This window comes from Pipistrellus hanaki (assembly GCF_964339955.1).
Source record: "Pipistrellus hanaki genome assembly, chromosome: 5".
Taxonomy (NCBI): Eukaryota; Metazoa; Chordata; class Mammalia; order Chiroptera; family Vespertilionidae; genus Pipistrellus; species Pipistrellus hanaki.
The window spans coordinates 18,573,535-18,643,350 of NC_140507.1; the positions used below are offsets into that span (position 1 = coordinate 18,573,535).

Genomic DNA, 69,816 nt, shown 5'->3' on the forward strand with positions numbered 1-69,816 from the left:
GGACGGGGCAGTTACCAAAGCTGTGACCTCTGAGCAGGCAGGAAACAGGTCTGGCTTGTCCACCCTGAGTCCTCAGTGGTCTGTAAGACTGGGGGTGGTCTTGAGGAAACCGTAAGAACGAAGAAACTCTGGAACCGGGGCTGATGGAGAGAGAGGCCAGTTCACCCACATGGCCCCCTCCCATCAGCAGATAATGAACTGAGACCTTATGTTTGTAAAGAAGTTGATAGTTTACAAAGAATGTCTGCAGTCCATCATTTTACTTTACTTGTCATCACGGGGGGGAGGGGGGGGCGGGGGCAGGCAAAAGCAGGACTCACTGTCCCCATTTTCCAGCAGGAATCACTGAGACTCAGGATGGGAAGCAAGGCCCCGGAGCGCCCGCCCTGGTTCGTGCAGAGCTGGCTGCTCCTGGGCGGGAAGGCCTCTAAGACTCCACTGGACATCTGATTGAGATCTGGCACAGAAGGGAGTACGCTCTTCCTGCCCTCTGGAGAATCCACCGAGACTAAGTGGAAACAGATGGGGTAGGATTGGGGGCAGGAGGATGTGGGCTGGACATCTGGTGATTTCCTCAGGGTCCTGAGCACTGGAATCCCCCATCTTAGGCAAAGGAGGAAATAGAGGTCCTTGGGAGAACCCTGGGGTGAGGTGGGGTGGGCAGACCAGGTGGCCCCTGCCCTGTGCCAGTTCTCAAACCAGCCACGGAATCCGGAATCCCAGGCTTCAGCTCTTCCCCTGTGCCGTCCCCCTGGAATTCACAGCAAGCGACAGCCAGTCTGGGCAGTGACAGGTGGGGACTGATAGAGAAAGGCCTTGTGCTCTGCCAGCGGGTGGGAAGGGGCCTCAGCTGAGCCTTGTGTGGCTGCCTGGCTCCTCCATCGCGGGGAATTCCCCTCCTGCTAAAAGTCAGCCCAGCCCAGCCCTCCTTCCTGCAGAAGCACAGTGAGCGGAGCAGCTTTCACCAGGCCGGCAGCCCCCACCACACACACCCTGGTCTCCTCCTGCCCTTCTCCAGGTGAGTGACCCAGCCTGGGGGCGGTGAGCCAGGCAGGACAGGGGAAAGGGCTCACTGCACCAGGGTGCTGGGCCCTCCTCCCTCTGGGCCAAGAGCCACCAGCCTCCCACTTTCCTGCCTGCTGGGGTCGCCGCTCCAGGCCCAGATCCCTCTTCCCCCACTTAGGGCTTGAGCTCTGGGTCTCTCTATGTCCCTGCCCTTGTCCCTGCCCGGCCGGCGGCAGGCTCTGCCGTTCTCTTCTTGTTTCTCTCCCTCCTTTTATTTCCTTTTCCTGCCCTCCTCTTCTTGCCCAGCTTCCTCAGCCAGTCTTTTCTCTCTAGTCGCTACTAGTTTTTCCAAAGAGAAGGAAAAGAAAGGTCTATTTTTATCTTATTCTTCCCCCAAGAAAAGGGAGTAGATTCACTAGTGTGAACTTAATTATTTGTGTGTGTGAGTACAAGTGTCTTCATTGGTGAGCGTGTGTCCAATCTACTGAGGTGTATGACCATGTGAGCAAAAGTGTGTTTGTATATGTCTGTGTGTGAGGGCAGTGTGTAGGTATTTGTGAGTGTGTCTGGATATTATGTGAGTATGTGTGTGTGATTGTGTCTGGGTATCATGCTTGTGTCTGTGTGTGTGAATGTTTTGGTATTGTGTGAGTGTGTGTGTGTGTGTGGGGGGGTGTAGGTGTGTATGAGTGTTTGGGTATTATGAAATAATGTGTGTGTGTGGGGGTGTGTGTGTGTGTAGGTGTGTGTGTGTTTGGCTATTATGCGTGTGTGTGTGTGTGTGTGTGTGTGTGAGGGGGTGTGTGTGTGAGTGTTTGGGTATTATGAGTGTGTGTGTGTGTGTGTGTGTGAGGGGGGTGTAGGTGTGTGTGTGAGTGTTTGGGTATTATGAGTGTGTGTGTGTGTGAGGGGGTGTAGGTGTGTGTGTGAGTGTTTGGGTATTATGAGTGTGTGTGTGTGTGTGTGTGTGTGTGTGTGTGTGTGAGGGGGTGGTGTAGGTGTGTGTGTGTCTGTGTGAGGGGAGAGTGTGGGTGTGTTGGGAACTTCAGTGATCTAAAGCTAGGTGGGAAGGGACTGCGCTGGAAGGCTGGGACCCTACAGAGCACTCCCCCACCTGCTTCCCACCCAGGGAGGCTGGGCCTTTCTGGGTGAACCTTTAACAGAGAGCCTGAAGCACCGGGAGTGGGTGAAGGGCTGACAGACGGAGCGATGCGGCCTCCTCTTTGATCACAAACAGGCCAGATTTTCCAAAGCTGGTCAGAGCCCAGCCCAGGGAAGTCCCTGGCTAGGAGTAGCAAGGAGTGGAGGCCCAGTCACTGGCGGTGGCTTCTGGGTGGCAGAAGGAGGGGCCCGGGCAGAGTGAGCATGAGAGGACAGGGTGAGGCTGAGGGAAGATTGATTACTCTCAGGGCCCTGCCAGGGATTCCCAGGATTAGAAATCGCTCTGGCTCCCATGGGTCTGCCTCCCTCAGGGGCTGGGCTGGGCCTGGCCGACCGCTTCCCACTTCCGGGAGGATGACAAGAGGCATGCCTGGATCTAAACCCAGACCCGAAGGACACCCTGACCTGGAGACAGGGAGGCCAGAGGGAGAGGAGCTGGAACAGGGGAGGCCTGGGCTCCTAGGAACTGTGGGAGGAGCCTGGGGAGGCCACGCAGGCCCAGAATGTCACCCAGTGTCATGTTGCCTTTCCTCTCTCTGGTGGTGCCCTAGAAACCCTAGTTCCAGGGCCCTAGGGGAAGTAGTTGGGGTGGAGAAAGAGGAAAACAGGAGAAACCGTCTCGGCCTGGCAATTCCAAGAACACACTTTGTGAGGTCTGGGCAAGTTCCTCCAGGGCTCTAGGCCATGGGGTCCCTGTAGGATTGATGACCATAATTATTGTTGCTGCTTTTCACCAATGCAAAAAGGCCCTGTGGCATTTCACTTGCTCCACCCCATGTGTTGGGCACTGTTCTAACCTTCATGTTACGGATGAGGGAACAGGCAGAGCACAATCAGCAGGAGGACTCGCCGTGGCAGGGCTGTCGTTTAGGCCCAGGTCTGTCTGACTCCCTAATCCTCTCAGGATCTGCTTCTTGGAGGAAGGGCAGGTGTGGGTGTATGGCTTAATTCCCATCAGGGTGCCGAATGAATGTGCAAAGTTAAAGCTGTCTTGCTGCCCTTGTGCCTGTGCTCTCATTCAGTTATTTGGGAGGTAGACAGAATTAAAAACTGATTTACTTCTTACCAAAACACGCGATTACCTAGTACAACTTCAGTCAACAGAAATGTGTGTGACACCCATTTCTCATTTAACTATCACTGACATCTCTCTTGTATACACACACACCCAACACCAGAAAGCACCTAGAATCCACAATAGGGTTTTACATTCCCGGGGTGGCCTCAGGCTATGGACACGTGGATCTAAAGAATGGACCCAGACCCAGGATTGCTCTTTTCTTTGGCCCGTAGCTGCTTGCCCTGAGTTTCACTGATCCCCTAGCCAAGGCCCCGGCTCACAAATTCACATAATGGAATGATACATGAGCTTGTTTGCTTTAAAAGCTCCATTTCCCATCAGCGGGGCATGTGGAAATAACACTGATCTGGAAGCAGGAGATGGGTTCTAGTTTCAAGTACTAATCACAAACTTGTGAGATCTGTGGCACATCCCTGCTTCTCTGGTCCTCAGGGGCTTCACCTGTACAAGGAAGAGGCTGGGTTTGATCCTTTCTAACTGCTCTTTAAAAGGTCTGGCATTTTGAGTTCTATGTCTTGCTAGCTGGCACGACTCCAGAACACAATGCTTAGGAGTGTTATGAGTTTAAGAGCCTGGATCTTCCTGCTCCAGTTACCTGTTGCTGTATGTGACCTTATCCAAGTCATTTAACAGCTCCAAGCACCAGTTTCATCTGAGAAATGGGGATGATAACGGTTCTGACCTCAGAGCATGGTTGGGAGACACGGTATGTAAAAGTGCAGGCCTAGCACACAGCAAATACTCCACAAATGTTACCTTTTAATGTTTTTAATATGCAGCCTTCCCTCTTCTTGAGGCCCTTGATTTTAGAGTTCAATCGGTTATGGGAGGGGTTGGGAGTATTTTGGTTAGAAGTACAAGATTTTTTAAAATTCATTTTTTTATTGTTGACAGTATTAAAGATGTCCCCCATTACCCCTTCCACTTGAGCCCCATATATGTTCATCAATTTATTTTGTTCGTTAGATTCCATATTTAAGTGAGATCATGTGATATTTGTCTTTCTCTGATTGGCCTATTCCACTTAGCATAATAATCTCCAGGTCCATCCATGCTATTGCAAAGGGTAAGAGACCCTTCTTTTTTACAGCTGCATAATATTCCATGTCGGAAATATCCCACTTCGTTCTTATTCACTCATCTATGAATGGACACTTGGGCTGTTTCCAGATCTTAGCTATTGTAAACAATGCTGCTATGAACATAGGAATGCATATAATCTTTCTGACTGGTGTTTTGTGATTCTTAGGATATATTCCCAGAAGTGGGATTGCTGGGTCAAATGACAGTTCCATTTGCAATTTTTTTTTTAAGCAATTCCATACCCTTTTTCCACATTAGCTGCGCCATCCTGCATTCCCACCAGCAGTGAGTATACTAGGGTTCCCTTTTCTCCACATCCTCACTAGCACTTGTCATTTGTTGGTGGTAGCCAGTCTGGCAGGTATGAGGTGATACCTTATTGTAGTTTTAATTTGTATCTCTGGTGATTAGTGATGTAGAGCATTTTTTTCATATGTTCTGTTGATCCTCTGTATGTCCTCTTTAGAGAAGTGTCTATTCAGGTCCTTTGCCCAATTTTATTTTATTTTATTTTATTTTTTCAGAGAAAACAATATTTTTTATATTTTTATTTTTTTAAATATATTTTATTGATTTTTTTGCCCCCCTCCCTCCCTCCCATACATACCCTCCCTTTGCCCATTTTTAAAAATTGGATTTTTTGTGTTCCTGGCGTTAAGTTCTATAAGTTCTTTATGTATTTTGGAAATCAACCCCTTATCAGATGTATCATTGGCAAATATGTTCCCCCACACATGGGTTATTTTCATTTTGATGATGGTTTCTTGTGCTGTGCAGCTTTTTAGTTTGATGTAGTCCCATTTAATTATTTTTTCCTTGTTTCTCTTGCCCTAGGAGATGTATCAGTGAAAATACTGCTATGTGAGATGTCTGAGATTTTACTGCCTATGTTTTCTTTAGAATCTTTATGGTTTTGCAACTTACATTTGTCTTTTATCAGTTTATCAATTTTGAGTTTATCTCATGTATGGTGTAAGTTGGTGGTCCAGTTCCTTCCCCCCCGCCACCCTTGCATGTACCTGTTAATTTTCCAACATCATTTATTTTATTTTTAAAAAATGTTTTAATGATTCATTATTGAAAATTTCAAACACGGACAAATAGAGAGAGAACAGTATAAAGCAGCACTATTCCAAGAGCTATTTATGTATTCCTGGGTTTAACTGTGATAGTCTATCCAATGCATGTAACCCATGTCTACATGCCATTGTCATTTCTCAAATGCCTTCTTTGTGCCAAGCTTTGGGCTTTACTTGCATTATCTCATTTATCCTCAGGATCATCTGAGGGGTAGGTACAATTATCATCTCTATATTCAGAGAGGAACTGAGGCTTAGAGAGGCCACCCAGGTCGTAAGTAGTTGAGTAGGGGTTAGAACCCCATTAGTTAAATTCATAGCCTTATGTTCATAATGAATGCTGAGGTTCTGTAGGATCGTAGGAAAAATCATGACACTGTAAGCCAACGGGGTGCAGTGGAAAGTGTACATATGCTGGTGAGCCCAAGTCCTGAGTCCCCAACACTGGTCGCATCACTCAACACGCGTGGCCTTTCACGAGTCCTTCCCTACACTGAAGCCTCCGTTTTCCTACTGGTCAAATAAGGGATTGTGATCAGTGGCCCCTTATGGCCTCTAACATGGTGGGATGTTCTGAAGTCCAACAAAGACTTAAAAAAGAGTGGAAGGGGTGGATGCGGTCATGACTTTGAAGAGATGAGTTTCCTCACATGTTGTAATTGTGAAGAAAAAATATCCCAACGTAGGAATACAGGCAAAAAGATGACTGTGTAACCTTTTTATGTCAGAGCATTGTCCCAAAAAAACCCACCAAGGAATCGTCTGGTATTTTGGGGAATGGAATTATTTCCCTCTTTGAGTTCAGTTGGACATTTTATAAAAACAGCTGAAATAGTTTGGAAACAAAATGCAAATAATTGAAGATCCTTCTCTCTCTCTTTTTTAAAGTAAATTTCATTGATCATGAGAAGAGAGGTTGGGCTTAGGAAGAGAGCATTCTAGGAAGAGGCAATTTGGGGTGTACAGATGAAGAACAGGACGAAGACTGGTCTGGGGGAACCAACTGGTAGAGGGGATGCCTGCAGGCTACCTTATAAATCCTAATCTCCCTGTACCCTATCTCTGTGACACTCAGTGGTGCTTTGGTGTTTGCATTCCTTGGCTCCCTCCCTTTCTTCAAAATCTGGGTATATATGTATTTATTTTCATAAAATGAACTGAAATTATTTCTTTTTTAATCCTCACCAAGGATAGTCTTTCATTGATTTTTTTATTTTTAAGAGAGAATGGAAGGGAGGGAGAGAGGCAGAGAGAAAAACATCAATGTGTCATTGGTTGCCTCTAGCAAGCACCCTGAACCGAACCGGCTAGGGCTGTTTTGGGAATTTGATAACACCCTCAAAGTAACTGACGGCATCCCGGGTTGTCACAGAGCCTGGCAGGAGAATGCTTGGATTGGGCATATGCTTGTGTGTGTGTGTTCGCACAGAATCACAGTTGATTGACAGATCCCTCAAATTTGTAAAACGAGGGCCTGTGTGAAACAGCTCCTCAAACTCTTTCTGAAATTAAACTTACCCCCTTTAGAGTCAAGTTATGACCTTAAAAAGACCAGTGTTCCCAACCTTAAACCAAACGACTGCTCCATATGGATCTGGGAAATCCCACAGCCTGGCCCACCTGCTGTATAAGATACATTAGGCAGGCAGGGCAGGAGGCCGGCTCTGGATTTGTCCACCTGGGTTTGAATCTTGGTTCAGCCACTTACTGACAATCTAACCTCTCTATTTCATATATTTATAGTTTTTTTTTGTTTGTTTGTTTGTTTTGTTTTTTATAGAGGCGGGTGGTGGTGTACAAAACCCGTCTCATGAGGGTGGCCGAGTAAATTAAATGCGTGCAAAGTGCTTTACAGTGTCTGGAGCAGTGCATGTTAGCAGCAAAAGATTCCTGAAGGGTCCTTCCAGCCTGGAATTTCTATGAGCTCTGCTCAAACCTGAGCTCTGCTAACACGTCGGGGAGCGCCCTGAGCGGCAGCTCCGGCGGAGCTCCAAACGCTACGTGCCTTCTGGCAAGTTCCTTCCCCGCCTGGCCTGGTGCCCCTCGGCCCCAGGAAGTGGTGGGTGGTCTCTGCGGCTCGTCTCCGCTCCGTCGTTGGGGCTTTCAAGTGGCCACAGCCTCATTCGGGAGCCCGAGGCTTCCGGCGCCGGGAGTGCGTCAGGAGCTGCCCGGACCCCAGAGGAGCCGCGGGCCTGCGGGGCGGGCACCCCGGCGGCGGCCTCGGCACCTCAGCTCCCGGGCTGTTTACCTCTCGGGGCCCCACCCCGGCCGCCGCGGGCCCGCCCGATCCGCACGCCGCGATTGGACGGCAGGCCTGTCAATCACCGGGGACTTTCCCAGGGGCGGGGCGCCCGGCTCCCGGCACTTCCTCATCCCAGCCCCTTCCCAGGAGCCGGAGGTGTGCCGCCTGGGCTGCTCCCCCGCCACCCCGTCCCCGGCGCGTTCCTGGAGCCCGTGCCGGACGCGGAGAGAGGGCGCTGTCCCTCCTGGCCGGCACCCTCAGGTAAGCCTGCCGGGCCTGAGCGAGGATGGAGGGGGAGGGAGGGAGCCTGAGGCCGGCCGCTCAGCGCCTCAGCCGTGGCCCGGCATGGAGCGGGAGGCCAGGCCCCGCCAGGGGGCCCCGGGTTCTCGGCTCCCGGGCGAGGGCGCTGGAGGCGCCGGGTCGCGGGGCGCCTCCTGGGGGGTCCGGCTCTGCGCTGCGGGGAATCCCTGCCCTCGCGGAGGGTGGTGGGTGCGCGTGCGCACTGCGTAGGCGAGCGTGTCTGGAAACGGCGTGTAGGCCAGCGCAGGGCTTGCAGGCGGTGTGCACCAGCCGGTGGGGAGAGCGTGTTTACACTGTACACTTTACAGTGTGGGAGACCGGTTTTATTTTATTTTATTTTTTGGGTGACCAGTTTTAGAAGCAGTGTGCATAGGTAATGAAGAGGAAAATAACATTCCTCTTCAAAGTGTGTATTAGTATTATCATCCCCAGTTTGTTTCCAACCCAAGGCCCTTGAAGACCGGGGTCACACAGCTAGGGGGTTGCAGGATTTGAAAGCTGGCACTCGTCTCCGAGTCCCTGCTCAACTGTTGACCATATTTGCACAGTGTTGGAGACTACATCTGTGTGCATGTGCGGGGGATCTGTAGTGAATTTCTGGGAATGATTTTGGGTGTGCAGTGTCTACGTATGGCTGACTTCTCCACTGTAGGACATATGTGTGCATACAGTGATGTGTATGGGAGCGACGGCATTATACACTCATTAATCGTGTGTATGGAAGTGTTTGTGTGACCGGGCAACAGATTGTGTTTTGGTTGGGAGGGCGGGACTTTTGTGGACGATGCGGAAGACTCTGCAACCTCCATCCCCACCCCCTTGCAGAATGACAGCTCAGGGGAAGCTGTGGATTCCGAATGCATCATTTTTATTTCACAGTATAGTCAAAATGGAATTTAAGCAGCACTTACTCACTTTCCAAACAGGGGGTTATGAGAGAGGGGAATTCGGCATCTGATGAGAGGTCAGGAAAGGGGACTCACAGCATTTTTTTTTTTTTTTTAATTCCTGACAATGGATATTGCATTGGGAAGCTGGAATATTTATTAGTACAGACTTATAGAAATCCTATGATGTTGTATCAATATCCCTATTTTACAGCAGAGAGGCAGTGAACAACCAGTACTGGTAATAATAACAGCTTACATTTATGAACATTGACCATGTGCCAAGCATGGTGCTTTCCATTCAGTATCTCATTTAATTTTTCAACAATCCTAGGAGATCATTATTGTTAGTAGCCTCCATTTTCAGGTGAGGAAACTGAGGCCCCAAAAGTAAAGACTTGCCCCAAACTAGTAAGCTTTGAACCCTGGATCCTGTTTCTTTTTCACTGACCAAGGCTCTTGTCCTTGCTGTGTCCTGGGAAAATAATGTGACTGGCACTTTATGGAAGCACTTGATCATGTCCCTCTGAAAGCGGCAGCCGGGAGAGTCCTGTGTTCTTCATACTTATGTGACCCGTGGGTGTTCCGTGGGTATGGCATGGCACTCATGCTGTGGGTTGGTGCCTGCCCCTATGCCCACGCCAGGTCCTTTGGGGCCCCAGGAAGCCGTGGGGTCTGACTCATACCCTTACCCCCAGTGCTGCTTGTGACTCGGGCCCGGATGTCCTGGGTTGGGTTGGGCCGACCTGATTTGAGCACCTTAGAATTGTAAGAGGTTGTTTGTCTACCGCTCGCTCTCAGTACCCCTGGGTACCACCTTACTTCTGCTCTCACTGCGGTTTAGCCATGGGCCCTGCTCTTCTTCCCTGCCAAGCTTGGCCTTTCCTGTGTATATGCTGTTCCTTCTGCTTGGAACACCTTTCTCCGGCTCTTTCTATGGCCGGTTCTTCCTTCTTTGTCAAGTCTCAGCTCAAATGTCACCTCCTCAGAGGGGCCTTCCCTGACCTTTCTATGCAAAGTGGCCCCCTTTTTCACTTTCTGTCATAAAACGATTGTATTTTTTTTTTTCATACAGTTGTCATCCTCTGAAATAATCTCATTTATTTGTGAATGAGAGAGTATACGGATAGAACTTGGTGTCTGGCATATAGTAATTTCAGTGTTTACTTGTTTTTTTCATCTTTCTCTTTTTCCCAGAAGAGAAGAGTGAGAGCAGGGCCTCTTTAGTTTTGTGTGTGCATCCCTGATAATAGATAAGAGGGGCTAGGGTAAGGCTCTGCTGGCTTTGTTCAATGGGTGAGTAGAATGGAAGAAACTAGAATGATGGTGCGTTTCCCAGAAAACTGAGGAAACTGAGGCCTAGAGATGGGAAGGCACTTGTCCCAGAGGGGTAGTGGCAGAGTTGAAATGAGGACCAGAACTTGCTTCCCGAGGCATTTTTTTTCATTTTTAAAATTTTAATTTCATCTTTCCCATCCCTCTTTATCCCTCTCTACACTCAGCAAATGTTTCCTGATGTCCTTGTGCCTGGTGCTGTGAATATGGCCTGATGCTCAGATGCATAGGAACTGGCTCTGCCCCAGAGGAACTGGTAGTAGAATGGGGAGGGATGTGCCCAGAGTGCTGACTGGAGCCCTTGTGTGCCAGCACGTGCCGGGCAGTAAGTCTGACTGTAGTGCAGAGCAGTCTGCAGGTGCCAGGTGGGCAGGGGCATCTGAAGAGAGGGGACTCCAAGGCCAGGCCTGATGATGAGGTGCAGGGAGGGGCCTGAGCCCCTTCTGGAACTTGGTAGGCTGAGCAGCAGATTTGGGGTAAGGTTCTGCTGGGTTGGGGATGCTGACCACCTGGGCTAGGAAAAACCCTAAGGTCTTGACTACCAGGCAGAGATGTGTTGGTTTTTCCCTGTGGGCAGCATTGGGAAGTGATTGGACCATTCGGTTGGCAAACTTAGGCAGGCGTCAGCACCACCTGGGTGTCTGGTTAGATCACTGGGCGGTGGCCCCTGGAGTCTGATCCAATAGGTGTTGGGAGATGCTGCTTCTGGTCCGGCGCTCTTTGAGAACCCCTGGTGTGGAGCGCCGGACTCTAAAAGAGGGTCTGCTTCCTCACCGGTGAGGTTCTGTGACATCCTGCTACTTTCTGGAGTGGTGCGAATGAATGAATGAGCCAGAGTGTTGCAAGCACTCAGCACAGGGCTGATGCGGGTTGATGCATCAGTAAATGCTGACCTTGCTAATGGTGATAATTATAAGCGTATTGACAGGATTTTGATAGGAGAAGATGAGGATGGTCTATGTGTCCGTGCTTCAGGAAAACTTGCCTTCGACCCTCTGCCACCTATGGACTTTCGACCCCCTCTCTGACAGGGTCATCCTTTGCTTTGTCTCAGACCTCTTTCCATCCCTTATTAGAATAGTGGAAGCTTACCTGTGTGAGGGGCACAGAGGACAACTGGCCCACGTTCCCTCAACAGCACCCAGCACCCCAGCAGGTGATCATCCAGCCTCCTCTTGATCCCCTCCTCCAGGGTCAGGGAGCACTCTGCCTCTCAGTGTTGTTACAGGTGGCTTGCTTTTACAGCAGTGGGAGGGGCTTGATGCAGGCCCTTCCTTTCTTACCTCCTCTTTGTTCCCTCCTTGCCCACCTGACCACTTTGGGAGAGAGAGGGAAGGAGAGAGGCAGAGTAGGAGGGTGGTGTGGCAGAGGAAGCACAGCTGGCCACCGGAAGACCTGGGCCCCCTCCCCTCTGCCTCACTGCTATCCCATGCAACCTTGGGCAGGTCTCTTCACTTTGCTGACCTCGGCATCCCAGCTGCAAAATGAAGGGGTTTCCCTGGCTGCCGCCTCAGGGAGTCCTCTTCCAGCTCTAAAAATTCGGTTGCCCAGCGATTGGGCCTCCAGCCGTTTCTGAGCTTTTCCTGGAGGGCCATGTCTTTCTGCGCCCACCCTTCGTGCTTCTAGAACTGTGCCACTGCCCTCCTTTCCCGTCCTTCTCTGAAGGGAGGGTGATGAGTCCTCGGGAGGGTTGCGCCAAGGAAGGCACAGGGAAGCAGGGAGAAGCTCCCCAACCCTAAAGACAGATCTTGGCAGCCTCCACAGCCAGTTGCAGGAAGTTCTCCATGTTTTTCCCCATGACCAGCCCAGGAGAGTCACTCTTCCTAGAGGAATGAATGACTGGCCTGGGGAACAGCTGCCTCTTTGTCTGCGGGGGCTGCCTTCCTATGGAGCTCTTCTCTTCCCAAGGACCTTACCCCGAGGCCGATCCCTATGTCCTTGAGTCCCTATGGGGTGGACAAACCGGGTGGCCCAGGCAGATGGATGTGTGTGGGGGGACGGCAAAGGGAGGAGTGCTGTGGGAGTCTTGTCACCAAGGAGTCATACTCAGAGGCCAGAGCTGGTATTTTTAGGGCGGGCGTGGGGGGGTGGCCCATGAGTCAGGGGCCTTTGGTTTGGTCTCCACCCACACTGGAGAGTGCCGGCAGCGCTGGTCATTGCCCTCTGCCTTTGTCATGGCCAGCTTCGTCAGAGAGCTCAGGAACCCGGGTCCCTCCGCACCCCACTTCTGCCTCTGCAAGTGTGACCACCCCCCCCTCCCATTCTGGAGGCTGGAGATCAAAGTGCCTTACAAGTTGGTCACCAGGGCAGAGGTTCTGAGGACAGCAACATGAACTTTTTAGAAAATATGAAGGAACTAGAAGTCTCATGCACGAAGATTTGTGTTAAGGAATGGGCCTTCCTTTCCCTGGCTGCCAGCACCACCTTCATAATCCAGCTCCTGAGCTGCCTCTTTCTGTTCCTGCCCCATCTTCCCACACTGCCCAGAGGCCCTGAGAGACCAGGGGTGGGACGAAACGCTTGCCCGCCCCCAGTCGCTTGGCGCCTATGTATGCAAATCAACTGACATCTTTGTTGGGTTAATTTGCATATCAGTCCTGATTGGCTGGTGGGTGTAGTGAAGGTACAGTCAATTTACATGTTTGTCTATTATTATGTAAGATCTTTCAGACATGAGGGTAATAGAGTTTATTTAGAGTTTATTCTCTTGCATTTCTCCATAGTTTTATTATAAATGTATGCCTCCCTAAGTAATAATGTAGTATTGTTTTGTATGTTTGAAAATGTTACTTAAATGCCATCATACTGTCTGTATTATTCTAACACTTGCTTGTTTTGCTTAATATATTTGTGAGATTCATCCATGTTGATATCTCTAGGTCTGGGTCACTTAAAGTTCATTCATTTTTTTTATGGCTTTGTGGTATTCCTTAATATGAGATTGCATTTACTCATTTTCTTTTTCATTGGGTAGTTTCCAGCTTTTGCTGTTAAAACAAGACATATTTGGCTTTTATCTGGGTGTTCGTACCCCCCGCCCAGCTATCCCTTTCCTAGCGATTATGGGCTAGCACTTTAAAATCTACAGATAGCTATATGGTTTCTAGTTGGTCCTCTCAGCATTTCCACAGGGAGAAACAAGGACAGTGAAGTCACTCATTGTCACCTGGTAAGGGAGCAGAGCCAGGATTTGAACCCATTCAACCCTCTTCCATCATATTTGTTATAAAGGAATTCTCAAAAGTTGTCATCTTTCCTCTTAGCCAGTGGAATTACAGAGCTGGAGAAACCGCCTCTGGGTATATTGGGGACTAGGAGACAGGAGGACAGTGGAGTTCCCTATCCCTTTATCCCACAGTTGGGCCTAGTGCCCTTTGTCCCTATACTGATAGTTGAGGTCCTTCTGGGTTGGTTGAATTCCCAGCTGCTGAGAGGGAAGTGGGCTTCCAGTCCTGGAATGTGCGCACTGTGGATCCCAGACGCTGAGAGGAGGTGGGCCTGGGGGAGAAGGAAAGTGAGCTGGGGCTGTTTGTGCTGCCCTCTTAGCCCTCCTTAGGGGGCTGCTGGCCGTGGGAGCACAGGGTGGGGACTGGTGATGGTTCCTCTTTGCCCCCTGGGAAATGCGTGGCCTTGAGCCAAGCTCTGCACCTGTCTCAGCCCAGCTTCCTCCAGCAAAGCAGGTGTGAGGCGTGGTGTGAGGGCCCACGGGCAGTGGGCAGGGAGGTTGGCACCTATACCCAGCTGAGGATGGTATCCAAAGCCTGGAGCTTCTCTTCCCACCGTTGCCACCTCAAGGCCAGCTGTGACCTTCCTGAAGCCAGATCCTTTCTGGCAGGTTCCAGGCTGAAACTCTCCTCTGTAGTTGCCAACTCTCCATCTGCCGAATTCCTTGACTAGAAACCTTGCTCCTGGACTTAACCTCCTGATTTATGTTCACATCCCTATAGCCTTGTCTGTCTTCATGAAGCAAATGCATGGTCAGGAGGCTCCCAACCCTCCCACAGCCCTCCACCCTTCTTTGGTGCCGGAACAATAGGCTTTCCCTGTTGTCCCAATCTTGTCAAGATACTTAAATTTAAAAAAATTATTTTAAAATCTCCATGTAGCCCTCGCTTGTGTTGTTCAATGGTTAGAGCATCGGCCTAGCACCAAAGGGTCTTGGTTTGATTCCCTGGCAAGGGCATATACATGGGTTGCAGGTTCCATCCCCAGCGCTGGTTGGGGTGTATGCAGGAGACAACCAATCAATGTGATCTCTCACATCGATGGTTCTCTCTCTTCCTTCTCCTCCTTCCCTCCTTTCTTCTCCCTTCCTCCCTTCCTCCCTTCCTGCCTCTAAAAGATCATTGGGAAAAAGAAGTTACAAAAGAGCATGTGCTCGTTGGAGGAAAAAATACCCCTCAAACTCAACCAATACAAAGGTATAAAGTAAAAAGAAAAGTTGTCTTCTCTCTTCTTCCTCTCCTCCCTTCTGTATTTTAAAATGAATTCAAAACAAAACAAAACTAGATTTCCCTTTAAAAGAGCTAAAAAACTGGAGGTAAAAATAAGAGCTTCTTTTGATTTTATCTCAATTTCTCCTCTAAAGCTGTCTACTGGTAGCAGTTTGGTGTGTATCTTTCAAGAGCTTTTCCTATACACTTTTGAGATTTTACACACACACACAGTTATGTGTTGTTGTTTTTTAAATTCTGTTTACATGTTAATCTGTACTTTGCTTTTTTCCGTAACAGTATCTTACAGGCACCTTTCTGTGTCATTGCAAAGCAGTCTGCCCATGCTTTTTTATGGCTTGTAGAGTGTTCCACTGAAAAGTTCACTGTGGTTAATTAAGCCAATCCCCCCCTGATGGACATTCAGGACAGTTTTGCTATTACAAAGCACATGACAGTGCACATCTTTGTCCAGCGCCCCGTGTACAGTGATTCTTAGATAGGGGATTACTCATCAGTTACCTCTGGGCCTTTAGATCATTGAAACCTCCTCAAGCGTACTCTTCTACAAGAGAACTTTGTTCTCGGCAGTCAGGCACACAGCAGTCTCAATGTTGACATCATGGAGAAAGGGCATGATTTTCTGTGGGTGTCCCAGCTGTAAGAAAAACCAATATTTATTAGGTGAGATCAGTAGAAACATAATATATAAAAGGGTGGAGGTGAAAGTTTCTCTGTTTGGCCAGGCAAACCACACCTGGAGCGTTGTATTCGGTTTCAGGACCAGCTACAGGGAGGTGGAGGGTTGAGGGGAGCGGGTGAGGAGGGGTCTGGAAGCCTGTCCCCGTGAGAAACAATGGCGGGCACAGGGGCTGATGAGCTTCAAGAGAAAGCATCAGGGCCCAGATCTCTTCAGGGCTGAAATGGAGAAGAGGTAGGCCTCTTGTTCCTGATTCCAGGGACCCCAGAGGCAGAGCAAGGGCTGGTGGAACAGAACTGGGAGTAGCCGACTGGAGCCAGTGCTGGCTGCTGAGGGGAAGCTGCTTGGGAAGGAAATCTGGGTCACTAAAGGTGATCAACCGCAGTCCCTCGGCTCCCTCCCCTAGGGGCTGGACAAGCACAGGACCGAATTTCCCCTGAGCTTCCTTCCAGCCCGAGATCTAAGCCATGGTGACTGCTGGTGATTGAGGGCAGCCTGGGATCTGATTGCATACAAGGTTAGAGCCACACAGAGGCAGCGCTGGGAACCTGGGGCCGTGTTCCAGATAGCCAGCAGCAGGACTGGTTTCCTCCCTCTGAGGTAGAGTGGGTTGCCTCTCGGGCAGTGCAGGCCAGTGGGAAGGGCACGGGTATTGGAGCCTGACAGATCGAGACTGGATTCTTTGTCCTGCCACTAACCAGCTGTGTGTCCTTAGGCCAGTTACTTAACCAATCTGAGTCTGCTTTCTGATCTGAACAATAGGGGTAATGCTATCTAGCCGAGAAGATTGGTTTCCTTGCTGGAAAATAGGGATAATAATTTTTATCTCTGTGTGGGAGAGAGAAGTGAGCCAATGTACGTCATGGCACAGCCCATGGCCTGGCATATGGGAGCACTTCACAATTGTCAGGCCCTCTCCCAGCTTTAGGTAGGTGCTCCTTCGCCTTCTTTCACAGTGATTGCAGCCGGCTGTTGGCCCTGTCTCCAGGCTGGTGGTGTGGTGCCTAGGTCTTGTAGGCTGAGTGGAGGTTCCCTCTGTGGGTGAGTCAGAGGAGGGGACAGGAGGGAAGGTAAGGAAGAAGGACACAGCAGGAGGGTAAGACCTTGTGAAGGGCTGCAGACATTATCTGGGAGCTTCTGACTGCTCATGGAGAGGCGACTACATTCCCCCCCCCCCCCCCCCCCCCCCCCCCGCCAGCACTTGTGGGAGGCCTCATGGGTCACGGAAATCCACTTGGGTGTTAGGAGGAATTCGGGCTGCAGAGAGTAGCCTTCTCAAGGTAATCTATATTAATAAAAGCCTTGGGGGTGATCAAGCCAGCAGGGGAGGGTAGTTGGGGGCAATCAGGCCTGCAGAGGAGCAGTTAGGTGTCAATCAGGCAGGCAGGTGAGCAGTTAGGTGTCAATCAGGCTGGCAAGGGAGCAGTTAGGGGGCAATCAGGCAGGCAGGTGAGCAGTTAGGAGTCAGTGGTCCCGGATTGTGAGAGGGATGTCCCATATTGGAGAGGGTGCAGGCTGGGCTGAGGAACACCCTCCCCAGTACAAGAATTTTGTGCACCGGGCCTCTAGTAAGGTTATAAAAAGGGGTGATAATAAATTGCAAGTTCTGGACTGTTAGAGTTAGAAGGGGCCTTAAAGATTTTCTAGTCCCCCCAAGATGTTATTGCTGCTGTTGCAAACTGAGTCCTACCCAGTGAGGGGAAGATGTTTGCCCTGGTGTCCCTTGACAACATCCCATGGTTTCTGAGCCCTGGCTCCTCATATTGCACCTGATGCATGCAGCCTCTTGATTGCTGAATTGGTTGCAAAGACTTAAGTCCTTGCCTCCTCACTGGCGAGGATGCCAGGGTGGGCTCCCTGAGGACACACCATAGAAAGTAGGTGCTGTGTCTTTGCTGACAGTCGTCAAGAGGGCACAGCCAGCTCTTTGATGGATGGGCCTGGGACCCCATTTCATGGTCAGGGACAGATTTAGTTAGCTTTAGTTAGCTGCCGGAACAAGGCCCAGGTGGATATGGGTGGGGCCTCTCCTTTGCAGTGGATCCCAGTGCAGGAGCAGTAACTGGGGAGGGGGAGGGGGAACAATGGGCAGGCTGGAGAGAAAAGCGATCTTCTGGTTCCAGCCCCACCCTGACTTTCGGTGACTTTGGTCTTCATGCTCTGGCCCTGACTGGTGGCCTTCATATCACAAGGGAGAGTCGGAGGGCCCTCGGACCGTACGTAGGCACTGAGCTCCCGCACTGCCCCAAGCGGGTGGGATCTGTGACCCCACATGCTGTCAGCCTGGCGGGCAGGAGAGTGTAAAGCCGCTCCTCACTGAGAGCCCCTGGACGCCTGGCAATGGTCTCGGCCTCGGCCTGGCCTCATTGCCCTTGGAGATTCCTGTGCAGCTCCGTCATCCTGGGAATGACCCTCTCTCCAGGAAAGGGTTTAACAACCACCCTGGCCAGGAGGAGAGTTCCTGTCTGTCCAGCAGCATCCTGGAACTGCTGACGACCAGCCGGGCGTGAGGTCAGCAGGACGTGGAAATTCCCCATTTTCCTCTTTGTCTGTCTTTCCTCCAGAAGTCCAGCCCTCCCTTGGGTGGCTCCTCTGACCTCCAGAGAGGGTTTCTCACAGGAGGCCTTTCGTCTTTTTTCATCCACCCTCTGCCTGTTCTCCCTGCTGATGCTGGGGTTAGGGAGCATGGCGCTGCCTGCCCCTTCTTTTGCTTCCCCTGAACCCCCTTCCCTGTCGACCCCCCAGTGCTGAGGAAGAGCCTGAGCGTTGTGTGGTTTACAGGATGTGGAGATGGGCTTTCAGTTCCTCTATCCTGCATCCTGGTGTGCCGCCTGGCCTTACTTCTGGGCATCTCTAACAGCACGGCCGTGCCAGCCCTGGCTCTACCAGTGTGTGGCTGCTCAGAGTGCTCACGGTCAGTGGATCACGGTCAGGCTCTTGGATGTTTGCACATGGCCTCTCAGGAGGCAGGGGCAGAGGCCCTCCCATCCTATCTCTTTCTGCTCTGATTGGAGATCTATTGAGGCTTTCTTCTGGACCACTCTGAAGATACTCTCTGGTGGGCGAGATGGACTTGGCCCCAGCTCTCCTGGAGCTTCTAATCTATGGGGCAAGCCAGATGGGAAGCGAAAAGCAGACCCAAATTATCACGCAGTGTCACCTGCCAGTTCCATTCTGGGGGGGTGCGGAGTGGTGAGCAGGAACCAGACTCCTGCCGCCCCATATTACCAAAGGCTCCGAGGACACAAGTCCCTTCCAGCTCTCAGCCTCCCCCTTGGTGGACTTCATTCAGCTGGCAATCTTGGCTCACCTTCCCAGTGCCAGACCTGTAAAAGCAGGAAGTTCTCTGTCAGATGCGCAAATGCTTATGGCGCTCAGATACATTCCTCACTCGTCAGTAAGTTTTGCTGGAGCAGCACACGAAGAGAAAGGGGAGCATCAAGGACCTCCCCAATCCCTCCCTCACATTTCTGAGTACCTTGCTCTGTGCCAGTCATTGCGTTAGTGTTTTACCCACACTGTCTCTTAATTCAGTGAACATTTCAGGGCTTTCTTGTTCTGCTGTGTAGTATTGACCTTTCAACTTGAAAACAAGCACTCCCCCCACCCCCGCCCCTGACCTTCAAAATGAGTGATGACTTTTGTGTGGGGTGGGCAGGCTGCTGCTATCCTTGGCCTCGGTGAGGCCCAGAAGGGCAAGAAGTGTGTATTTGCCTTCTCTGTTTGTCAGGCCTTGGGGGAGGGGTTCTGCGCACCAGAACTTGATTTTTCGTTCTGACCTATGGCCATGTGGACCCTCTGGCCAAAGTCCTTGTTGCTCCTTGTGCTTCAAGGCAGGGAACACTGCCCAGAGGGTTCCTAAGAGCCCCATGTTACCCTACAGTCTGGCTTGAACTCCTCTGGTCAGAGTCTCTGGGGAGCTGCTCAAATGTAGCAGCGGGTAACAGGGCTTTCTTAGGCAGAGCTGGATTGTCATCTTCCCTGTCACCTGCTGGCCATGTAATCCTGGCTCACTGAGCCTTCCTTATAACACGAGGATCATTGAGTATGTGCCTTAGGGTCATTTGCAGCGTACCTGAGAGTGCACCTGAAGCGCTTAATGCCTGGCATGTAATGATTCATGGATGCTGGCTGTTATTATTAGTCCTTTCTCACTCTTCTTTCGGGATCAGTGTGGGGATGGTGATCTCGGGAGGGAGGTTTCAGGGCCCTGAGTCCTTCTGAGGTCCCAGTGGAGGCCTTTGGAACTCTTTTGTGTTGGGAAGCTCTTTGTGGGGCTGGAGGCAGGACCAGTTTTTCAGCCTCAGAGCCTTTGCACTCATTGTTCTGTCTGCCTGGAACATTCTTTCCCCAGATATCTATCTGCGTGGCTAGTTCCCTCTCCTCCTCCAGGTGTTTGCTAAAATAACTCCTCCTCTGTGAGGCTTTTCCTGACAGTTCAATTAAAGTCCCTGCCTCGTGCTTCCTATTTAAATTTTGTCTGTAGATATTTTCGTCACTCCTAAGATTCTGTCTGTCCATCATTTGTCTATCTATCTGTCTACCTATCACATCCACCACTACAATGTAAGCTGCATAAGGGATTTTTGTCGGTTTTGTTAGCTGATAATTTCCCAAACTAGTACCTGGCAAGGACTAGGTGCTCAATAAATAATTGCTGAATGAATGAACAAATGCAAGAACGAAGTTTCTCTACTAAGTCAGAGGTTTCATTTGAAACCTCTCTGTGAAGGATTCTGAAATCACTTCACAGAGAGGCTTCAAATGAAAGAAAGCAGATGAAATTGGACAGATTAATGTGAAACATTTGTTGAGCAAGTAGTTAGTGGTTTGGTGGAAAATTCATCTGTTCATTAGCCCTGGAAGAGACAGATCATACATGATTATGAGACTAAAGGAGGAGAATGACCGTGTCAACTAGTATATTAAATATTAGTCGGGGTTTTTTCTTCTTTCTTTTTAAAAAGGATGGCATACATATAAATGGAACTTGGGATTGGATTGACTGGCTTATCTGTTAGGGTATAAGCATTTCACTATAAGTCCTAATTTAGTGAACAACTTTCATTTCCCCTCTGCAGGGAGAGAAAGGGACTGCCCATGATTTCATAGTGAATTAATGGATAGACCACTTATTTACTTAGTGTTTAATGGGCACTCACTTTATAGCTAACTAGGGGCCCAGAGCATGAATTCGTGCACCTTGAAAGGAACCATAGGCCGCGAGTCTGCGGTGGGCACAGGGGCAGGTCTCAGCCCATCCTCTGAGCTCTAGCCCGGCCCCTCCCACTGCGGCCCTTAGTCCCCTGTGTGCCGGCAGCCCCACTCCTGCCATCACTGCTCCCACGGGCTGATGGTACTGGCCCCACTTGCACCCACTGACAGTGTGGAGTGATTGGGGCTGGCGTCAGCAGTGGGTGCGAGCAGCGGCTCTTGCTCTGATTGCCCCTTAGGAGCAGGGGCAGGTGGAGAAGTCCTGAGGGGCAATCGGAATGTACCCACTGCTGTCACCCATTGATGGCGCCGAGTGATAGAGCTGGCTCCAGACACAGGCAGTGGGTACCAGTGCTGGGCAGGACCAAGGCGCATGAGAGCAAAGAATTTTCACTAATTACCAGAGGCTCGCCCCAATGACAGTGACCTAGCGCCCCACCTTGGTCTGGCGTCCCCGCTCACCTACTCCACCATCCCACGCGGCCCATCACCGCCATGTTCCACGTGCACCCCCTCATGGTCAGTGCATGTCATAGCGATTAGGTGTTTGGTTGTTCCGCCATTCGGACTATTTGCATATTAGCCTTTTATTATATAGGATACTGTGCTGAGTTCTGGGGATGTGTGATGTAGGGGCCCTGGCCTTCTGGATTCCACCAAAAGGACATGAACTCAAGTATTTTTACTCCAAGTCTAGTGCTTTCTTATACTTCATCCACATTGTACTTCATAGTTGATTGCTGTTGCAGAGGAACCAGCAGTGAGTGCGGGGAGGCCGCTGAAAGAAACTGATGCCATTCTTAGGTTGCATTAATAGAGGCAGTGTGTCCAGATCAAAGAAGGTGACTGTCTTGCTCTGTTATGCTCTGGCCAGACCAGTCTGAAGTGCTGTGTTCTCTTCTGGGTTATGGGGAATGCCTTCTGGGACACCTCAGTGGCCTGGCCAGCCTCCTGATTTCCTGCTGTTGTCCTTACAGCCAGGCGGGCACCCCAGCAGGGGCTGAGCCACCCTCATGGAAGGGAGAGGACCGTACCGGATCTACGACCCCGGGGGCAGCGTCCCTCCGGGAGAGGCGTCCACAGCTTTTGAGCGCCTAGTGGAGGAGAATTCCCGACTAAAGGAAAAAATGCAAGGGATAAAGATGTTAGGTAAAGCAGACATTGCACTCTCCCTGCGAGCCGTCTCCCTGTAGTGCCAGCTGGCATATGCCTCCACCCATGTCATCCCTCTGCCCTTCCTAGCCCTGTGTTGGCTCCTGCCCCACAGCTGTGTCTTTATGCACTTCCATAGCCCTGAGTCCCCAGCACCCAAGAACCACGGTGACAGGACTCAGAATACCTTGAGAGGCTGAGGAAAAGGTGTGGGGCTAGGGAGAGGGAGCTAGAAGGCCCGTTTTCTGGATGTGGAACAGAGTGGCCTTGTTTTCCAGATTGCCAGTGAAGGGGGAGCTGGCATCATCTGGACAACCAGGGCACGGTCCCCAGGTGTTGGAGCAGGGAGCCAAGCTTGGCTTGAAGCGGGCAGGAATAGGTCCCTTGAATTCTCTTTCCTGGCTTTTGCTCAAGTTGTCCCCACTGCCAAGGAGCTCCACTTGCCTTGCATGACTGTCATCCCAACGCATCAGCACCCAGCTCGATGCCACCTCCTCCTCCATGACATCCAGTGATTTCCCTGCAGAGGGATCTCTCTTCCCTCTACACTCCCACAACTGTTCCTTTGCCTTGCTGCCACCTTCTCTGGTCTCAGGCTTTGGGGGCGAGCTCAGTTCCCCAATTTTCCAAATGCTTTATCCTTGCTTCACAGACCGCTGCTTGGAATGGCAGATTGGGGAACGAGGAGTAGAGTTGCCCCTTCTCCACTTGTGGGAGAAGGAAAGCTGAGGCCCAGAGGGTGGTTGGCATTATCAAGGGGCTTGTCCCCTAAGACTGCCCCTGACTATGGATGCAGGCCGGGGGTGCCGCCTGGGTGCCATGATGGTAGCTTTAAGACAGCCCTGGCTTTCTGTGGAGTCCCGGCCAGCTGTGGCGGGATGGGGCCAGGAGTTTGTCTTAGATTCCTCTCCTTCTTCCCTGATTGCAGGGCTCTCTTTCGTAGGGCCTGTTTCTAGTTGTGGGCTGGAATGATGTTTGTCCCACTCAACCCACAAGGCACTGGTGGCAGTAAAGTTCAGGGCCTGGAGCATCCAAAGCCAGGCCGAAGCAGGCTTAGGGGCACCGGGTGGGGAGAGCCCGCGTACAGTGCTGAGTAACTCCTTTTGCTCCTCCTTCCCCGCTCTTTCCAGGGGAGCTTTTGGAAGAGTCCCAGATGGAAGCATCCAGGCTGCGGCAGAAGGCAGAAGCGCTGGTCCAGGACAGTGAGCTGGTCAAGGACAGGCAGCTGCTCCCACCACCGTCTCCTACTTCCTTCGACCACCTGCCTGAGCTCACAGGTCCAAGGGCACCAGGTTGCCCTCTGCCTTTCCTTGTACTTCCAGCTCCCCAAACCCTCAACAGCGGACCCCTTCCTGTTTAGAAGTGCACATCCCCTTCACTTACCCTTGGGACACAGGCCATCCTTCCAGTCATGTTTTGGATGGGACTCCGCACTTCCGAGGCCCTGGCAGACATCAGTTATGGGTCACAGCAATCCACTGTACCCAAGATATGGCCTCGAGATCTTTATCAGATAAAGATCAGCATATGATTGAGCAAATATTTAATGAGCAGCTACTATGTACCAGGCCAAGCGCGCCAGGCATCTACTTCAGGTCACTCAGAGTTGGCACATGAGTCAGCAGCTCTCTGGTCTGGCTTCTCCTTCCATTTTAAAGCTGGGGAAGCTGAGGCCCATGGAGAACCTGGCCTTGCCTGTCAGCCTGCTGCAGTGTAGATGTAAGGTTACATGTGTTACCTATTGCTGGAAAGTGCTGACTGCGACTAAATAGGTTAAAGTCCTGCATGTGGTCACCATGCATTCCTCTGGCATGTCTCTGAGTCCGGGGTGGGGCAAAGCTCTCCACCTGTGGAGCTCAGAGGCCTCCTGCTACAGCTACACCTACAGCGCCAGCCCAGCCCAGCGTGCCAGCCTTCCATTTGGCTGACAGTTACATTGGTTGAATGGACACATGAAGGAAAGTGATGGCCTCAGAGTCCATCAGTGGGTGTTCCCAGTCTGCACTTGTCCCTTCAGCTATGTTTGCCGAGTCCTAGATCAGTGCCGGGTCCATCCCCAGTGTGCGATGTGCAGCTATCCTTAAGGGACTCCCTATGCTGGAGCCCCAGAAGGTCAGGGGAGCTAAGTGTGAGTCCTGGTTTTTCAGTCACTGGCTCTATGACTTTTCCATGCCTCAGTTTTCTTACCTTTAAGATGGGAATTTGGAGCTGCCATGAGAATTGGCTGAGATAATAAATATAAAAATGCTTTGTTACTTGTTAATCGTCATCCTGTCATTACTGAGGCAGGTCCAGGGTAGCCAAAAGCAGTGGCCAGCAAGTCCAGGGAAGATGGTCTCTTTGCCCAAGTTCTGTCCCCGCCATCCCAGTGCCGATCCCTGGGCCTGGGGGGACCGCCTCCTATTTTCCCAGACTCATGGAGGGAACTCGGGATATCTTCTGGCCAGGACTGTCCTGGAGGGGGCGGTGTCTGGGCTTTCTCCTTTTCCCTACTGCTCATCTGTGCTTTCTCCATTCTCCAGGAAAGGATGCAAATGTCCCAGCACCCCCTGCGGACCCTGCACCCTCCAGTGACAAGCCAGGGCCAGTCCAAAAACCTCCATCCAGTGTAAGTTGCATTTGGAGTCCTGGCTGAAAGCTGCCTGGACTTCAAGGTCCCTTGGACAGATACAAGGACACGAAGAGAGAGGGTTGGCATCTAGAAGTCTAGGTTCTGACTTGCTGGGTGATGTTGGGCAGGCCGATCTCAATCTCTCGGGGTCTCGGTTTCCCCATCTTTAAATGAAGGTCACAATTAAAACTTACCAGGATGACCCTGCTATGCACAAGGAGTTCCTCCCTTATAGTAAGCTGCATAATGTGAAGCATGTATCTATCGACTGCACAGTGCTAGGAAAGCAGGTGGATGTGACATCGAGCTCATTCCCAGAGAGGCTGAGGAGTCGCCTCGAGACATTCTGCTTGGTGTCCTAGGACTGGAAGAGACTCAAAGGATTGTATCGTTTGGCATCTTTATCCTACAGATGAGGTCTGAAGTGAGAATAGCATTTTCCAAGGTCACGCAGACCTCGGGGGAATCAGAGAGAGGGACATGAGGTTTTTTAGGACAGGGCCAAGATTCAGAGCCTGCTTCCTGGTGGCCACGAGGCTCAGAGCAGAGACAGAAGCTGGGAGTGGAGATCCTCCCGTCCATTCCCATCCATCTGCCCTTGCCAGGGGGAAGGCTGCAGTCGACTTTGCAGACCAGGTTAAACAGCAATCCCAGAGCCAGTTGCTGGTTCAGAGGGACCGTTGGCCTATCTGTTGGTTGCACACCCAGTACATTCCACTTGGAGTGGCTGAGAGATGAGAAAAAGGCTGGGAGTCTTTTTTTTTTTTTTTTTTAATAGAAATGTCTTTGGAATTCTAATTTTCACGTTATGTAACAGATTCCTGACCCCATTCATAAAGCCTCACAGTACAGACTCAGATTTCACTACTCATAACTGGGAGTCTTTTTTGTTGTTAATCCTCACCTGAGATTGTTTTTCCCGTTGATTTTTTTTTTTTTTTTTTTTTTTTTTTTTTTTTTTTTTTTTTTAGAGAGAGAGAGTGGAAGGGAAGGAGGGAGGAAGAGAGAGAGAGAGAGAGAGAGAATATGAATGAGGATATCGGGGTTTCTGGGGCTGGTTTGGTAAGGCTGGCACAGGACCACCTCCGTGTGGCCACACTGACAGTTGTCTGTTCTCAGCCGAACAGTCAGGGGACACCTGGACCTGGGAGACAGCTAACAAAGTACCTTCCGTTTCCTCATCTGACCAAAGGGGATATAACACTCTCACCATAATGGAGTTCATGAAAACATTCTAAGTCTCTGGTGGGAGAGATTTTAAAAGTACAAGTTTAAAAAAGAAAAGACCCTAAAGTTCCAGTGGTTCAAGGTCAGCTAGCCCAATGTTCCTGTTTTACGGATGAGGAAACTGGTCACAGAGGGCCTGTAAGTTCGAGTCCTTTGTGAAGAGAGGCAGTTGGGGTTGAATGCAGAATCCAAGCTCAAACCTCACGGTGAGCGGGCTGTGGGCAGACTTGTTGGGATCCTGCCTTATGGCCGCACATGAGCTGATGTGTAACCGTCCGGGGGGCTCAGCTCTGCATGGAGGGGCTGCTGGGATGAAGTGGATGTTAGAAGAGATTTTTGTCCCTCCATTCTCTGCCCCTCCCTGCTGCTGTCAGCTGTGGGTTGAGGGCTTTTTTTCCCCTCTCAGGCAGCCTGTATCTCCCTTTCTGCACAGGGCACTTCCTCTGAATTTGAAGTGGTTCCCGCTGAGGAGCAGAATTCTCCACCAGAGAGCGGCAGCCAAACCAGAAACATGATGGTGAGTGGATGGCAGGTCCCTGGGCACATCCCATGTCTCCTCTCTGTTTCAGTCACCTGGCCCTAGGTCAGAGGCACAGGGTCCCTTGGGCACCCTGGAGTCAATTGGGGACCCATGGGGGGCCGGAGGAGGGGATGCTTCTCGAACATGCAAATCCCTTGCTGGTGACTTCCCCTACTTGGGTCACACAGGCGCCTGATCATTGTGAAAGCCTGGGCACATCACCAGCCCTGCTGGTCTCCATGAATGCCGGGCACCTCCACACACTATGACTCAGCCTCTGGGCCAGTGGGCTCCTACCCGGAGGGAACAGAAAGGGTCAGGGAGACCCAGAGCAGCTTAGGCCGGCAGTTTTCCCTTCTGTGAAGGCTGAGAAAGGTTCTGAGTTTTGTCTCCTGGGAACTTCCGTGCCCTTACCCTGCTCTGTCTCTCAGGGCTCTGAGAAGCTGGCAGAGGCAGCAAGAACCCCCTGCTCCGAAAGTATTTGCCCTATGATCTTGGACCAGTCACATTATCTCATTAATAACTTCCTCCTTAGCCCCACCATGTGCCTAGTCTGTGCTGAGTCAAGACAAGATGGCCTCCCTGCCCTCTGGGCACTGGTAGGCTAGTTGGGGAGATCAGCTGATGAAGCAATTCATGGACCTTAAATAGAGCAGCTTTTGCCACCTTGAGTCCTTTGTGAAGAGAGGCAGTGGGGGATGACTGCAGAATCCAAGAAGCCGCGTTATCTCCTGTTAGAATGAAGTGCGAGCAGTATTGTATAGGCATTTACTGAGCATCAGGAAGCCTCAGTTCCAGTCCTGGCACTGCCACTGAACCACTGGGCAGCTATGGACAAGTTCCTGTTCACTGTAGCTTAGTTTCCCAGTCTGAACCCTGAGGCTCCCCATAGCTCTACTGTCCTGCAACATCCATGTTTAGGGGAGGCCTGCTAGAAGAGTGGAAATGTGAACAAGGCCAGGAAGGATGAGCCACAGGATGTGTGGGAGCTCAGCCAGGGGAAGGAGGGGTCTCTGATGCCTGGCTGTAAGGGCCACTTTGGCATAACTTAGGCACTGTCTTTGGAAGGAATGTTCTAGACACAGGAGAGATGGAGAGAGACAGATTGATTGATTATTGACATTGGACTCTCTTGCCCACAGTATGCTTCCTTTCTTATGGACTCTATTGGATTGGATTCTTTGAAATAGCTAGAGTTAAGATTCTTAACCTGTTTTGAGTCTTGGATCCTCTGAGAAGCTGATGAATCCTGCAGCTGTTCCCCAGAAAACACACACTAGACATAAAAGTCAGGCAGCTCTGGTCTCTGCGTGGCTCCCTTAGCAAGACTCCCTAAGCCCGTGGTCAGCAAACTGCAGCTCGCGAGACACATGCGGCTCTTTGGCCCCTTGAGTGTGGCTCTTCCACAAAATACCACGGCCTGGGCGAGTCTATTTTGAAGAAGTGGCGTTAGAAAAAGTTTAAGTTTAAAAAATTTGGCTCTCAAAAGAAATTTTAATCGATGTACTGTTGTTATTTGGCTCTGTTGACTAATGAGTTTGCCGACCACTGCCCTAAGCCAAAGAAGCAGCACTGTGCATGGAGTGAGACCCCTTTCCCAGGCTTTCCGCCTTCATGTGGCAGTTCACCCTCCTGAGCACCCTGTGAGCTGGGAGGGAGGGAAGGGGCGTGTGCACACTTGGTAGATGAGGATTCCGAAGCCCAGTGGATGAGAGATCCACCCCCAGGCACTCGGGGAGGCCCAGAGCGTGGGAGGAAAGTGGCTCCACTGCTGGTAAGCCAGCCGCTGGCCTGGGAGTCCCGGTCCTGCCCTGTGAGTCAGCCCCAGACAGGGAACCTGCGTAACTGGAGAATTTCCCTGGGCTGAGCTGGGATCAGAGGGGGAAACTGAGTCATGAGGAATGGGGAAGCAGAAGGTGAATGGCTGGCAGAGCCTACTCAGACCCTGGGTAGCACCATTGCTATTCTGCACCTCCCTCCCTTCCCCATCTGTAATGGCCCTGGCCCCCTCTTCCTCTCCAGGACCTGGGTCCCCTGCCCCACGAGGACAGCAACCTGATGCTGCACCTGCAGCGCCTGGAGACCACCCTGAGCGTGTGCGCGGAGGAGCCGGACCACAGCCAGCTCTTCACCCACCTGGGCCGCATGGCCCTCGAGTTCAACCGGCTGGCCTCCAAGGTGCACAAGAATGAGCAGCGCACCTCCATCCTGCAGGTGAGGCCGGCGGGGGAGGTCACCTGGGGTGGGCAGGTGTGCTTCCCCTTCCTCCTCCTCTGGCTCTTCACGGGAATCCAGGGTACTCTGGGGCTTCTGAGAATGACGTTGCCCTTGGGGGGCTGACTTTGGGCTTCTTGTTTGAGGTGGTGAGCAGGGTAAGGAAGTTGTGTGAAGGGTTGAGGAAGAGGAAGGAAATTGGGAAATATGGGATGTGCAATGCAGACTTCATGGTTGGGGACAGAGGATGTGGGCAGCTGGGAACAGCCCTATCTTGTTCTTCAGAGACAGGCAGGTGGGGAAAGGGAAGGGACCAAGTGGAGAGGACCATCATTATCCCCACTTCACAGGTGAGGACACAGCCCTCGAGAGGTTATTTGTTTGTTTTTGCCTAAGGTTGCAGCTGGTAGAGGGTGCACTTGGGATTTGAACCTCAACCTGTCATATTTCAAAGCCAATGCCCTCCACCACCATCCCGGCTTATCTCCCCAGGGGAAGAGGCTTCCTTTCATAACCCTCCCTGTGCCGGGGGAATGAAGCCAAATTGGGAATGAAGGCCAGCCCAGCCTTGCCCTATGGTCCTTGGTTCCAGTAGGGACTCTGTTGCTGAATGACCTTGGACAAGTCCCTTATCCTCTCTGTCCCTCACTGTCCCTATCAGTAGCATGGTGCTGGGAGTGCCTGCGTTATGGGATTGCTGTGAGTATTAAATGAAGTCCAGGCTAGGATATTTAAGTGCTCACCATTAGGATTTGATGATGACCAGACTTCCATACTGGGCCGGGGGTCTTAGCCTTGAGGGCTTGGGGGTAGGGAAGGATTCACAGATGGTAAAACTGAGGCTCCTAGGGAACCTGCTCAGGACCTGAGCACCTGTCCCCTCAGTGACAGGGCTATAACTTTAAATCCCTGCCTCCCTCCCAGGCCCCGCTCCAGTCAGTGGTCTCATTCGTGGCAGCAAACATTCACTTGCCCAATTAATGGGGGAGAAGTCTACCATGTGTGACCTTAAGAAGGGCCTAGGTTAGGGTAACTGGACGTCTCGCTTTTGGTGGGACAGTCCCGATTTTTAACAATTTGTCCTGCGTCCCGAGGCGTTTTAAAAAAAAGTCCCGATTTCCCCCCCCAAAATCGGAACTTTTTAAAAACGCCTCGGGACACGGGACAAATTGTCCAAAAGTGGGACATCTGGTCACCTTAGCCTAGGTTGACAAGAGCAGAAGGGCATCCGGCTCGAGACAGGGTGAGAAGAGATGTGGGGAGCAGAGGACCCCAAGGAGTGTGCAGGATCCCCAGTCCAGCTCCAGGGAGTGCACAAGGGAGGCAAGGTTGGAGGAGTGATTGGAGCCCGAGAGCCAGGCTGAGGGAGATTCTCAGACGTCAGCAAGGCATAGAGGTGTCAAAGCTGAGCTCCCTGGAGGCGAACCCGGTGCATCGCACGGGTGACATCATTTTCAGTGTCAACCTTTTGGCTTTGCACTGGGGAGCATCAAAGGGGGTCCTGTCAACCTCTGTTCTTTATATCAGGCCCTTGTTTATTTCCTTCTTAGCTCTTAACATAGTTTGTAATAGTTGTATTGCATCAGGTGGTTTATTTGCTTTGTGGCTTTTTTCCTTGTACTTCCTGCTGGAATATAAGCCTCACAAGAGGGGCAGGTACTATATCTCTCATATTCATCACTGTATCCCAGTGCCTGGCACTGAATAGGTGCTTACTGCACATTAGTGAGCAAATGAATGAATGAGTGAGTGAACTAAGGAACTCACGGGTGAGCTCTGTGAGCCCCTTCAGCGGACTGTGACCTTTGTGACGCCTTATCTCCGCCAGCTGCTTTGTGCGCAGGGAAATTCCCCAGAAGCTTGGAGGGAGCAGCCCTCTAGCCTGGAAAGGTGGACAGCACACCGTGTCCAGCCTTCCCTTAGGAGCAGGACATTCTGTTCTCTAGAGGCCCCACCCAGAGCTGTGGCATCCTGTGGGTAGAGGCAGATTAATCCGGTTCCTCTTCATTCATTTGTTGATTTGTTTCTTGGTTTACTCGATCACATTTTCAAGGCCAGCTATAATGCAAGGCTTCTAGAAGCTAGGCATTGGAACCAATCACAGTAGTTTTCTGTTCTCTCTGCCTCGAACCTCTGATGTCTGACCACCCCCAGTTCCAGGCTTTGATGCCTTTCCAAGTCTCTCCCGGGAAACAAACAACTCTGAAATCCCTCAGGATAACAAAAGTTTTCCCTCATTGCCTGTGGCAGGGACTCGTTCTGCTCCAGTTACTTAGCGGCCCCTTCATCTTGTGCCCTTTGGATTCCGAGGCAGTCTCTGCCACAGGAAGAGAGACCAGAGACTGTACATGGCCAGGCCAGGACGGACCCTTATCACTTCCACTCACCTTTCCTTGGCCAGAAATAGTCACGTGACCACAGCAACAGGGTAGGGGAGGAGTTTGGGGAGAGACCTGATTAGGGCCAGAGTTTAATCCCCCTCGTGGTTCTTAACAGCTGTGCAACCTCATGCAAATTCATTCACCTGCCTTAGCCTACTTTAAAAATAGGCATGAATTCTGTGGCTTTGAGGACACACTGAGGCTCTGATGATGCAGTGAGTGGAAGAGCACCCAGCCGTGCACCTGGCGCTGTTAGGTGCTCACTCAGTATTTGTTAAAGATTGAGTGCTTGGTACACCACAGCACAGCACCGTGGCTGCTCTGCACCTCCCTCCCTTCCCCATCGGTAATGCCCTGAGTCTGGCTGTCTGTCTTATATGCCCTCACCTCGCAGCTCTCTTGGAACACAAGTCGTCAGGTATTATCAGATGACTGACAGTTCGCAGGGTGCTTGCCCTCTCTCGGGCTTGTTTGTTCTCTAAGGAGGCAGAGAAGGCGCAGTTGCCAACATTGTGTCAGGGAGGGAACTGTGGCGCAGAGGCGAATGAAGCTTATAGGGTGCTAGGTCTCAGATCTTCACTTGTTCGTTCCTTCGTTTGGCCATGCAGTCATTCAGTCCTTTGTTCCTTCAGCAGAGTTAAGTGTCAGCCTGTGCTAGATCCTGAGCTGGGCTGGCATCTGGCAGTGGACAAGAGAATGGGGAAGAGTCCCAGGCCTTAGGTTGCTCACAGACTAGAGAGGGTGGGCTGGAGTTGGATATTAAGAAAATAAGGGCAAAATGGCTTTTAAGCTCTCACTGTCACAAGTACTGAGAATGGGGGGCTGTGAGCAAGGATATGGAGGTGACCTAACTCACTGAGCTGTAGAAATCAGGGAGGACTTCTCTGAGGAGGTGATGTTTAGGCTAACTTGAAGCAGGATTAGAATTTGGGAAGGCCTGTGGGGAAGAGTGTTCTAGGATGTGGGAACTGCAGTGAAGGAGGGGAGATGGAGCCCTCTGCCTGGGAGAAGGAAAAGGCCCTTTGGCTGATCCTTGTTTGGGCATCCTCATGGCTGGCTTTATGAGGATGCTTAAAGGAGCTTGGATGGGCCTGGCGGCTTGGCTCTCAACTGTCCTGGGAGGGGTTGTGTCAGGCCATGCCAAGGGGCTAATGTGTGGGACCTGGTAGCCCTGTCCTGTCCTCCACCATCAGCGTGGATTAGGAATGCACCCCTCCTCTCCCCTTGCCCTCATTTACCCCCCTGCTCTTCAGACCCTGTGCGAGCAGCTTCGGAAGGAGAATGAGACCCTGAAGGCCAAACTGGACAAGGGCCTGGAACAACGGGATCAGGCTGCTGAGAGGCTGAGGTGAGTCCAGACTGCAGAGCAAGGATGAGGAGTCGGATGGCCAGGAGGAGGGGGTGGGTGCATGGCACTGATTTCTGGGCTGAGGGCTCAGAGCCTGGCTTTGGGTGTCTTTGGCTCTTCTCCTTGGGTACCTCGGGGGGTATTAATAAAGTGAGAACTTCAGAAGAAGGTCTGTACAAATTGCATGTCTTCCTTGGGAACTTAAGCCTATCTTAGCCTGCTAACAGCTACTGGCTGGTTGTAGGAGGGCTCAGGACTGTGCTGCCTCCTGCTGGTCATTGTTCTGTTCTGCTCTGTGTTCCTGAGAACAGCTGGGGCTCCCTTATCAGGGCTAGTGGGTCATGGACTTAATTATGCACCAGGATCACTGAGGGTCAGGCAACGCCCCCAGTTTACACTCCCACACCCCCCTCCTCTACCAAGATTCTGAGACTGTGGGTCTGAGGCAGGACCTAGGCACTTGCCTGTTCCAAAGGGCCGCTGGCATTATGATGTCAGCTGGTCCAGGATCACACTTGAGAAACACCAATCTTGACTGTCAGAACACGAAGGGCCCTGTGAGGTCACAGGGGCTAAACCTTTACCTCATTGTGCAGAGGGAGAGACTGAGGCCCAGAGAGAGGCGTGTGAGGTCATGACAGAGCAATAGTAGTGACTGAGCCACCGTGCCACTTTGAATCTGCATATATTTATTTACCTCCAAGCAGTTGGAGTTTTATAGCTCTAATAACTCCGTCCATGGATCCAAAAACCCAGGCTGCAGGAAAGACTCCTGACTAGAGAGCATGTGTACAAAGCTGTGTGGCCTTGGGAAAGCCACTTCTCTGTTTTTCTATTATTACGTGGAAATCCAGCGGGCAAACAGAACATAAATTATTTTCCATATTTCAGTCACACTACTTTTATTATGTCCTGCATCACTTGTTATTTACTTAAGAATTTACTTTAATTTGAATCATGTTTTGACTTAAAAAAAAATACTATAAAGCTTTCACTAAAGTAAATGGAAGACAGCATTCCCTCTAATAAGTAAAAGGTAATTCCAACAATAAATGTAGAGGAAATCAGAGGATGTTATTGATTCTGGCTAAGTACCATTGCCCATTGAAGGCTCTGAGCCTGAAGCCTGCTCGCTCTCTCTCTTTCTTTTTCTCTTTCTCTCTCTCTAAATAAATCATTTTTATTGATTTCAGAGAGAGATTAAAAAAAAAAATCAATGATGATAATCATCAGACAGCTGCCTCCTGCATGCCCCCTACTGGGGATTGAGCTCACAACTCAGGCATGTGCCTGACAGGAAATCAAACCATGACTTCCTGGTTCATAGGTTGAGGCTATCTCCCTTTTAACAAGGGAGTCTGGCAAGTACAGGAAAGGTGCTCAAGACATCACGCTGAGACTTTTCCCCTGCTCCACACCGGAAGCTGGAAGATAATTGGGAAGAATCACTGGAGTGTGATCCAGGGTTATTTAATGCAGGTTTGGCTGCTTCCTGAGGATCCCATGTCTGCAGGCATCCCAGTTGGGGACGCCCTGCGGTGATGACTGGCGACTCCTAGGGAAGCCCACAGATTGCCAGGAGTTTAAGGATGCCCTTTGGTTTCACCAGAGGAAAGGTTTCAGGGCCTTGCTTACACCCCAGGTCTCAGCTGCCACTCAGATGAAAGTAGGTCCTTACCCAGAGCCAGCAAGGTGACTTCTGTGTTTGCCTCCAACCCAGGGAGGAAAACATGGAGCTCAAGAAGTTGTTGATGACCAGCGGCAAAGACAGTGTTTGCGGGCGGCCAGGCTCACCCAAGACGGAAGGCGCAGGCAAGAAGGGGGTAGCTGGACAGCTGCAGGTAGGTGCTCAGAAACCCCTTCCACAGCATCCCCGCCTGCCGGTGCCAGCCTCCGTCCCCACCTCCAGTGGCGGTGAGCTCACTGCCTCCTGCTCAGCCAGTTCCACTGTTCCAAGGTTCTAGTGGTTAGAAGGCTTTTCCTTAGCTTGGCCTGACAGTCCACCTCACTGGAGCTTCTACCTCTCAGGGCTTATTCAGCCTTCAGCCACACGGAGCATCCATTCCCTGCAACACACACGCAGGCTGCCAGCCAGGACCGTGGCTCTGTGGCCCCACCAGCCCTCTCTTCTCCAGGCTGAGTAGCTCCAGTTCCATTGCTCAGAGACGGTGGTCGAGTCCTTGGCTCAGAGTGAGCACATTCCCTGAACCCATCTCACTCTTTACAGGGTGGCTCCCGAGCATGACATTTCACACATTCCTGGCAGAATCAGGGTGTTAACCTTCTGCAGGCTTCTCAGAGGACTCTGCTGAGCTCCTGTGACTACCCCGGGGGCCTCTGACATGGAGAGAGGGGGACATGGCCCATTAGTGCCACTGGGCCGGCTACTTGCCCCCTTCCCACCGCTGCTGCTGTATCCCTGGGTCACATCCAGTCCCCAGGCAAGAACTGACTCTTTGCCCTGTCAGTGCCTTTCCCTTGGCTGCAGGGCTGAGTCCCGGTTTCTTACTAACACATTTTCCCCTTTAATGGGGCTTAATGGCTGCATAGCAGGACTCAATTGTCTTTAATAAGCCCCACACCTATGTAATTGTCCTAGTAACTTAATTACTTCTTACTATAGTTTACCCAAGACTCGAAAATCCAATCCATCATCCTTTTCGGATCTCTTTTCCCCCTGTAAGGCAGGCAGAGCCAGGACTATTACTCCATTACTCAGCCTTGCCTGGAGGCTGGAAAGCATGACCTTGCAGAGGTCATGGGGCCTCACTAACCAAGCTTCCTGCCCACTCGCTGGCAGGCAGACCCAAGGTGAAGCCGGGAACCACACTGGGAAGTGGCCATCTCTGTTCCCATTTGCCCCTCCCGTCGGGGTCTGCCTTGTTTGTCCTCTTGTGGAAGTGACTTGGGGACTCTCCTGATCTCTGGGTTCTTGGGATTCTACCGGCAGGCCTCTTCACTTTCCCAAAGCTCTTTAATATCAACTCCCCAGAAGGCCGGACGGTCTTACCACCCTGCCCAGGGGAAGGCTCTGGGCTTATGAGCAGCAGAGAAGACAGTGCCCTGGAGACCCATGTGGGTTGAATGCTGCTGCCATCTTGGACAAGTTACATACGCTCTCTGGCCTCAGTTTCCTCCCTGCATAATGGAGATATTAGCACCTCTCCAGAGCGTGGTTGGAGGGTTCGGTGGCATGCCTGTAGAGTAGGTGCAGTGCTTGGCACATGTTCAACAGTGCACATTAGCTGTTGCTTTTATTTTTAAAATATATTTTATTGATTTTTCACAGAGAGGAAGGGAGAGGGATAGAGAGATAGAAATATCGATGAGAGTCATCGACCAGCTGCCTCCTGCACACCCCCCACCAGGGATATGCCCACAACCAATGTACATGCCCTTGACCAGAATCGAACCTGGGACCCTTCAGTTCGCAGCCCGATGCTCTATCTATTGAGCCAAACTGGTTTCGGCAGCTATTGCTTTTAATGGTAAATTGGGTGCCAGCAGCCAAGTAGTCTGACTCCTCTCTTCTTTGTGGAGATTAAGAATGTACCCTCTGGGAGCCTGTCACTCTCATTTCCTCCTTCCCCAGTAATGCTAAGCACAGTTCTCCTCCAGGAGGCAGCAGGCTTCTAGGGTCAGGCCCATCTCCTCTTAGAAGAAGTGGTGGTCCCTGGAGGGCTCCCCCAGCTTTGCTCCCTTTACTCCCGGTTCTGTAGTGTGCTTACAGACTTTAGCCTGCAGGGGGCACTTGAGCCTTCCAAGTTCTGCTCTCAGAGCTCACCACAGGCCTTAAAGTCCTACAAAACCAAACTAGAAAATGCACTTGGGCACAGTACTGTTAACTAAACTGCAGACCAGATTCCACCAGTTTCGCACTCATGTTCTGTACCGTGACTGATTCCAGATCCCACATTGTATTTAGTTATCATGACTCTTTAGTCTCCTCCAATCTGTGACAAGTCCCAGGGTTCCTTGCCTTGTCTTTCATAAACTTGGCACTTTGGGGTCATACTAGCCATTTATTTTGTAGAATGTCCCTCAATTTGGGTTTGTTGGATGTTTGCCTATGCTTGGATTGGGGTTATGGATTTGGGCAAGAACATCATAGGAGTGACATCACACCCTCCTTACTGCATCATGTCAGGTGTCTTATTGCTCTCAACCTTGATCATGTGGCTAAGTGGCGTCTGTCAGCTTTCTCTCATAAAGCAATGAATTTTCTCTCTGTAATTATTAAACACTTATTTCTAGGAGTAACTTGGATGCTGTGCAAATGCCGTTTCTCATACACTGCAGTGATTAGGATAGCTGTAGTATTATGATGACAGTTTTGCTTGTCCCTCATTCTTTGGAATTCTTATGTAAGGAAGAGTTGTTCCTTCTCCTCATTTATTTAATTATTCAGCTATATTTTCCTACCACTATGGACTCAAGGATATTCATCTTATTCTTTGGACTATAATCCAATGTTATCACAATTTATTTTCTGGTTCACATTGTTCCAGCTTGGCTAGGGGAAGCTCCTTTAAGTTGTCTCCTATGCCCATTTGATAGGCCATTATTATTATTATTATTATTATTATTGGCATTATTTTTTGGCACTTCTTTACTTTCTGACACCATGAGGTGCTCCAAACCCATTCCCTGCCCCAGCCCTAGAATTAACCCCTTGTCCAAGGAGTCCTGCTCCTTTTTGTTGGAGAATGGTATTTAGGAACCGATCTGGGCCTTAGGTGTGCTCATTGCTACTGGAGTGTCACTGCTTAGGCTCTCTCAGTGAACAGAGCTAGGAAGTATGTGTATGTATACCAATGACATACACATCTTTATTTTTGTATCTTTCTAAAAACATTTTAAAATATTTTATAAAATATTAAAAAATATATAACTCTTAACTTCCTGGCCAGAGGATTTAGGGTTGACATGGGGATGGAAAGGGGGAGAGCAGCTGGCAGTGCCTTAGAGGTAGAGCTTGAGCAGGGAAAGACATGGATGTGGGAGGAGGACAGGGGAGGAGGGCTTAGAGCCCCCAAGGGTCAGGGAGGGGCAATAATGAACTCAGTGGACTTCCCGAGGGGGTTTAGTCATGGTTGGGGTGTGTAGCAGTGTCCTGGTGGATGGGAGGGTAGAGAGGTGGGGACACACGGCTAGGTGAGGGCCCTTAGATTGGTGAGAGATGTTTATTTGAAGCTTTGCTAAAGGCCCCTCTGTGTTTCTCCCCCAGGCTAGTGCAACAGCAAGTAAGACCCCAGAGGCGGGAGCCTTCGGTGCAGCTGAGAAGAAGGTGAAGATGCTGGAGCAGCAGCGCGCAGAAGTAGGTGGCCTCCTGGGACCCACAGGTCAAAGGCCCTCCCTTGTCCCCTGGCTCTGGCTAGTCCTAAGTCACCATGGTGAGTTGCCATGGTGACCACTGAACCATCTGCCCATACACTAAATGGACTTTTTCTAAATCTTCACCTGAGGATATGTTTTCATTGATTTGGAGAGAGAGAGGAAGGGAGAGAGAGAGAGAAACATCAATGTGAGAGAGAAACATGTACGGTTTACTTCCTGTACATGCCCCAACTGGGGTCAAACCTGCAACCGAGGCATGTGCCCTGACCAGGAATCGAACCAGCAACTTTTTGGTGTATGAGTTGACACTCCAACTAATTGAGCCACCCAGCCAGGGTTGTCCTAGAATCTTGTCTCTTGGTCAATCCCCTTGCCTACAAGGGTCACTCTGAGGAGGTAGCATTTGGGGCACAGCCTAAAACTGTTAGCAGGGGAGGGGTACTTTAGGAAGACTAAACCCTAAATTGTGGAAAGAGGTTGTGATAAGGTGGGTGAGTTTCAGCCTCAGGAACGGGGAGCCTGGGGTTCATTGGTCATCTTGGGACTGGTTTAGGGAGGGACTGTCTTAGAGGGAGATCCCACGCCTTGTGGCACTGCTTCTAACCAGCTGAGAAGCCCCAGATCGAGGCTATTTCCTTGTCTCATGCCTGTTTCCCCTCCATCTCCCACCCAGGTGGAGCCCAGTCCCCTTTGCTCTCTGAGCCCCTCCTCTGCGGAGCTCTGTCCTGCTGCTGCTGGGCCTTTCTGCCTCCCTGGCCCCAGCACATTGGGAAGGCAGCCTTCGTTAGTCCTTTGCCTGTGTACATACTAATTTTAGTTTTCTGCTTGTATTGCCCCAAGCCTGAGGTATTTTTTCTGATTAGCAAAGTAATAGAATGTTCATTATAAAAAGATTGAGAATCTTACCTCCTAGAGCAGTGGTCGGCAAACTCATTAGTCAACAGAGTGACAAACCGACCACTGTCCTAGAGTAACATAACAGTTAGTAACAATTCATTACACATTCCTTGTTTTCGTCTGTGTGCTCACTAATCTATAATCTGGTTTTTAAAATAGCAGAAAAAATTGTACATATTGCATTACAAATTTACTTTTTCCTTTAAAATTAACTATAACTTCAGGGATGCCCATAGATATGTACATATATATATATGTATTTACTGTACATTCCTTTAATATGTATGTATATATGTAATATATATATATTTCATTCTGAGTACTTTTTATTTTATGTTTCTGAAATTGGGATACCCTTTCCCATCATTTTATTTGTGATGTAGGATTGCTTTTGGTCCCAGAGGAATTGTTATATCAAGAGTATGGCAGATAAATAGCATCACGGTAGAACTGAGGCAGCATATTAGGTTTTCTGAACAACTGCATGGCGCTCCGTTTCTGATTACCCTGTAATTTCTGTCACCCATCTCCTATGCCTAGGCTGGCCTCTAGATTGTTTTGTAATACAAACATTGAAATGATCATAATATACATATATTTTTATGCTTCTTTTGGTTACTATTTTTAGAGCAGAATTACTGGGTTAGAGAGAACGAGAACTTAGAGTTTTTATACGTAGTCCCAAACTGCCCTCTAAATGGGTGTGTGTTTCATAATTCTACACCGACTGACACACTGTTTTTGTGTCTTGGTGTTAGTCTCGCTGTCCTGGCAAGGATAAAATGTGGTGGTTGATAGAGGGACCCTCTTTGAGGAGCACTGAGTTTTATTGAGAAGTGAGAGGTTGAGGCAGTGTCTGTGGCCAGCGTTCGCACACGCTGCGTGCTCCTGGGAAGCTGGTGTGCGTGGAATTGGCTGTCTGTGGTCCTCTGCTTATCCCCGCTAACCCCACTCTCTCCCCACAGCTGCTTGAAGTGAACAAACAGTGGGACCACCATTTCCGGTCTATGAAGCAGCAGTACGAGCAGAAGGTAGTGTGGGAGTTACGGAAAGTCAAGGCTGAGTCCAGGTTCTCGGCTGTTGTCAGCGCACCCCTCCCTCGCTCCCCCCCACTCCCCCATCCTGCTCAGCACTGTTGTCGCTTGGGGAGCAGTCATGTTCACGCACCCCCTCCCTCTGCCTCTGACCCCAGATCACTGAGCTGCGCCAGAAGCTGGCGGACCTGCAGAAGCAGGTGACTGACCTGGAAGCTGAGCGGGAGCAGAAGCAGCGTGACTTTGACCGCAAGCTTCTCCTGGCCAAGTCCAAGATTGAAATGGAGGAGGCAAGTGTGGCTGCTGGGCCCTGAGGGTTTGGCTCCGGGAGGCCTGCTCCTCCCTCCAGCGTGGAGTAAACAAGCCAGGGCAGGAGTCAGGAGACCAGGGGGTTCCGGCTCCCGCTCTTGTGCAGAGGGCTGTGTGGCCAAAGGCAAAAGCACTTTCCTTCCCCTTGCCCTAGTTTCCCATTTAAACATTGAGAAGATTGGATTAGTCAATGCTTTTCATAATTTCTTACTTTCTAACAAAACTTTTTGTTCAATTAGCATCTATGGGCTAGGGAAGCACAGAATAGAAAAGAGAGAAAAGCAGGCCGGCTCTGGGGCACTCGCTGGGGGTGGGTGCTGTTGAGTGTTTGAGTTGTGATGGCTCTTGGTTGGGGACTAGTTTCTCTATTCGTTCAGCTAGTCAACAGGCCGTACACTTGGCACTGTGCTGGGCAGAGTCCAGTCCAGCTTTGAGGGGGAAGAGACGCTAAACAACTGATTACAGAAGCAAATAAGCTGAAGTGTGTTAAGTACTACACAGAAGTGACAGGGATCGGGGAGGGGGCTGGAAGAGGAGCCAGATTCAGTCAGGGGCCAGGAATCTGACCCCTGAAGAAGCAGCATTTGATCTGTCATCCGTGTGACTGATCCCAGCCAAGGCCCTCGGGTCCTATTACAGCCGAAAGAGGAAAGGCCGCCTGCCCCACAGGCTTCTGGGAGACTTTATTTATGTCGCGATGCCTTCCCTTTCGTGGGAACGGCCCAGGCTTTTACTGTTTAGCTTCTAAATGGACATTTTCAATGAAAGTTTGCATTTCAGAGTTCCCTCTCATCAGCATAGGACACCCAGGGGTCTTGTCTGAGCCGTCACCTGCCTCCGTGACCACCTCTGCCCTTGAAGATGAGTATTAGGGAGGACACTGCCTATCGTTTCTCCTGAGTGCAGGCACATCTTGTGACTGTCAGCCTGTGACCCCTAGCGCTTTGGTCCCTTCCCCTGGCTCACATCCGTAGGTGGACAGGTCTCTGGATCTGACAGCACCTCCCTCTCAGCGGGGGGAGGTGGGATGTTTCGAGACAAAGCACAGCTCTATAGATAAGGACACATGGCGATAGAAGCCGTGCTAATCCTGGAGCCTCTTCAACAGGAGTCCAGACCAGCTCCCACCAGTTCTGGCCAAGGCTGCCCTCCGCAATCTCTGGCTGCCTGTCCCTATTTTAAACACTTTCTGTGACTTGCAAGATGAGAGAGAGCACTGGAATTAAGATACCTGGCTCTAGCCCCAAGTATCACTGTGTAGCCTGGGAGAAATCATCTCCCCTCTCTGCATAGTTATTTCTATTATATAAAGGGGCTAGGACTTGATGCTCTCTAAGGGCCAGTCCAGCTGTGGCCCTGCAGTGAAGGAGCCCCGATTGTTCCCTAGTAGGTGTAAGAGCAGTGCTTCCCCCTGGAAGCCTTCCCTGATTTCTTCTCAGCTGTTGCACGCTCTCTTTTAACCTTTAGGACGGACTGTTTCTCTGTGTAGGAATGCTTTCTGCCTTGTGCTACTTTTATTTCTTTGAGTGTTTTCTCTCCTCTAGGTTCAGAGACTAAAAAGCAGAAAGGTCTTTTAGAGATTCTTAGTGGTTTCTCACTTTCTGAGTCACAGAAGAACCCTGTGCAAATCTGGCAGGAACTATGGCTTTTCTCCCTAAAAAATTGCACAGACGAAATTTTACACTGTTTTGGGGCTCACAGACCTCCTGAGGTCCATGTGTGACTCATGTTAAGAACTCCTTGCCCTGGCCAGTGTGACTCGGTGGTTAGAGCATCAGCCTGTGCACCGTAGGGTCTTGGGTTCGATTTCTGGTCAAGGGTGAGTACCTGGGTTGCAGGTTTGATCCTCGCCCCCAGTTAGGGCACGTGCAGGAGACAAACAGTCTCTTTCTCTTTCTCTCTCTCCCCCTCCCTTTCTACTGTCTAAAAATAAATGGGGGGAAAAATATCCTCAGGTGGGGATTAACAGAAAAACAAAAGAAACTCCTTTCCAATGGTGGATAGGTAAGCTGAGACCAGAGAGGGTTGTGACAGTGTCCCAGGTCTCAGCTGGTGGAGGAGCTGGTGTCAGAACCCAGCACCTTTCACTCAATCGGAGTGCCTCTTGTTTGAGGTCAGGATTTTGGGCATTACTGCTCTGACCCCAGGTTCCCTGTGTGAGCACAGTGAGGGCTGCAGAGTGAGAGCAAGAGAGGAGGCATGCTGGAGAAGCAGGGCATCAGTGCGGGGAGCCCCAGTCTCCTGCAGAGGCTCCAGCTTACCCGCCCTGTGTTCCCTGCAGACCGACAAGGAGCAGCTGTCAGCAGAGGCCAAGGAGCTGCGCCAGAAGGTCAAGTGTCTGCACGATCAGCTGAGCCCACTGACCCGGCAGCGGGATTACCAGGAAAAGGAGATCCAGCGGCTCAACAAGGTGGGCACTTTGGTCCTGGTCCCTCTGGCAAGCACAGCTTCCCTAAGCCCAACTCCCACCTGTGCCCAGTCCTCAGCTCTGGAGGGGCAAGTCTGAATCGGGGCACTGGTGCTGAGGGCCTGGATGCCGCCCAAGGTACCCGCCTTTGCCTTTTTCTCCCCTCACACAGAGGGGCCAGGCCTGGAACGAGCCTGTGCTTGCTCCCCTCCGTACCCGTGGACGTGCTGTTTCCTCACTCATGCCACCCTGCTCATTGTTCAGGTGCAGCGAGGCCTCCCACAAATCTTCCGGCCGCCCTGTTCTACCCACCTAGAGGCCCAGCAACTTCTTTCCCGCCCCTTCTCGAATTGCCTTGTGATTGCTTATTTAACATTCCGTCTTCTCATGCAGTGGTGGGAGGTGCGCATCTTCACAGGGACATATACCCCCAGTGCCTGGCACAAAGCACATGCCCAGGGAATACTCGCTGGCAGGAGTGAGTGAGCACAGGCCTGGGGGTTCCCACCCTTGTGAAGTGGGACCCAGGGAGACAGGGTGCTCGGGTGGGCTAGGGAAAGCAGAAACCCTCTCCTCTGCGTCAGGCGAGTGGCAGTGGCCAGGCCAGGTCTGCATCCTTTCTGGGCCTCCATGTTGCCATCCGAACCATCGGCCCTGCCCACCTTCCAGTGCTGGGTTAGAGGAATGCACTTCCAGTGAGAGCTGGTCTGGACGCCTGTTGAAGAGGCTCCAGGATTAGCACGGCTCCTGTCTCCATGTGTCCTTATCGACAAGGCTGTGCTTCCTCTCTGAAGGCCTGGCGTTCCTGAGTCCATGGCCAGCTTTTCCCTTCTGTTGGCTTTGGTATTTGAAAAGCATTGATTATGATGAGTCTGGGTCCTTGGGACCTCATCTCAGAGTAAAGAAGGACGTGTCCCGACCTGGGGGATTAAAATCCAGGCAGAATACTGTTCATGGTGCTGGTCCTAGGGATGGCCCAGGTGGGATCATGCCCCCCAGGTTTCCTTGGCATAGCTGGGGACAGACACTCAGGTGTGGGTGATTGATGCCAGGCCCTCCCTGCCTCTGGACCTCCATCTTCTCACCCAAAAAAATGGGCAGAGGGAGGAGGAGAAAGAAAGGGAGCCATAGCCCCCCCTCACAGCATCCCGAAATCAACTCTTGACTCAGCTTTGTTTCTGGGGGAGTCAAGATGACCAAGTGGCAGACCCAGTCCAAGTTGGGGGAGGTCTCCTTGACCTCCGTGCTATCCAGGAAGGCGCCTGGGGCAGTGCTGCCACATGGCGGGCGGAGGCCCTGCTGTCCAGGGGGCTGAAGTTGAGGTGGGGATGAGGGTGGCCGGTCATGAGAGATGTCCCAAAGTCCTCACCTAACAAGTTAACAGGTTTGAAGGAGAAAACCAATTACTAGAAACCTTTTAAGAGGTGAGCAAGTTGAAATTAATATCCAGTCTAATCTAACTCCAGGAGAGTTGAGGCTGGAAGGGTTGGCTTAGTGGCAATGGCTTGTAGAAGCTGACGGATCTCACAACAGGGCAGACTGAAGATTCTGAAGGACTTAATATTCCTTCTATGTCTGGGTGCTAGGCTTGAGTCACACCTGCTCAGGAAAAGGGACTCTCCCTTCTTCATGAAGTTTAGGCTGCTGGTTAATAGCACACAGTGGATCTGAATCCCCACTTTGCCACTTGCTGTGTGGCTTGGACAAATCACTTTTTGGTCTCGGAACCTCAGTTTTCACATCTGTAAAATGGGGGTGATAGTCTTTTCCTCCTGGGACTGTGGAGAGGATTCAGTGAAATGATGTGTGCATAGTATTAACGAATAGGGCAGCATTTATTAAATAGTACTGGTGGTTATTATCATTATTGTCAGGAAGGGGGACCCTAAGGATGACCCTGTCAGTGGAACCTGACTTTCGGGGCTTCTGCTGATGGCCTCGTCTTCTCTCTTGCTGGTCTCAGGCCCTAGAGGAAGCACTGAGCATCCAGGCCTCCCCATCGTCTCCATCAACAGCCTTTGGGAGCCCAGAAGGAGCTGGGGGCCTCCTCAGAAAACAGGAGCTGGTCACGCAGAACGAATTGCTGAAACAGCAGGTGAGCCTTGGGGGAGGCCAGTAGGCTGTGGTAGTGGGAGCTGGAGCATCCTGAGACCCAGGATGGGCTTGGCATCACATGGAAGCAGTCATTGGTAGTCCACTTTCTGCCTTTGGCCAGGACCACGGCCTGGTTACAGGTTTATCCTTTCCAGCATTGTGTCCCCAACTAGTCATTGCTCTGTGATTTAGCCATCCTTACCCAAACTGTGCCATATCTACCTAATATTTTAAGAATAAATTTTAAATAAGTTACTTTCAATAAATGTAATTTAAAAGTTTTATATCACTACTATAAATAGAAAAACCTGTTTGTTATTTTTCCATAAATAAAAAGGTAACCATAAGCAAGCAAAACAGTGTTATTAAACTTGAGCTGGATATTCTTGTCTGATGAAGACTCTGAACTTGAGCCCTCATTCCCTTCACTTAAGGGAAACTAACACATCCTAGAAAGGCATTAAAGATCTAGCACAAAACAGAGACTTTCTCCCCAAGGGGCACAGGAGGCTTGCAAGGAGGTTGGAAAAGTCACACTGTCCCATGTATTCCCATGTGATTTCATGCAGGTCCCAGCCTCTTCCCTGCCAGGCTCCCGGAAGCTGTGGGAGAGTTCTGTAAGCCTTCTACCCTCGGAGGGTCTTCCGTCCACACTCTGGTCCCATAGTCTCTACCTCCGGGGCCAAAGCAGAATGATAGGATTGGACTGGCTGATGGCTGTCAACCTTTTTAAAAAGTCATACATCTGTGTTGAAGCCCAGAATATAAAATAGGGGGATCCACACTGGCTCGGTGGTTGAGTGTCGACCATGAAGCAAGAGGCCACTGTTTGGATTCCTGGTCAGAGCACATGCTCGGGTTGTGAGCTCAGTCTCCAGTAGGGGCATGCAAGAGGCAGCTGATAGATGATGTTTCTCACTCATTGATTTTCTAGTTCTCTATCCTTCTTCCTTCCTCTCTCTCTAAAAATCAATAAAAACATATTTAAAAAATAATGTATCTAAGACATAATAAATTAATAAACCAGGGGGATCCAGAACTACTTTGTGTGAAGATGGGGATGGGGCTGGAGGTGTACCTATGTCCAGATGGGGTAACACCAGCTCTGATGACTCTCAGCAGCCAGCCCAGGCTACAGGGCCTCAGCAGGTCTGAGCCTCCACTCAGATGTGTACCTCCTTCCTCACCCCTTTTCTCTCTCCCCTCCTCACCCCTGCAGGTGAAGATCTTTGAGGAGGACTTCCAGAGAGAGCGCAGTGATCGGGAGCGCATGAATGAGGAAAAGGAAGAGCTGAAGAAGCAGGTAGAGAAACTGCAGGCCCAGGTCACCCTGTCAAACGCCCAGGTGAGAAGAGCTGGCCCGAGGAAGGGGCCGTGGGTCTGCCCTCATGGGGACGGGGACATGGATTGCAGGTCCCTGTGAGCCTGGATGTCAGGACACTCACTGCTTCTCCTTCCAGCACTGCTATAAGCTCCTGTGAATTTCCGGGAGACATGCCACCCCACCCCTAACCTCTGGCTCTGACTTTCCACAGTCAGTTTTGATGCCTTTAAAAAAACAAATTCGGGGATTGGCCCATTGTCCCGAAGAATGCACCTGAAAAATGTTAATATGGAAGCAGAAACAGTGAGCATACCGGAAGCCTGCTGACTGGTGGTCAGACCTCCCACAGTGAGCAGGCCTTACCTGTAGCCACCGGCCTGAGCTGTGCTCTGCCCCACAGGGCCCTTCCCCAGGGCTGGGCCAGGCAGGACAGCCCAGGCTGCATTAGCCCATCAACCCTGGGGCTGCTTAAGCCTGGGTCCAAGCTTGGCCAGGAAGCCCCTGAGCCAACAGTCTTCTCTCCCTCCTTTCTTCTCTCAGCTAAAAGCATTCAAAGATGAAGAGAAGGCGAAAGAAGCCCTCAAACAGCAGAAGAGGAAAGCAAAGGTGAGGGGGCTCAAGGAGGAAGCAGCATTTACTGCACTGACCTTCCTCAGAGAGCTACAGTCTGCTGGGAGAGGCAGTGTTTGCTCAGGGGCCCAGCTAACGAATGAGTAATGCAGTAGAGCTCTTAGAACAGTACTTGGGACGGAGTAAGTACTCAGGTCACATTAGCTGTCATCGTTGTTGCTATTCCATGCTATGTGCCAGCCTTCAGGGAACTAACATTCTAGAAGATGAGAGAGGAGATGGTGTTACTGGGGATGGCCCTGCAGCCTGTCACGGGCCAGAGCCAGACACCAGCCTTTCTTGCAGGCCTCGGCAGAGCGCTACCACGCGGAGCCCCACCCGGAGCACCTCTGCGGGGCCTACCCCTACGCCTATCCGCCCATGCCAGCCATGATGCCACATCACGGCTATGAGGATTGGTCCCAGATCCGCTACCCCCGGCCCCCCATGGCTATGGAGCACCCACCCCCACACCCCAACTCCCGCCTCTACCATATGGTAAGTCTGTGTCCCTCCTTCACCCCAGGACCCACACAGGGCCACCCCAGACACTTTCCAGAGGGCAAAGTCAAGTGGGGGCGTCAGAAACTCCATTCTTGACTCCTTCCTAACCGCGCTGTGCTGTGCGGGCGGATGTCCAGGGCCTGGCTCTAGCCTGCTATCCCAGGGGCAGGACTCCAGCCCAGAGCCACTGATGTAGGACAGAAAAGGCAGAGAAAGAGGGCTGGGTAGCAAGAAGGACTCCCTCCAATCAGCCAGGCCAGGGTATCAGAGTGTGGGTTTGGTTTTGTCTTCTGACTTCCACATGTGGTCAGGCACCACAGATCCTCACCATGCATTCTCCCCTCCCCTTTTTCTCCTTCTCTTTTTTCAGTTTTCTTCTCTCTCTCCTCCCCTCTCTCTCTCTCTCTCTCTCTCTCTCTCTCTCTCTCTCTCTCTGCTTTCTTCTCTTTTCCTTGCTTATCATTGTTACTCCAAAGAGCTGCCGTCACCTTCCCATCCTCTCCAGTCCCTCTGCCACAGCCCCCTCAGGCATCCCCACTCTCACCTGGACAGCAGCCTCCTATCTGGCCTCTCTCTCAGCTTCTCTCCCTATGACCATTCTCTCTCCCTGTGACCATTCTTTACTTAAGTATAACGTGGGGCTTAAGAGGTTGACTCTGGGCTTATAGAGATCTGGATTCTAATAAAAGTTACTTAACCCCACTGAGCCTCAGTTTCCTTATCTGTAAAATGGGGGTGGCAGCCTGGATTGTTGTAAGAATTCCAGTCGACTCTCCATATCCACTGATTGAAAATATCCGGAAAAAAACATTACATTGTTGCTGACATGTACCATGTAGTTAGGCCAACAATGGTTAATTGTACCGAACAAGACCTTTTTAAAAATCATTCCCTAAACAATACAGTATAACAACTATTTACCTGACATTCGTGTTATATTATGTACTGTAAGTAATCCAGAGATGATTTAAAGTATATGAGAGGATGCATGTAGGTTACATACGAATACGACAACGTTTCATACAAGTGACTTGAGTATCCTTGGATTTTGGTACCCCTTTGGTGGGGGGTGATCCTGGAACCAATCCCCTGAGGTACTGAGGGAGAACTGTACACTTGATTACTGTGTATTTAGTATTGTTAGTGCTGCTATTGTAATTTTCACGTGTGGTTGTTGGTTACTAAGCACCAGTTTTGTTGCAGCCAGAATACACCTGGCGGCCGCCCTATGGAGGGATGCGCAATCAGACCTCCCAAGTGATGGACTCGCCTGCAGCTAGGCCTGCAGAGCCAGGTAAGCGTGATCCCCTCATACTGAGGGCTTGGGAAGGGTCTCAGCTGTGCAGAAACAGGGGGCTCTGATGGGAGATAGTGAGCCCCTTCACGGAGGTGTGTGAGCTGAGGCTGTAGGCAGCTTGGAGGGAGTGAGGCTGGAGGAGCTAGTGGTTGGGAGGAGGGACTGGGCTGCTCAGTCATTTTCTCATGTTCTCCAGAGGCAGCCAAATGGCCAGGGCTGCCCCTTCTTCCGGAACTGCCCCACTTCTGGGATCGAGGGAGACTGACTTGGCTCCAACACTTCCTAGACCCAGGACTTTGGGCAGGTTTCTAAGACCTCTGTGGGTCCCAGCTCCCTCCCCCATAAAGAGATAGTCGTCTGCCTGCTTCATAGGGTTGAACTGCACGTACTGAAAGATGAATGTATCTGAGTGCTTGGCCCAGGGCCTGGCACTCGGCAACACTCAATAACTCGAGCTGTTACTTTCACTGTTACTGTATTGGCTTCCACAGGACTTTGAAACCTCCTGTACCACCTCATCTTTAAGTCCTCAACATTTCTGTTTGTTTAGACTCTGCAAAAAATGACCGCAAGGGGCCTCAGTGAGACCAGATTTCTTCACTTGGCTCCACCTTCATCCTGCACAGCCAGCTGACCTCAGATTTCTGAAAAACTAGAGGCCACGTGCTCCGTGTGGCCAGAGTCTGAGCCAGACAGGAAGCTGAGAGGGGCCACCCGCCCGTGCCCTGGCCCCAACCTGAACTGTTTGCAGATTGGGGAGGCTCTACCCAGAAGGCTTCTGTCTGCGCCCTTCCTTTGGCGCCACTGGAAAAAACTCACTGTCCTGCCACGGCGTGGAGGGAGGACCTGCCATTCTTGTGGAATCCGCCGGGGACGTCAGTCCCAAGAGCGGGGTGCGGCTGGGACCCCTTTCTTTCAGAACTCGCCCAGAAGTGGTTCCAGCCGCTCTGGGGACCATGTTCCATTCATGTGTGTGTTTAATTTTGCTTCAAGCTCTGTAGTAGCAGGACCTAGACCACGCCCACCCCTCCCCCTCTGTGAGGAGTTGTGGGAAGACGTTTGCCTCTGGGAGCCGAAGAGAACGAGGGATGTTCTGCTGCGGGGCCCTCCACCTCCGCCCAAGCAGCCTTGCTCGCACCATTGCAGCCGGGATGAAGGCCATGCCAGCTACATAGGCCGAGGGGCCCAAGCCCGAAGCCCCCAGGCCTTCGGCCCCGCCGCTGGAGGCCTGCGGTGCTGGAGGCCCGGACTGGGATGGCTGTTCGTCCCCAGGCAGCTCTTTGCACGAATCTTGGACATAAATCCAAGTGGAAGTAACTGGTGTTTTTATGTCACGGCTAATGTTCCATCCCCGTCAGTCAGAATGCTGCTTCCCTGGTCCCTGTCCTCTGGGCCCCACCCCCCAGTCTCCCAGGAGCATCACTGTTACTCTTGGCTGATGACCTGGGGTCCTGCTCAGAGCCTCCGTGAGAGCGGGGCATCCAGGAGCAGTGGAGGAGCCTGGGCTGGGAATCAGGTGACCTGGTCTACATTCCAGGAAACCTTGGGCAAGGCCTGGGTCTTCTCGGAGCCTCCTTTTCCTCTTCTGTCTATTGGAACACTTCACCTCAGCCTTTGGAGAATTATGGGAGGGAATGATCATAAACCCCAAATGCTGAGTGAGAGAAGCAGAGTGGGCCTAGGTAGAAACCAAAAAAGCAAGGGCCCGAAGCACTCCATGTCTTTTCTCTTTCTCATACCCTCCCGCTCCCCACCTCCCCTGTCCACTGGAGCGGCCCCATGGAGGAAGCACCACAGTAGGCTCAGCTGCTGCAGAAAGGCTTTTACTGGGCAGATGGGGGTGAGTCTTTGCCAACGGGCCAGGGTGAGGGGTGAGAGCACATCCTCCGAAGTAGCAGGGGTGGCATCCCTGCCTGGGGGTCTCAGCCTGAATGCACTAAAGGCTGGCCCTTCAGACAGGCTCAGGGGAGGTCCGCCCACTACGGCTTCGGGCCCCTCCTTCATAGAGACGCCACTCCTGACACGGGGAATGTGGCCCTTACTCTCACGTGTGCCTTGGCTGCTCAGGGGGCACGGTGGGGTGGGGTGAGGGGCTTGGGAGGGCCCTTCAGGAAGGAGAGAGACCGTACGGAGGAGAGGAGGGAGGATGGACAGTGTGGCCCACCCAGAAGTTCTGGGCACTGCCGTGGTGGTACTTGGAGGCGGGGGGGAGATGCTGGCCCCAAAGCTGAGGTCCAGGAGGAGCAGGATAATTGCGTCTAGAGCTGGTTTCTTCTTTGGGCTCGGCTCAAAGTGAACTGTTATCACTGGGGCAGAGAACTGGAGAGAAAGGGTGTTATTCTCTAGCATTCTCCACACACACAGCCGTGGGCACCTACTGGATATTCATTCACATTCCTGGATATTCGTTCAGGTAGACACATGTGGCTGCACACTCATGTGCATTCACACATGACCTCACACACGTGGGCATGTGGGCAAACACCCACGTGCACAGCAGTACAGACACACTATGCGCACTGGGGCCTTGTAGAGTAGGAAGGGTCTGGTAGGAGGGAGTGGTGTGGCTGGAGGTACGGATTCCTTCCTGAAGAGAGTCCCTCCCCAGCCCCCGTGGTGGACGTGGAGTGGGGCAGGCCTGTTACTTCCCCCTGACCCCCAGGGCTGCCTTCTGCCTCATGTAGGCCATGATGTCCATCTTGACGTTGCTGACCGTGGTCCGGTGGTACCAGCGCATGATGGGTTTACCGTCTGGCCCCACCAGGAACTTCTCAAAGTTCCAGCGGATGTCATGGACCTTCATGGGTTCCCAGAAAAGGCGGCTAGGCGAGCCCAGGAGCTCCGTGGTGGGAGGGCAGGAGTTCTGGAACAGGGATGAAGAATGTTAACCCTGCTCGGGGCCCTTCCCACCTCCTAGGGGCTGGGGGTGCGAGAATGGCCTGCCGCTGAAGAAGAAGCACCAGTTTGGGGGACCATGGTTGACTCTAGTGGTTTGTGAGACCCTTAACTTGTCCCTTCTGGGGCCCTGCCTGGGCCTTATTGTAAAATGGGCTGATGAGATCTAGGGTGTGCAAAGCCCTCTAGTGGAACGAGAGTTGGATGCCCAGAAATTCCCCCAGAGCAGGGCAGGGCAGGGCAGGACAGGGCAGCACGGCCTGTCTCTGTAGGGGCTGGAGCTCAGCAGCCCCGCCCAGAGCCAGCATTGCTGGGCAGAGCCGCTCCGCAGAGGTGGCTGCTCACTCACCTTCAGGAACGTGTAGACCTTCTGTTCTTTCTCCCCGTTCACATCTCCTTTCTCAAAGAGTTGGAAATTGGGGACGAAGCCCCCGCCCGGCCGTACGTGCCTATGAGAAATATTCTTAGCTGAGTCCCAAGGAGATGGATGGGCACAAGGCTCAGAAATGAGAGGAGGGGGCAGAACAGGGCAGGGGGTGCTGGGAACCTGGGTTTTATTCCCCAGTGGGCAGTGGGAGCCTATGAGTATTGACTGGGCAAAGGCATAATGTGGGTCTGCAGTCTCTCTTTCCATTCCAGTATCTCCTCAGTAACCCCTGCCAGTAGCTCCTGCCTTCCACATGTACCCTCCCACCCGCCATGCACTCACAACCAGTCCTCCCTGTCCCTGTTCCTCCCCTGTCCCATCTTCCCCTCATTCCATTAAGTGGGGTTCCTGGAGAGGGAAAGGAGCTCTTCCGGGCTGATAAATGTCCATCATGAGTGGGAGCCAGTGCAAGAGACGGCCGGCGCCTGGGCTGGGGCGCAGCAGGCCGTGCTGGAGGAACTTTGTGGACGCTGCGTGAGCACTCACTTGAGGATGGGTAGGATCTCCGAGTTGACTCCTGGCTCCTGTTTTCCAAATTGGTTGCAGGGGAAGCCCAGAATAACCAGACCAAAGGGTTCCAGCTCCTCCTGTAGTGCATTCAGTTCTGGGCCAGGGAGAGAGAGCAGAGGCCAGGTAGCCTGGTGAGGCGCCCTGCCTCATCGCACCACCACCTGCTTGCCCATGGTACAGCTGAAATCACGGAGGCCTGGCAGTGGGGCTTGCCAAGGATCGCTCGGCGAATGTGTCAATGCTGGGCATCAAGTCCCATCCTCCTGACTCAGCTGGGTGGGTTGCTGGTTTTGGGGGGAAGCATGTAACACCCTTTCTCAAATCAGTACTCAGTCACTGGCCCACTGCCAACTTCTTTCGGGATTGAGTCTCCTGGAACAAGACCACCATCCCTGAGGGAAGGCAGCAGACTTCCCTGGGGTGAGGTGAGGCCCTCACACCCCTCCTATACTCTGGGAAGCAGGGATCCAAGGGAGGCCCTGGCCCAGCTCCCTCTGCCCCTGGCCTGTACGATGCCATGCCCGAACTACTCCTGCAAAATGCACGGTTCTATTCCGAGGCCTGACAGAAGCATTCTAAACAGAGCATCCCTGCCCACTTTGAAGCCCAGTCGCCATCACTGCAGGAATTTCCCATAATTGCCAGGCAGGACATTCAGACTGCCCTGCTTCCTCCCAGCCCCTCCCAGCCAGCTGTGCTCACCCCAGAGCATCTTCCTGCCGGCGCTGTCAGTCCTGTACCTGCAGGGTTGCCCAGCTAAAGGAACACTAGAGTTCCCAGAATGTGGGTGAAACGCCTCGAGCCACTGCCTGCCTTCCAGATAGGGGCCAGGAGAAGTACTAAGGGCCATGGGACTGAGGCAGATGGGAAATTCTCAGCAAGACCACGCTATCATTCCTCTGACCAGGGAAAGGATACCTCAGGCACCAACACAATCTCCTCCATCCCTCTGCTTTTAGGGTGGCTGTGCTCAGGGAAGAAGGATTGCAGGGAGTCTTCTAGAACATGTCCAAGGCAAGCAGATCTCAGATTTAGATAGTCATCTTCACAAGACCATGGCACAGAGAACTGGGATGCACGGTTTGGAATCTCATGATCACTGTCCCCCTCTCCCTGCTGGCAGAAATGGCCCGAAGAAAGCAGAGGGCTCTTACCAACGTACTGGCTGGTCAGGCCTCAGAAGCTGGCCACGTTGACGAACAGGACGTATTTGCCGGCATACTGCTTGAAGGGGATGTACTCCTCCCCGTTGAGGGTGAGGGCTCCATACTCGTAGATGGTGCCGCTCACACCAGCATGGCAGTCCGTCTGCAACGAGACCAGCGCCAGGGCGTGGTTAGAGCTGGAAGGAAACTTGGGAATCCCCACTTTCAAGACCATGAAAGACCCCAAGACCACTCCAGGCTTTGGAACTAGACTAGCACCGAGGCCTCCCAATTCCTTGCACAAGGAAATGATTGTGGAAGCACTTAGTAGGCTGGTGAGTGCCATGGAAACCGGGAGGAAGCTTACTGTCGTCATTACTGCACAGCACAGGTGGTTTGGTAAAGATTTACCAGCCCTGAGGGACACCATGCTGATACCGGCGGTCTCGTTACTGGGTGGGCTGGTGGAGACTGGGTGGGCGGCTGGTGCAAGAATCCAGGCAAGTAATGATGAGGCTGAACTAAACCATTGTAAAGGCAGAACTGAGCAGGAAGGAGGAAGGGGCAGGCTGGAGAGAAGTGATTCAGAGGTACCAGACCTGGGGGATTGGACAGCTGAGAATGTGGTTGTAGAATAGGGACCCAGGAGGAGGATGAAGGGTAAAGAGCAGTGCCTCCTGTATATCAGATGTCCCTAGGAGTGAGCCGTTGTGACAACAAACCTTGTGCCTTCCTCTCTGCCCAAACTCTGTCAACCTCCAGGACAAGTAGGAACAGGGTGCAATGGTCTACAAGTCGGGGGACCCGGATTCCATGTCTAGCTCTGCCACTAACTCACTGTGTGGTCCTGGACTGGCCCTTTCTCTTCTCTGGACCTCAGCTTCCTGGTTTATAAAATGAGAATCTTGAACTGGATCAGCTGCTCTCAACCACGATGATGGACAGCATGCTGTCAGTGGAATGCTGCTAACAAGCACAAGATTGCATTTGCTCCACCGCCCCTCCCTCAGCTCTGCCCCAGATTACAAAAATCTGGGTCTGTTCTTGGAAGGAAGTCATGGCATCCGTAACACAACCACCAGGTGCGCTGGTGGTGATGGGAAAGAAGAGAGCTTACCACTATTATGTCAGGTCATCTCTGTGGTGCTCTCTGGCCCTGACTGCCAAGGAGAAATGGAAAGACAAGCAAAGTAGCGTTATAGACGCGGGCAGACAGACACAGGTGAATGGAGTTAGAGAAGCAAGTCCACACCCTCCCTTCCCATCAGTCCTGGGAGACTTGCTGTTGAGGTGAGGAACCTGGGCCCAAGAGGGTGAAGGGAGCCCTCTGGGCTGCCAGGACATGGCTCCCGGAGGGTGAAGGAAAGCCACCCCTGTCTTGAAGAGGCCACACATCTGCTGAGCAGGTGAGGCTGGGTCCCGCCATTCCCTGGCAGCCGCAAGCTCTCTTGGCTTCAGTGCAAATTCCCTGCTTTACATGAGTCTCATAGTAAACATTAAACCTACACAGAAAACATCTCTCTGGGGCAGTCACTATGCCCATGACTGATTAGGTGCTGACGGCAGGCCTTAGACCTAAGCTCAGTATTTCTCCAGCCGCTGGGCCTTCATGGCCCCATCTGGGTCAGTTCCACCTCAAAATACAAACAACTGAGGACACAGCAAACACACCCCAGGGTGCATGAGGTCTAGCACAGTGGTTGGCATACCGCGGCTCGAGAGCCACATGCGGCTCTTTGGCCCCTTGAGTGTGGCTCTTCCACGAAATGCCATGGCCTGGGCGAGGCTATTTTGAAGAAGTGGCGTTAGAAGAAGTTTAAGTTTAAAAAATGTGGCTCTCAAAAGAAATTTCAATCGTTGTCCTGTTGATATTTGGCTCTGTTGACTAATGGGTTTGCCGACCACTGGTTTAGCAGCCAGGAGGCAAGATCTCCCAGCATGCCTCTCCACCTTCTCCACTCTGCCCTGATCCGAAGCCAAACTCTGGGGCATGGAGAGAACAAAAGCCAAAAGATTGTCCAAATAATGCAAGCCTGTAAACAACAGGAGGATCCACTTCTGGGCAGTTTCTGGGAGGGGGTGGGGCGAGGGGAATCTCTCCTCAGGTTTCAGTCTTTTCGGGCTCACTCCCTGAGCCTCCCCAAATGGCTGTGAGAATCCGATGGCAGGTCAAAAAGTTGTGAAAGCCTCTCTTGGAAAGAAACCCCCACATCCAGGGCTAGTGATGATTCTGCCTGCAGCCAGGGCAGAGGGCCCCGCTGTTCCCACATTATGGTGAAGCGTCCTTTGATGTTCCCCAGCCACTGTGAAGGGGATGACTGGCAGGAGGAAGGACCAGTGACAGAGCTTCCTCGCTTTCTGCTGGGGCCAGTGAGGCCAGCGCTCAGGGTTCAGACCAGTGCAGCTCGGAGTGGCCAGGGTCGGGGAAGCCATGGCTTGCACTCACCACTGGGCACTACAACCCAGTTCTTACATAAGCCTCCTTACCCCCTCTGAGCCTATGGAATCCCAGAGCCCTCACCTTCCACAGGGGAGGCCAGAGAAGACGGAGGGAGGGGCAGCGAGGATGCCTCAGTCTTCCCAGCTGGACAAGACAGGAGAGTTCTGTGGCTTGAGAGGGGGAGGTGCATAGGGCCTCAGCTGGCAGCACTGGCATCTTTCTCCTCTCCCATCTTACCACTCCCATCCATGGGATGCTGTGAAGGGAGAACTGGACTGAAGGCAGGAGACCTGAGCTCTGGGCCTGACCGTGCCTCTGAGTCTGTAACTACTGCTCTCCCTGCTCCTTATTGTGAGATAGGGTCAGATTCAGGGCTGTTATAAGGGCCCTTCAGCTCCATCCGCCTGTGGTTCCATGATTCTCTCTGCCTGATTTAGTCACCTAGAAACCAGCGGTTACTAGGATCCTGTGCACGTCAGCAGCTGTTTCTCTCTACAGCTTCTGCACAGTCCTTCTGCAGAGCAAGGACAGGAGTCTGGGCAGCCCTGAGCTGGATTGGAGAGGGGACACAGCAAGGAAAGGAGGATTATTTTTGTTCTCTAGCCCCTCCCTTTGAGTGGGAGGAGAAAACCTCTCTGGGGCAGTCACCTTTGGTCCAGCCCATTCTCCACATGCCCCCTTGCCTGACCTCTTGGCCCTGGGGTGAGGGAAATGTAAACGTTTGAGCCCTGGAACCAGGATGATGACATCGCAACTATCTGCTGACCAGGGAAGAAAGATGGCCATGCTCAAACTGTTATTAGTCAGCAAATCCTAGCTGGAAGCAGCTGATAGGATCAGACCTACCCTAAGACTTTTCTTGGCCATACCCATCCTGTTCTCTCAAGTCCATTCCTCCCCAGAGTTCTACAGAGAACAGACAGCTATGATGAAGGAACCCTGTGCTTGGAATGGGCAGGAAACCCTCCAGAAAATAGCGTGTGGATTCTGCAGCTTCTCCAAGCATCATCCCTTCTGAAATCATCAGCTTCACTTTGCCATTGCTATCCCAACCACCCACCCCACCCTCACCTCCTGCAGATGGAGGAGCAGGTCCTAAGAAGTAGGGACCTAGTCAGGGACCTGGGAGTTGTGCCCTGCCAGGCCAGAGCTGCTTCTGTCACAGATCTCTGCCTCTTCTACCAATGCCCCGAATCCACGTGCCTCTCTACCTGCGTTTATTCTTGGACTAGAGGAGCCCCCAAGGCAATTCTTAAAATCTGCGGACCGCCCAGCTGCAATTCTCCCCGCTTCCTCCTGGCCTGTCGGTCTCCCTGGGAACCTCCACGGCCAACCAGTTGCCAAGTCTCTAGGCCTTTTCTGTGAGCGCACCCCCTTCAGGCCTGTCTGGAGGGGAGCAGCTAGGGGCCAGAGGTGGCATGGATGAAGCAAGGCCATGGAGAGAACTCGGGAACTTGGGGAGAGGGACTTCCCTCCCCTATTCCCTGCACACTAGGCGCACTCAGGCTTTCAACAGATAGAACTGCGAGGAGAGGAGACGGAGGGGTCTGGGTGTGGGGGTCCCGGCGTAGGAGAGGGAAGCACCCGGAGTTAGAGGGACTCTCCCCTAGGTGACGCCCTTCTGGAGGGGAGCCCGGGGAGACGGGTGCCTCGCCGCCGCCACCGCGAGATGGACACCTGGGGGCTATGCGCCACCCCGGAGGCTCACTCACTCACCTTCGAATTCTCCTGCCCCCGGCTGGGCACGAGGCCGGCCAGGAGCAGGGAGAAGAGGCAGGATGCCCGGAGCAGCCGGGCCATGGCGCGCGCAGGCGGATTGTGCGTCTGGGACTGGCCGGAGACGCCGATCCCGGGCCACCTCCCGTCTGAGGTGGCCAGTGCGCTCAGCCACCTTTCAAGCCCTCCGCGGTGACCAATCCGAGGCCGGCCCCGGGTCCTTGCAGCCAATCGCGGGGCGGCTGGCAGTTCAGGGGCGGGCACGACTGCCTCACGTCTCCCCCCTTCCCCAAGGCTCGGGGCGACAGTGACGTAAGCAAGTCTGGGCCGAGAGGTGGGAGCCAGGTCCCTGTGACCCTGAGAGGCGCCCCTCCCCCCATCTCCCCACCCTAACTTCTTTTGGCTCTAATGTGCTGGAGGAGGCAGGCACCGTGGCCACCAGCATAGCCAGGGAAAGGGCTGTGGAGAGCCCGGAAGAACTGATGGAAGGCTCAGTGTGGGGAAGGCTCAATCCTAGTCTTGAGCATTTCTTACTCCTAGGCTTTAAAATGCCCCGTGGCCTTCCTTCTTTCCTCCCTGTCCATTCGGTTTTTGAGGACTGAAAGTGTCAACAAGATCTGGAGTTAGACTGCAGGGAACATTTATTCTGTGTAGGTTTAATGTTCAGAATCAAACTGTGGTTGTCCTGGGTGGAACACTGGGATACCTCAGCTGCTTTGAGAGCAGGAAGTTCATTTGTTTCCTGTGTAGTCTTGAACAACTCGGTTTTTCCATCTGTGTAATGGGATTGGTTGATAATCTCTATCTAAGGCCCCTTACTTGCTTCTAAAGTAAGTGACAGATCAGGAGTCCCTCCAGAGTAGGGACCATAATCAATACCTGGCACAGGGCCTAGAACACAACAGGTGCTTAATATTTGTTGCATTACTCAATCAATGAATTCATTCCTCTGCTTAGAGATACTGATGCTCAGGTCAGGCCGCTCTATGGATTCTGTCCATGGATAAGGGAGTGCATTGAGATCAGTGCTTTGCAAATCTGTCTGCCTACCTGAGAAGCTTATAATACAGATCCCCAGGCCCCACTTCACTGCATTAGAATCGCAGGGGCAGAAGCTGAGAATCTACACCAGACAGGTTCCAAAGGTGATTCTGAGGCAGGTGATTCTCCGTCTTCTGATGGAGAAGTACCTTGTGGTGCCATGTTTTTACTCTGGTTTAAGGTATTATGTTCCCGTGGGGACTTGGAAGGTCTGTCTCAAGTCTCACATTCTCTGTGAAGCCATCCTTATCTCCAGCCACTGCCTGTTGAAATGAAGGGAATCTTGAATGCCAGGAAGTCTTTTTTATTTTATTTTATTGATTTTTTTTACAGAGAGGAATAGAGAGTTAGAGACATCAATGAGAGAGAATCATCGATCAGCTGCTTCTTACATAACCCCTACTGGAGATGAGCCTACAACCAAGGTACATGCCCTTGACTGGAATTGAACCTGGGACCTTTCAGTCTGCAGGCTGACGCTCTATCCACTGAGACAAACCAGTTTTGGCAGGAAGCCTTGAAATGCGTTAAAGCACCAAAAACAGTGGCTGGAAAAGTATGTGCTCAATAAATGTGATTTACTAAACCACCTCATTTCATTGATGCCTGGAGATGGGAAACCATTTACCCAAGTTCCCATAGCACATAGGCGGCGGAGAGGAGACCAGAATCCAGGGTTCTAGGCTCCAATCTCAAGCTCTCTTCACTTTGTTCTGCTGTCTTTGGCCGGTCATACAAGTATACACCCAAAGATGCAAACACCAGTACACATATCAGTTTGTCAGAAATTCATTGTTCATTAGCATCAGGAGGCATCTGGTGATCCTCAAAACGTGTGCCTACCATCATGTCAACACCATGAGAGATGTCAAAGAGTTTTCTTGAAGTTATAATCCCTGCCCCAAAGTGTGAGCCAATAGAGCGAGGAGTAGGATGATGCCAGTGGCACCTAGGTGGGCTAATAGCACCTAGGATGTGGCTAGTGGCACCTAGCATGGGGCAGGTTGAGCACCTGGGATGGGGCAGGTTGAGCACCTGGGATGAGGCAGAGTGAGCACCTGGGATGAGGCAGGTTGAGCACCTGGGATGGGGCAGGTTGAGCACATAGGGTCATGGAACTGTACAGCTGGCACCTGAGAGTGAGCACCTCTCTAGATGCTGCACCTTCTGTGCCTGACTTGCCTCACCCTAGTCCCAGCTCTGCTGTTCCTTTTCTTTTGGGGAAACGAGAAGGTCACAGAGGCCCTGCAGTTCCAAGGGCTTGAGGAAGGCCTGTGCTGCACCAGACTCAGGCGTCCTGATTTCATGGGCAGTGGGGTGAGAGGTCGGAGAGCATGGCCAGGCACTGAGGAGGCCTTCAGGCTATAAGAATACTTTCAATGGAGGTCTGAGCCTTAGTACAAAGAGCATGAAGGTGAAAAGGAAAACAGTACTTTCCAGTCTTAACCACCAGCTTTTGAAGCGCATTTTGGTGACTTGTTCCCGGAAACCCCATGTTTTGAAAGATGTTATTCTCCAGGCCGTTTGCTCTTTCCCTCAGGCTAAAGTCCAAATTCCTTAGCGCTTCAATATCCTCAAAGTCCAGCCTCCTCCTCGTCTTTGCCACCCTCCTCCTGTTCTCTCTAGTCCAGCAGGGCTGGACTTCAGTCGATTCTCCCCACACACCGTTCTCTCTCACCCCATGTTTTGTCTAGGCTGTTCCTCTGCCCAGAGCACTCCGTGGTCTCTCTTTAACTGCTTCTCTCCTACTGTTTTTCAGGTCTCAACTTCGACGTTATTTCTTAAGAAAATAGTTTTGTCCAGTACCCCTTACAGTTTCTAGAACATTGGGCACTTTCTGCATAATTTCTTCTTTGTCTTTCTTCTACACTGAATCATAAGGTCCACAAAACCTTAATTCCCAGCACTTTGCACAGAGGTTAATACATAGTAGATGCTCAATAAAAAAAATCTATTAAGTACATAAAAGACTATTTGGCATTAAGAATAAGCAGAGCTTTAGCTCAGCGCATGCTAACAAGTTTGAGCCCTCAAAACTGGTCTGATTCCAGCTGCTAACAAGACTCGAGCCATGGGAGTTGTGCTGACTGAGCTTGTTAAAGGAGGATAGATGATTTGCATTGAAGATCGGGAAAGGAAGGGTGGAAACAGATGCTGTAGGTAAATCATAAGGCAGTTTTGCTTTCGACCTGAGGAAGTGCTCTGCTACATCGACATGTGGGCACATAGTACCTCTTCACCCTCTTTTTTTTTTTAGACATATACAGAGAGCTCACTGCCTACCCAGAATCTTTGCTTGCTGGTGAATGGGGACTGCAGATGACTTAGAATGAGGTTTAAAGAACAGTGCTGATAGACTAGCCCAGTGCTTAAGTCGATTGCAGTGTCATCCTCTGCACCAAAAAGTTGTGGGTTCAATCCCCTGTCAGGGTGCATACAGAAGGCAACTGATTGATGTTTCTCTCTCACATATGGATCTCTCTCCCTCTCTCTCCTTTCTCTCCCTCCCTCTCTCTTTACACATATCCTTGGGTGAGGATTAAAAAAAGCAGTGCTGATGCTCTGTGTCTTCGAGGAAGATAGAACATGAGTTAATAAATAATAGGCTGCAAAAACCAACAGTGGAAGCCAGCCCTGCCATTGCTGAGTAAGCACTGAACTCAGTGATGGGGTCAGCCAGCCCCACTAATGGGTCCGGATGTAGTCAGCAGCCAGGAGGCCCAGCCCCCGTCTCTTCGGTGCCAACTTCAAATAGTGGCCCTGTTTGACCGTCCAAACAGGATTTCAGAACCCAGGTAGGGCCAGATGCGAGTTTTCTGAATCAGTGGCAGATCCTGTCTCAGAGCCAGCCAGGAGAGAAGGCTTCTGTCAGGAGGAGAGGTGGCTAGAGCTTTTGCTTTTGAAACCAGAGCCTTCCAAGCTCTGAGTCCGTTTCCTCATCTATGGAATGAGGAGCCGGACAAGTTGATCCCAAGAGCCAAGCTTTTGTGTAATAAGAGTAATGGCCAGCATTCACCCAACATCCTACAGGAACCAGGTGCTGCCTTAGATTTGTTCACTTCTTGAAAAGTCTGTGCAACCTCATGAAGTAGTTAACATTATTATCCCACTTTTACAGACGAGGAAAGAAATACATAGAGAAGTTGAATACATTTGCTTAAGGTCATGCAGCTGGTAGGTGGCAGAACAAACCAGGATCCTGACCCGGATGTCCTGTCTCCAAAGCCCTTGTTATTAATCTCTAGGCCTGTGCCATCAGCACAGCAGCCACTAGAGGGGTGTGGCTAATGGGCACTTGGAATGTCTACATTGAGATGTGCAATCACTGAAAAATACACCCTGGATTTTGAAGACTTAGTATGAAAAAAAAGAAATGTAAACATATCTCAGTAAATCTTTATATCATTACATGTTAAAATGTTAACATTTTATATATTGGGCTAAGGGAAATATTTTTTCTTGAAATTAATTTACTTGTTTCCTTCAAATTTTAAAATGTGACTACTAGAAAATTTAAAATTAAATACGCAACTGATCTTACATTTCCACTGGACAGTGCTGGTTTAAGCTATATAGGATGTCCCAAAAAAGTAGGTACCCACTTGTAATAACTATAAAGACAGTGTTTATTAAAATACATTTTGTTTTCAAAATTGGCCTATGAGCTGTTAAGGTATGTGTACACTTTCTGGGACACCTATTCATAAAAGATTGGTGTGGGATTATGCCTCTGTGAAGTCCAGGTTTATCTCCTGTTCTGCGGTCCCCCAAGCCCACCTTCAAGCTCAGTGACCCTAGGAGGACTCACAGAACTCAGCATGTGATCACAGAGAAAGGATACAAAGCAAAATCAGCAAAGGGAAAAGGCGCAGGGGACAAAGTCTGGAGGGAACCAGGCACAAGCTTCCAAGAGTCCTCTCCCAGCTGAGACACAAGACGAGCTTAATTCCTCTTACAACAAACCGTGACAATAAGTGTTGTCCCAGAAAAGCTCATTGGAGACTCAATACCCAGGGCTTCTACTGGGGACCAGCCACGTAGGCCTCCCCCGCCGCGCGTGTAATTCCACACTCCCAGGAGGAAATCAGGTGTTCAGCACAAACCACGTTGCTTGTTCAAACAGTTGCATCACAATGATCAGTTCTGGGGACAATAGAAATCTCCTGAAATCAGAGTTTCTGAATGCCACCCAAGGATGAGCCGTGCAGGCAGATCTTTCTAAGGATAGCAGTCTCGGGCCTGCTTTGATAACTCTTTTCCTCGGTCTCCTGGTTTAGTTTCAACAGGACTTGGCCTGGCAAATGTAGGCCTTGGCACATGCTGAAATGGATTCAATGACTCCCATTCCCTCCAAACTCTGCATTGTTGGAAAGAGAGTTATAAAAAGGGGAAAAGTCCCTAGAAACTAATTCATTCATTTGAGCAGCTGAGGTTCACAGAAGCCGAGTGATTTGTCGAAGGTCCCACAGGAAATAGGTGTCTACAAGTCAGACCAAGGCTGGATACAGTTCCAAGCTTGCAGTCAAAATGTTGCTCCCCGTCTCTTGATGTCCTTAGATGTTGCTGGAACCCAAAACATGTACCCTTCCCCCCGTTTCTTAGTAGAGAGCCCTACCTATGCCTCTGCTAGCCTCACTCCACTCACACTCCACCCTCTCTAGGTTATTGTAACTGGGCGATAACAGTGCTGGAGTAGTAACAACCTTCATAAACAGTCACCAAACAGTGAACAATCCATATCCTACTTCTGTGGGTTAACAATGCACAAAACAAGCGAGGGCTAGTCCTGGCCAGTGTGGCTCAGTTATAATTGAACATTGTCCTGTGCACAGATAGGACATATGCCTGGGTTGTAGGCTTGATCCCCAGTAGGAGTCATGCAGGAGGCAGGTGGCCGATGTTCCTTTCTCACATCGATGTTTCTCTCTCTCCCTCTCCCATCTTCTCTCTCTCAAGTAAATAAAAGTATATATATTTTAAAAACCTGAAACAACAACAATGAAGTCTAGAGGGAACCAATAACTCTAAAATTAGTAGCTTATCACCCTTCCTGCCTCTCTTCTCCCAACAGGGCCACAGCTAACAAATGGCCAAGTCAGGTCCACATCATTCTTACCCTTTCCTCAACTCAGAAGGTTCATGTCAAGGGAGGTACACGTGAAAAAGTTTTGGACTGAAAATCTGGAGTCCTGATCCTGTCTCAGTATGTGCCTTAGCCTCGTGTCCCTTCTCTCTGAGCCTTGGACTCCCTCCAATTCTGAAATGAGGAAATTAGAATTCTGAGGTTTTGTCCAGGCCCGTCAGTCCATAATTATAGTTTCTCATGAACTGACCCCAGGGGAGGAGTTCCTGAGGACAAATGGAGTGGTGCCCTAGAGTGTCTGCCCAGTCGGGGCTGGGTTACAGGGTGAGGGTGGATAAATCCTATGGGTAAATCCTTTGTAGTTATTATCACGCTCGAATAGTTATTTTGATTTTAAGTGAGTGAAGACACTTATTTCAGAGTCTACCTATTACCACCCCATCCACATGACCTGTAAGATGAAGTTATGCCCGATGATATCTCCCACCTGAGGGGTGACCTTCCCCAGCTATTATATGGGATCAATAATTTTTGCCCTGCCCTACTCAATAAGGTGGTAAGGAGGCTCTGGTAGAGGGTGGGGGCCAGAAGATGCTGGACTCTGAACTCCAACAAGGACTGAGGAATTGTGGGGATTTTTTTCCTTCCAATTCATTCTTTGTCTCCAAAACCATATCTTATCAATACTTTTCCTCATATTACTGAGTTCCTAAGCTCACTCAGTGTTAATTAGTTCAACAGGTGTTTACTAAGGCACTGTGCCAACTGCTGAGGATTCGATCATTCAGAGCAAACAAGACACGATTCCTGACCTCAAGAGGCTCACAGCCTGGTGAGTTGATGACAGTCAGCTGGCTGCACGGGGTGATGGATGCTCTTGTGGGGAAAGGACAGCACAGACAGACAACTGACCCAGACCAGTGTTAGCAGGGCTGGCCTCCAGGTGGAAGTATCCAGGAAACTGGGAAGGAGTACAAGGAGTCAGCTGGCTGAGACATGAAAGTGGCAGGGAAAAAGGGAAAGAGGGGGTCGAAGGAACCACATGATCAAAGGCTGAAAGAGACAGTGAGAAGGTTGGAGCACTAACCAGGGCAGATGGCAATGGTCTTTGATGACCTTGGACTTTATCTTGAGGGCAGTGGACAGAAGAAAACCCCATCACTTTGTTTTGTCATTGTTTGTTTTGTTATTTTTTTTATTACTTTTCACAACTTTAAATAATCGCACCATTATCTACCTATTTATGGTCTATCCCATTCTCCTCCCAATGGGAATGTAAGCAACATGAGTCTAAGACCATGCATATTTTATTCTCTGTTGTAACTCCAGTCCCTAGCAGAGTACCAGGCACATAAAGTACTCAATACATAGTTGTGTGTGTGTGTGTGTGTGTGTGTGTGTGTGTGTGTATGTGTTTAAGAATGAATGAAGGAAGGAAGGAATGAATGAATGAATGAATGAGAAAAAGAAGTGGGGCACCTAGATTTGAGGGTGTATCTTATTCCTGGCTGTCCTTTGCCTTTATTTAGGGACAAGCCTCTGCTTCCACCCTCCATAGGGGAGGGCTGTGACTGGGAAAGTTTTGTCTCTTTTCTTCAGGCAGTGAGGTGCAGGTTAAGCTAAGAAATGAGCCAGTGAGGAGGATCCAGATAAGCTGACCCTATGCTGAAAGCCTGCCTGAGCTCTGGACATAAAGTTCCTTTTTCTTAAAGGGTCTGTGGTCCATGGGAAATAAATAGCCTGGCCCTCGTGCTGAACTCCAATGTTCTTTTAGGGTAGGATCAGCATACTTCTCAGGCTTTGATCTTTCAACCTCGTGGAGACTATCAGGCCAGAGGGCTCCTTAGAGATGACCTAGTTCCTTGCTGCTCAAAATGTGGTCCCGGGACTCTGCTGACAGATGTTCCCAAAGCTGCCTGCCCGCCCTGCCTGTGGCTCTGTCTTTTCCCATCTAGGGTCACAGGACATTTGGAATCTAGTTCTGGCTTTGTTGTGTTTTATTACCCAATGGGTCCCTGAGGGTGGGCTCTGTAGGATAGGCACTATACCCCTCACACTTCAAAGGATAATTTTCAAATTTGAGAGGGGATTTGCCCAAGGTCACAGGGCCCGTCCATGGCCGAGCTGGGCAAGGCAAAGGGCCTTTCTGATGTCCCCTCAGTCACGTTCCACCTTAAAACCACACGTGTAACAAGCGATCCCACAGGAAACGTAACCCACACCGGTGCATGATTATTTCCAACCTTTCCCTCCCCGGGTTCCTCCTCTTTAAGCCCTTTGTAAGCCCGTTTTAAATTGCCTTGTGGAAGCATTCTTTCCCTGCCCTAACCTGTTCCTCCGAAAACCTACCCTTGCCCTCCCTCTTGACCCGGTACAGTGGGAACAGTACTGAGCTGCGACTGGACTACCTGGTCCTTGTCACTCAGCCCTGAAACCCCCTCACAAGGCTTCTTACCTGGAGGAGGTGGGGGAGGTGTGTGGGCTAGATGACCCATAAGCCCTTCAGATTTACGTCTATCTGTGCCCCCAGATAGTGCTAACCGATCCCCTGAACGGGCAAGGCTGAAGGCCCCCTTGGGGAGAAAGAGTCTCTTTCCCAGGCCTGCTTTACTGTACCCCCTGCATGCTATTTCTCCGAGCGGTTTTGTGGTCTTTCTGGAGTTTAATTGCCATTCCTAGAGCCACACTCTGGCCTTGCCCTGCCCTGGTTTGGCAAGGCTGAGTGCATTGCTACACCCAGCCGTCTGCTGTGCTCTGGAGGAATACCACTGTCAGCTTGACCCTCAGCGTTGAAGCCACTGTCACCCACCCTGAACTCTCTGATGTTAAAGCCCCTGGATTAGGAACCACCGTGGCATCTGTGTTACAGAGACTGAGGCTTATGGAGTCAGAGAGTGACTTGCCCAAGGGCCACAGTGAGCCATGGAGCTAAACACTGACATGCAGGTTTTCTGGCCCAGGTTTCGTTCTCTCTGTCCGTATCTTCATACGTTTATTGGGCACCGACCACGGTCAGGTCCTGGGCTGGGCACTGAGCATATGGCAGTGAACACTGACAGATGGGTTTCCACACATGTGGGAAGGCAGATTGAGGTAATGCATGTAAATACGTTTGGGGCAGTGCTTGGGATGTATTCCTTCCTCCTCGCATGGTTATCACTGACGATATCAGTGATCCACCGAGTATCTTAGCTGTGGAGTGAGTACATCCTACAACCCTCAGCATGCTACCATCCGCTGCCCCTCACACCCCTCTGTGCACTGCACACCCCCACCTGCAGTTCTACAGCTCATCACCCTGTCATCCTTGCAGTTGCTTCGGACCTCCCTGCACTTTCTGCTCCATGGATCATGTGGCCTCCCAGCGCTCCCCCTGGTTTGGAAAGCCTTTGACCAGTTTCCTGGCGTCTCCCTGGGTCAGGCAAGGACTTTGTGTACACGATGCTGAGCTCTTCTTCTCCGGAGGCCAACAGAGAGGAGGAATGTGAGGTTAAAGGACTTGAGAATGCCTGCTCTCCCCGTGGGCACACACCCTCCGTTCAACCTGTCATTCACATAGAACAGCTAAGAGTGACTGAGGGATGCCTCCTAGGGCTAGGCTCTGGTCTAAGTGCTTTAAACAGACTATGTAATCCCACAACAACTCTATAAAGTATGTATAATATAAATTCCATTTTTAAAATTGGGGAAACTGGGGCACAGGGGTGGTTAATAACCCAAGCTAGTAAGTGGTGGGATGGGGTTCCATTTCAGACAACCTGGCTCCACGGCCTACACCCTTCACTTCTATCCCACACTGCACTGAAGCCCAGAGAGTGAAGGGGATTGGCCCAAAATCACTCAGCGATTTATGCAATGATCTCTGACCATTAAGCCACTGGAAGAGTCATATATGGAAGACAATTATAAGCCAAAGCTTAAAATTCCCTGGTCTCTGCCCGTCTACATTCTCCTTCTACCCCCACGTCCTACTGACTGTTTATTAAAAGCAAAGAGGCCCAGGGTGTGTCCTTGTGGGTCAGTGCCCAGGCTGAGTGGCTTGGCTGGTCCCACAGTGGTCAGCCCTCTGTAGAGCTAAGCCAGGCCCCATAAGCACAGTCAGAGGGGGCCCCCGGAAGTGCTGGGGATGGAGGTGGGAAGCAGGACTAGAGCAGGCAACTAGACAGAGAAAAGGTCAGGGGCCAGGGTTAGGGAGGAAAGGAGGACTGAAGGGAGGGAAAGGGAAAAACAAACGTGTTTTAAGTACCCAAAGAGTGTGCCAGGCACCATGCTGGGCACCTTTCCATACACCCTGTGAGGAGGGCCCCATTATTACCCTGTCTTTGTTTTTTTAAAAATATACTTTTATTGATTTGAGAGAGAAAGGGAGAGGGATAGAAACATCAATGATGACAGAGAATCATTGATTGGCTGCCTCCTGCATGCCCCTCTAGGCATGTGCCCTGACCAGGAATCGAACCATAACCTCCTGGTTCATGGCTGGGCAGTTACTCCTATTTTTTATTATTTATTTATTTTTTTTTACAAGGAAGGAAACTGAGATACAGGGATGAATTACGAGCGTGTCTACTGTGAAAATGGATCCCCTTTCCATTGTAGAAAAAAGGAGAGAGTGACAGGAGGCAGGACAGAGGAGGAGAGCCACAGTGGGAGGAAGGGAGAAGGAGGTGAGGTCTGAGGGCCTGGGTGCTCTCCCCACAAGGGTGATGGCCCAGAGTTGTCCTTGCATCCCAGAAGGCTCCCTGGGCAAATGTTTAAACATTCAGAAGCAGCGTGACCTGTCTGTTCCCAACCCGTGACTGCACCTGGATATAAACAGCCTGTTCATTAACCCGGAAGACTGGCTCCTCTGCTCCTCCGCTTTCTCGGCTGGGTGGGCGGGCATGGGGAGCAGGAGGTGCCTGGCCAAGCGTTTCCAGACTGGGAGGAGTGGCTGCCAGGAACCCGGTGGCCCTCAAAGAGCTGGGCCATAGGAGGCCACCGAGAGTGCACATCCTGTGTCCGCCCCTCGCCCACTTGCTCAAGGCCCTATAGTAGGTTAACCTTTGACCCAGTGGCTGCCACTTTAAGGGAATCACAGCTTGACTCATCTCATTATTTTCCCTAATGATCCCCACCATTAGAGCGCTGTGGTGAAATCAGATGAAATCATGGCTATATAAGGGCACCTGAGAAGTTGTTCCCTAGTCTAGTCCCTCCTTCTCCCTAGTCCCCACACTTCTCCCTAGCCCTTACACCCCTCCCCAATCCCCACACCCCAGCTTCATTCAGTACCTTAAGTCTTAAGGGGTGTCGAACTCAATCAGAGAAGGGGCCAAAATCTAAAATCCAGCCTAAATCTTGGGCCGAATGGTTTACTGAACAGTCATAAACTGACAATGTTAACCAGAAATGTGAATTTAAAATGAGTGGAACAATCTTTTCCTTAACAGTGCTGTTAACCAACTCACATGCTATCAAGCAAAACAGTAATATTGGTATCAAGCAAAACAGTAATATTGGAATGTACCTAAAATGCTCATTGTTTTGTTTTCTGGCTAGATGTCTGACACCGTTTTCCCCGGATCAATGAGTCAATGTTCGGTTTTATTTCTTGGGCTGTAGCAACCCGCAAAACAGCATGGAGGTTGTCATCGGTAATGTGTGATCTGTGCTTGTTTTTGTTCAGATTCATTATTGAAAACATCTGTTCACAAAGATAGGTGCTCCCGAACATGGATAGAATACGGGCAGCATGAAGTCGGAGCTCTGGCATTGAGTCAGGGGGCAGTAGAGGGTAGAAGTCCTCAATTTCAACATCCTGAAACCTTGATTTCAGGCCACTGTCAGACTGAAGCTCGATTATCTCCATCTGAAGGTGATGGGGCACATTGTTGACATCAACTGTAAAAGGATTGGCAAAGATGTCAAAGCCTGAGTGCTGTGTTCTAAAGTCAGAGAAGCGTCGCTCAAATTCACTTAGTAAACGGCTAACTTTGGTAGCCAGCCGACTGCAAGGAAAAGTACCAGAAATAGTGGTTGAGATACTCAAACAAACAGGAAAGTGGGCAAGATTGTCCTGTTCCAGTTGGGACTTCCATAGTTGAAGTTTACGCTGGAATGCTGTGATCATGTCAGACATCTTCGTGATGACTTGTTTGCATCTCTGCAGCTTCAGATTCAGTTGGGCGAGATGCTCACATATGTCACACATCATAGCAAAATCACATAGCCAGGCGGGATCCGACAGTTCAGGCAAGGGCTTTCCTTTACTTTCCATGAAAAGAGCAATTTGTTCTCTGAGCTCAAAAAATCTTTTGAGGACTGCGCTCTTGCTCAGCCATCTTACTTCTGTGTGGTATGGCACGTCTCCATGCTCTGCACCCACCTCCTGTAAAAACTGCTGGAACTGGCGATGATTCAGGCCACGTGCCCGTATAAAGTTAATAGTTTTAATGACTGTGGTCATTATGTCATTCATGTCCAGAACTTTTCCACACATAGCCTCTTGGTGGATAATGCAATGATAAGTAATCAAGGGTGTGTGGCAGTGACTTTTTTTGCATTCTTTCCTTCATTAGTCCAACCAAGCCTTTCTTTTCTCCGCACATTGAAGGTGCGCCATCGGTAGTTAGCCCCACCAACTTTTCCCAGGGTAATTTAAAATTATTTATAGATTTCTCCACAGCCTCAAAGATATCTCTACCAGTCGTCGTCCCATGCATGGCAGCTACATCCAAAAGTTCCTCAGTGACAGAGAGGTCGGTCTTCGTAGCACGTATAAAGATGGACAGC

General features: G+C 51.1%; 2 protein-coding genes across 12 annotated transcripts; one reads left to right on the plus strand and one right to left on the minus strand.

Annotated features, from left to right (window-relative positions):
- The first annotated feature begins 876 nt into the window (after positions 1-876).
- On the plus strand, positions 877-49,102 carry TNIP1 (TNFAIP3 interacting protein 1). Of its 11 annotated transcripts, none has more exons than XM_084884051.1 (18): positions 887-1,018; positions 21,498-21,669; positions 22,803-22,949; positions 24,195-24,280; positions 25,944-26,027; positions 28,053-28,244; positions 31,879-31,973; positions 33,694-33,814; positions 37,201-37,290; positions 39,173-39,238; positions 39,400-39,531; positions 41,832-41,960; positions 43,921-44,052; positions 45,271-45,396; positions 45,916-45,981; positions 46,291-46,482; positions 47,692-47,782; positions 48,336-49,102. In XM_084884051.1, the coding sequence occupies exons 2-18, from the start codon at positions 21,534-21,536 to the stop codon at positions 48,368-48,370; spliced, it is 1,920 nt and encodes a 639-aa protein (XP_084740177.1). In that variant the 5' UTR covers positions 887-1,018; positions 21,498-21,533; the 3' UTR covers positions 48,371-49,102. The 11 variants fall into 11 exon arrangements, with proteins under 11 accessions (XP_084740174.1, XP_084740177.1, XP_084740175.1 ...); XM_084884049.1 differs by having other exon boundaries at positions 899-1,018; positions 22,803-22,964; XM_084884052.1 differs by lacking the exon at positions 887-1,018 and adding an exon at positions 7,762-7,912 and having other exon boundaries at positions 22,803-22,964; positions 48,277-49,102.
- Positions 49,103-49,592: 490 nt separating this feature from the next.
- Positions 49,593-57,284, minus strand: GPX3 (glutathione peroxidase 3). Its single transcript, XM_084884081.1, has 5 exons — positions 56,919-57,284; positions 52,772-52,925; positions 51,594-51,711; positions 51,030-51,129; positions 49,593-50,648 (listed from the first exon to the last, which is right to left on the minus strand). The coding sequence occupies exons 1-5, from the start codon at positions 57,000-57,002 to the stop codon at positions 50,427-50,429; spliced, it is 678 nt and encodes a 225-aa protein (XP_084740207.1). The 5' UTR covers positions 57,003-57,284; the 3' UTR covers positions 49,593-50,426.
- Between the last annotated feature and the right edge of the window lie 12,532 nt (positions 57,285-69,816).

Bases quoted from the DNA above. Each gene is read 5' to 3' on its own strand.
- TNIP1 (XM_084884049.1), top strand. From the start codon at position 21,534: ATGGAAGGGAGAGGACCGTACCGGATCTACGACCCCGGGGGCAGCGTC. The intron at 37,291-39,172 runs GTAGGTGGCCTC...CTCTCCCCACAG, and splicing joins TGGAGCAGCAGCGCGCAGAA to CTGCTTGAAGTGAACAAACA. The intron at 39,532-41,831 runs GCAAGTGTGGCT...TGTTCCCTGCAG, and splicing joins CCAAGATTGAAATGGAGGAG to ACCGACAAGGAGCAGCTGTC.